The sequence below is a fragment of the Chironomus tepperi genome, unplaced genomic scaffold, assembly GCF_022539635.2.
Source record: "Chironomus tepperi strain 1889 unplaced genomic scaffold, CSIRO-AGI_Ctep_v1 contig_425, whole genome shotgun sequence".
NCBI classification, from domain to species: Eukaryota; Metazoa; Arthropoda; class Insecta; order Diptera; family Chironomidae; genus Chironomus; species Chironomus tepperi.
The window spans coordinates 1-71,716 of NW_027226547.1; the positions used below are offsets into that span (position 1 = coordinate 1).

Consider the following 71,716-nt stretch of genomic DNA (forward strand, 5'->3'; position numbering starts at 1 on the left):
ACATTTGTGTGGAATATTTTGAATAATATTGACGAAACATTATTGGAAATAGACGTTGATGTGACCGAATGTGCACAGAGATTTGTGTGTTGGCATCAAAAATAGTATACTAAATATGCAAGAAAATCGGGCAAATAATGTCGATAAATTTATCAGCATTAGTTTTGTAAAATGCAGTTTCAATTCAGTTTTATTTGTGTTTATGATTATAGCATCTCATACGAACTTTTTGTATTTTCCAAGTGTAAATGGACAAACAAAGTGATTTCCAAATACAATATGGAATAATGCAATTGAGGCTGCACGAAAAGGATGGTAGTTGTGTTGTCAACATTTTTGAGAAATATGCCTACGTATTAATTTGGAAAAATTTGCAAATAAAATACAACAATATACAAAAACAAAAAAGTGAAATGAGAATAAATTTACTTCCTATTGCTATTTTGAATTCAATGAACCAATTTAAAAACATTACAAGGATTCCTTTGTAGACATGTAATTTTACAAATAATAAAAATTTGCACACATGAAAATTATTCATAATTAAATAACTAGGTACATAATTAATATTCACTATTTGCAAATTTTATGGACACGTGAGTTTTTTTGTGATAAATGCCTTTTTTTAAATAAAATTTCATATTTGTTTTATAAAAATAGCTATGTGTACTTTCAAAAGCTATAAAATATTCGAGAACGACTGTCAATATTCAGAGGGACAATAATTTTCTATACTCCACATAACAAATTTAGATGAAAAGGAAACGCTTTCAAACGTATCAAAATATTGTAAAATATTTAATAAAATAATTTTCTGTCTGGCTGATTTAGTGAAATCGTGATAAATAGATTTTAGACAGAACACGAAGAACATGTAGATACATGCCATAAACATAAAGGATTCAATAAAATTATTTGATATCTGGCAAACTTCGGCGGCACGTAAATGCCCGAAGACAGTGCCTTTTATGTTTTGCTCATATATTAATGAATGAATTGGTGGGGTATAGAGGAATGGGGGAAAAATTTAGCGTTCATATGCCGTAAATAAGATTGCGCTACGAGCGGTCTAAAGTATTGCGTTTCGCTAAAGCTTGCATTAAAGAAAGAAAAAAGCAGCCAACATTGGCTTGTATTGATCGACATTGGTAATCGACAAAAAAATGACATTGTCTACTGTGCATGAAGTGTGATGCATAGTCATCAGCTCTTAGCATCGTTTGATTCATTTCAACCTACAGCCAATCCAATAGATTCCCTGTCACTACGAAAGTGTAGCGAGGAAAAATAGGAACGAGTTCTACAAGGTTAATTTTTGAATGGATAGAAAAGAATAATCTAGAGCTGTGGTTGGCATTATTAAGCTACGGAACACTTCAGCACTAGAAAATTTTCGACCACACCTCAGATGTCATATGTATCAATATGCCGGTGCACATAGGTTGCCCACCACTGGCCAATATAATATCAAATCCACAGATAAAGTTAGATTTGAAAATTGAATTCTTATGTATTCTTGTTCCCATATCATCAATAGTTCATGGTTCACAATACTTCCAAAATCCATTTAATTCTATTTCAGGTTACTTATAATAAAAATAAATTGAACAACGCTTTTGTGCACCTAGTAGATAAAAGTAAGTGAATTTGCTTTCATGTGGAACGATGTGTCGTGCACACAGTTTGAGAATCACTGAATCAGAAAAGTATCTTTGTAAAAGAATGAATTAATATAAATTTTCTGAGTTTAAATGCCTAAGAATGAATCACCTGTGTGGAAATGAGAAAGTAAATTTGAATTTAGATTCTGGAAATAGTTCTATAATTTTTTTCTGACTTGTGCAGAAACCAGAGTAAATTAGTAAGTACTTTGTGAACAATTGATTCATCCTGCATTCTATTTAAATTCATATTACAAATTGAAAAACACTTGAATTAAAATTAAAATTTTCAATACTTTTTTTTTATTATCTTAATGGAATGTCAAAACATTTGTAGGCATTTGTTTCAATAAACTTAAAACTCGTCATCACTCGTGAATCATTTTTTAAAAATAAGGCAATAAAATATGATAAAAATAATAAAATATTTCTTTGAGATCAATCTATTGTACGAATATACTCTTTGTATTTGGCATTTAGTGCTGCATCACGTGGTCCCCAACTAGACGTTGGTTGAAACGCTCCTTTAATTTTCTGAAAGTAACGTAAATATCCATTAATTGAGAAATTATGTTGGCAATATTAATATTTTGCAACTTACATCCCATAAAGTATTGCCTTTTTGTGTGCATATTGCATATATTGCAAATATTGGTAACTGAATTAAACCTAATGCTGAAATACACCAGCCAATCACGTATGCAATTTGTGGATAATCGCGATCGCCATCTTTTAGAGGTTCAAGTGTCAATAACGTGTATACAAGAATTACAGTCATCAATCCAGGTGTAAGGTAGCGCCAGCACGTTCTCCAGTAAATATTTGGTCGGAAGCCGAGCATGAATTCGATATCTCTGCAAAATCTGTCGACTCCGTATATGTATGAAAATGTATAAAGCTCAGCAATAGCCAAAACAAATGCAATAAATGAAGCTCCATAGTAATCAACTAATTTTAATACTGATTGTCCACCCTAAAGGCAAGAAAGGATTATAAGGATGTTTTAATATATAACAACATTAAGCAGTATAATGCAATATTTTACCTCCGTAACGTAGATTGAACCAAGTAATGTTCCTAGTATTGATATAACCAACGCAGCATGCCAGTTCTTAACTTTCTTAAATCTGTCACGTATTATTGTCATGATGCTTGAAACCATTGCAACATTGCTTCCGATGCCAAGCAGATACAACATCAGAAAGAATAGAACAGAAAAGACTTGTGGGAAAGTTTTAAATTTTGAAATTGCATCCGGATATGAAATGAAGGCTAATCCAGCACCTGATTTTACAACAGTTGATATATCATCTACATCAAGTTCATGTGCTAAATGACCAAGTATACCGAAAATACAACATCCGGCCAATAGAGATGTGAATGTGTCTATAGTTGTCACAATGTTGGAATCACGATAAACATTATGGCCAAATTTATTATACGATGAATACATAATGATGTTACCGAAACATACAGATAATGAAAAGAAGACTTGCGTTACAGCTGCATACCAAACTTTTGGGTCAAGAATTTTATCCCATTGTGGAGTTAAAAAGTATTTGATTCCATTCATTGATCCTGGAAGAGTTATTGCACGTACGAATAGTATACTAAGCACAAAATATGGAAAAATAGCAAGCACATATGATGCTTTGCCTGAACTTCTAACACCCTTGATGAGTATTAAAAATACAATTCCCCATGAAATTGCAAGGCAGATCACAAGGGTCCAATTTGGAACTCCAATACCATCATCAATATTGTCCTTTGCACGTAAAACATCTTTCAGGAAATAAAGTTCAGCTGATGATTTTGTACTGTTTGACCATGTCATGTTAGAATCCTCTCGATATCCCGATGGAATACATGTTACATTCCATTCGTCCTTACAACTACTCCAAGGCAAAATTTGTCGAAATGAATTTGCAAAATAGCTCAATGTAAGTGCCATAAGTGATGAATAATAAGTAGCAACGATTGCAACAGACACAATTTGACCAACTCCAACGCCTCTCATAGCTGGCACACAATCAAATACTTTGACACTTCCTCTTGATGAAAATTGTCCAAAAACCATTTCCATAAAGTAGCAAGGTTTTCCTATTGGAATATTTTAAATTAGTATGACTCACTATGAAGCACTGATTGATTGCTTACCTATAAGAACAAGTACGATGATGTAAGGAATCACAAAAGCACCTGTTGAGAAAAATAACATTTTAATTTCTTAGTGCATAATCATAATTGGCTGCATCGTTAGCTCATTAGTTCAAAATTGCAATCCGCTCAGGGCTTCGCATGGCTTTAAGCTTGTTGTGCTTAATCCAGATCTCGAAGGAGACTCAAATTGTATATCGAGTTGATTTTTCCATATAAAATCCGAGTCAACATTGCTTGCTCTATTCAATCATTCACAACCATTGCAAACAGCAAGTAAATCAAATAATATTTATAGCCTTGCTTAAAAACTAATCACGAGTAGAACTCTCAGAGCCATTATGATGTCAAGAAAGAATTTTTATGTACCTCCTCCATTTTCAAGTGCAATGAACGGGAAACGCCAAACATTTCCCAAACCCACACTCATAGCAATGCATGACAGGAGAAATTCAATTCCCTTTCCCCAACTGTCGCGTTCCTTTGGTGGTTTCTTTTCCTTTTTGTCTGTGGTTGTTTCTTCCTCATTAGCCTCAAGCTGCGTTGGTGGTTGAACAGGCGGAAATGTTTGCTGATATTTTCCAGGATAAAACTGTGTAATATTTTGACGATATTCACCAGGTGGAACGGTGTAGATTGTGTCACCTATAAAGGTTGGATTATCATGCCCATGCATCATTTAGTGTTGAAAGCTATGAAAAGAGATAAAAAGTTTCGTGTGTTAATAAAATTTATTACCATAGATGTGGTAAAAGTCAATTACGAGTATTCATTTAAGTCAGTTATAATTTTCATTAAGGATCATTCAACTCATTCCATTTCTTCCGCATTATTGAATGAAGTGAATTTCATCGAACGTGTTTACTGCAGAACAGCAAAATACACATGTTCACCTTGAACGTGATCGAGTCCAATGAAATAAAATATAGATAGTTTCTTCTATTTTTATATACTTCTATATCTATTTGTTCGACATAACCATGGCAAATTCTCAGCTGAGCGATTCTTGAAGACCGCACAAAACAGGTTGCTGACCATGAAATTATTACATTTTTGGCATTTTAATAATAAAATTTGCTATGTGTTGGTTATTTTTTATAAAAGCTCTTATTGCTGATGAGCTCTGCATTGCTTATGGCATAGGTTAATGTAATTTTCATGTATGTATCTAATGTCATTAGAATCTACACAACGATACATGTATAGGAATGTTTTTGGAGCTTTAGCATACAACAGAAACTTTTTCTGTACTAACTCATTAAAACTTTTTTTTCGGTATGTTTAAAATTTATTGCTGTAGGTTATGAAAATGTTGTGTCGTATTGGTATTTAGAATGTGTGATATCTTCTCACATTATTTACTTGTGTGGTTTTGGTAGACGAAATCTGTGATCTTGATATATGTAAATCCAAATGCTTATAATAAATCGAGGCAATTAAGAAGCTTTTTTCTGTTTCAATTTGGAAATTTCGATCCAAACTTATTTATGGCTTTGTTTTTAGATAAGGAGAAAAGTTTGAAAATTCCATCTGTGACTCTTCCTCATCAAAAATAAATGGTATTGTGATTTTGTCCTTGAATTAGCGACAAACAACCTTTCTCTGATGTCATACAATGAAATTCCAATCAAAATTCTCAATGGAATGGAATGAATATTGTTTTAAGGTTAATATCTTCAATAAAAAGTTGTTAATGATGTTTATTGAAGGAACGATTAACTGTCAACATGTACAGTTCAGAAATTTAGTCACCAGAATAGTCCGGATTCAATTGGAGGCCACAGCTTCCATATCCAAATTTTCTGGAAGGATAATCCATAGTTTTTGGAGTTTTGGAGTTCGGACTCTTAAAAATCTTCTATAGTCAGATCAACTGGAAGGTGATGAGGATTGAGCCCATTTGGTGTTAAGAAAAGATCTTTTGCGAAACCTAAAAAGCTCTGTGGCTAAGACTTCTTTATTTGTGTCGCTCGGAATTGTATTATAAATTCAACCTTTTCCGCTCCTTTTCCGGAATTGATGCTTGAAAGTTAAAGCGGAACTTGTTTTGTTTTTTATTCAAATATAAATTTAAATAAATTAATTTTAGATTATTGTGGTTTTTACTTTTCTCTAGATGATTCCAAAAGTGATTTGAATCCACAATTAGAGTGTTAATTTTATATGAATTATTTTACGTCAATTCTATCTGAATTATCAGACGGTAAATATTGAATGCGTCAATTTTTGATCATTAAAGAAGAAATAAATTGATGGCTTATTAAATACAATGTAGGATTGCTTACTTTTTATGAAAGCTGGTGCTTTTTTTCAGAGGTACAGAGGTAAAAAAATGATTAATAACAACTGTCGATTCCGAAATGATGAATAATTTTATATTAACAAAAACTCAAAAATGAGCTTGTTTTTAATGAGATATTTAATATTCAAAAGTACTTGCTAGATTGTACCTGCTGCAAAAAAGTTTAATAAACAAGTTTTTATTAAAATGCTGACATTTTGTGAGGTTTGATAATCAAGCTTTTTGAAGTTATTGAAGAGTTATATGTTTCATATATTTGAGTATTAATCAGTATTAAATGGATATTCCAACTTATCTTTATAAAGCAACCAATATAGTAATCAAATCAAAAACTTTATGCATTTCCTGCATATTATTAATATGAATGAAATTAAATCACAGGAAAAATTTTATCTCGAAGGTTTACAACATGTAGATACACAACTTTTTTTTTACTATAATTCACTTTCTGCTTACATTATAGAACGTTAAACTTTATCTTATGACACTTGCTGATAAAATCTATTTTTAGTCTCTTCCTTTTATAAAAAGACATTTATTTACCTTTAATCTTCCTCATATCTACATTTTTATAAAATTTGCTTATTAATTTAAGTGTTATATTGTTATAAATTGCATACAGGAACATGTAGATATTGTTTTATGGGAAAAAAAGTGAAAATCTTGATCTAAATGATTAATACTCAGAAACCTTGACAGGGGAATAAAATCAAATAAACTTTCAAGTTTCATTTTCTATTGAAATAAATATTTATTCGATTATAGAGTTAGATAAGCATTGAACTTTATTAATCCAGTATTAGATAGTAAATGCTACTAGAGTGGCAAGCGTTCCGGTTTTTCTCCAGTTTGATAAATTCTACTACTGGATTATGGAATTTTTAACAGAATATTGTAACTTTTTCTCAGAAACGTAGAAGGAAGCCAGTGATAGAGCTAACTTTAGGCGCCATTTTTGGGAGACAATGGACCACAATTGATCTGCCTCAGCAAAGCTTAAAATTTAGGTTAAATTTTAGTTTAAATTCTAGGCACGAAAAACCTATTTTCATGAAATATTGAGCTTGAAATATCGTTATGGCAGTAGCTTGGAAACCAGTTTGAGTCAGGTGCTAAGGTATGGAATTATTTAATGTTTTTTTCATTTTAATCTGTTCAATCTTTTATTAAAATTGTAAACATTGCATTTCGGGGTTTCCCAAAGTTTCGGCTTCGACGAATTTTTGAGATTGTGATTTCAAAAGAATTCTTCGAAGAATGGGAAGTACTGATGTCGAAAACCCTTAATTGCATTTTAAACTTACAAATAAACGATTCTTAATGTGACAATAGAACATAATTGACAGTCACGCTTAAATGATATATGACTAATTAAAAGTTTCAGTTCTGGGGTTTTTCAAAACAAAGCACATATTCTAGCGAACGTTTACACAAGTTTCCGCAATTTTTCCGACAATTTTTTTTTAATTAATTAACTCGAGAATCATTCGTAGTAATTTGAATGATGCTCGTGTGAAAAATGAATGTAAATTTTTGAATGATTATAAAAATCTCAATGCTCAAAATTAGAATCTAAATGACACAAATGAAAGTAGTTCCAATAAAGACATATTTATTAACGTCACATGGAATCCGTCTTTTCGTCGTAAATTATAATATCGGGTCAAAAGGGTCTGAGATAAGTTATGTAAAGAGTAATATAACTGATTGATGATCAGTTACCGTCCAGTAAATTAGTAGTTCTAAAGTACTAACCCACTCGAGGTTATCAGAAAACATGCTTAAATAAATTGATTCAAACCAGAATTAAATTAATTAGACTAGAAAATTAAATTTTATAATTTTTGCTCAAAATCACAAATTCTGTTTGGGTAATAAAAGCTACAGGAAGTAGGGAGAATTTTTGCAAGCATGTCATTGTTTTAACCACAATACATGGCATTATAACTGTCGGAACATGAGTTAAATATCGCTCTTTTCTATTTATGATGATATAAAAGAACGAGATTACAATATAAATCGTGAAAATGCAACTGTTACAGCATATGACCTATTTGAAGTAATTTCTCTACGATTGCTATTTAGAGATAAGTGATATTCAATGCAATTCCAAATAGACTTTCGCTTTCACTTCACATAAATTTTAAATTTATTGAAAATTACTCAGACAGAACGTGATGAGATTGGAATGATTATTGACTATTCACTGAGTATCATTCTTCTCATTTCATTCACAAACCACATTTTCATTGCTAAAACGAATTGGATATAATTATTGCGCAATGTTTGCGATTAACTAAGCAGAAAGAGAAGAGAGATTTATCCAAGATTCATCATAATCAACACTTTTAATGTGCGATTCATGGTAATTCACTCACCTTTCACGTATTTTTAAATTCAGATGCAAAAAAAAGGTTTTGAGATGATGATTATTTCATAATGAAAATTAACATTGAACCTGTTCAACAACAATACACTACTTTAATGTATAGTTTGTTATTAGACATTTAATATATGCCAGCAATAACAGGTTTATGTTCACATACTGACATATTTATGCTGCATATGGTAGTTGCAGTCATGCTATTATAAAATTAATTGCAATATATTGAATTTTTTATTTATTTCTGATCCGCTATTGATAGACATGCTGGAGTCATTTCGTGAGTTTATACAGTCACAGACTGAAATTTCGTGTTTTGCATTGCATTTTTGAAATTAATAATCACTATAATCAAGCATTATAATTAAATGAAATTTCTTAGTTTTTATCAAGTTTGCACATATAATTATTGCTTGTTATTTGCTTCATTAATTGACTTAGAACCTAAATACTGTCAACATTTTCAAATCGTTCAATGTAAATGTTGGTTTTCTATTGATTATGTAAATTTATGCTAATACATATAATGTCAAAATAGAGTGTATGAATGTTGTTATTGCTTATTAATCGGATTAATAATAATAATAAAATATTTGCAATAAGTTCCGTAAAGAAATGAGAATTATATGATAATGGATTTCTTACTAGGAATCATTTATAAATGACGTAAAATTATAAATTATAATCATGAGCATCAGTCATTCTGTTCTAAGATCAGTCTTATTTTAAAAATGCCAAAATCTTTATGCCGTTTGTGGTTTAGATCAAGGCACCAATATGTACCATTGCGCAAAAAAGTTTGGACTATACAGGTCTAGAAGAACCTGTAACAATTTTGTCACAAAAGAAGTTATAAAAATATCATTTTTATATTTTGTCTATGAACATCTTTCATTGAATCTGGCTATAAAATCCTATAACAACTTAATATTTTGTGGTTTTACTGAAATGACATCATCAGAGTAATAAAAAATAGAAAGGCAAACGGTAAAGACGAGCAAAAAAATAATTATTCAGAAGAGTTGTTTTTGGAGCTCTTCTAAAAGGTGGAGTTCAGCTATAGAAAGATTAATTGTGAAACATGTTTTGAGGAAGACGAAAAATTAAGAACTACTAATTTTGCTTGACGTAAAAGGTTTTATTGACCCGGTTGGCACAAGTTTTTCATGGTAGTCAATTGAAGGTCGCTGGTTATTATCTCAGTTAACAAGCAAATTGTCACTTGGACCACAAATGACAGGCACTTGGTTTCCATTAATAATTTGTGCCGATCGGGTCTTAGTGCCTTAAAACATCAATTATTTTATTTATTTTATTTAATTTACTTTAGTAAATTTAACAAGTTTCTTTAAAACAATAATCCAAATAGGGAGCTGAATTTTGCATTGAACTTCTTACACACTAATAATAATTGCAATTTTATAGCTATTATTTCTCTTGATATTCAATGTTGTGAAGGTCATCATTTAAAAAAAAAAATTCATTGTATTACTAAAAGTCTTGCCATAAGTGTGCAGGTGCTTTGAATGACTGCAAAAAATGCGAACTTTTTGTGACTAAAATAATATTCGATTCTAAGAAACATTAATATTCTTTTGAAGTTCCTTTGTATTTTATAGCTATTATATTTATTTAGAAATTTGAATTTTTTTGTTCCGCAATAAAAATAAAAATAAATTTAATAATCTAGGTAATAATAGTTTTTCACGCGCAGAACGAACGTGATTTATTAGAGAAAAATTAAGAAAAACATTTAAGAATTTTTATGGAATTGACAAACGTGTTAACGACCTATTGTAAATTATTGGAAGAGTTAAGGTCCAAAATAAGACTAAACTTTACAGACTTTGGCCCTAAATCTTTTGTAATACTAACTCGAGTTGACAAAAATACATTTTAAATAGATGATGGCAAGCTTATGTCCAATTGATGACTATTTCTAATTTTTGACCATGCAGACAAACTTTACGGCTTATGTCATTTTAATCACAATACTTCTTATTCAATACATTTTCTCTTAAATGCTGTAATTCTTATCATAATTTATCCCGTACAAGCATATAAAAAGATATTAGATTAGAAATTTTCCACAATGATGATAATTGTCACGTTAGTGTTATCAGAGGTTCTCTCTTTTTTATAACTGTGTTACAAGCTTTATCATAAATTGAGGATAATACTTAATAAATTAACTTTATTCTTGTTATTAAGTCATAAAAGATGGTTATATAAGGAAAAATCTGACTTTCTAGGTTAAGAAAAATATTTGTTTGGAACAAGTAAGTTAATTATACTAAGGCTGACTAGAAATTGTTTGAGAAAACCAGGATTTTTGTGGATTTTGAATAACTTTTACGGGACATGTTCGAAAATTTGTAATTTAATGACTATTTTCGTGAGAAAATAATTGAGACACAGAACAATAAAATTATTTCCGAAATTCACAACAGGGATTACCCCGGTAAAAATCGAGCCAGTGGTAAGCCTAATTATAATTCCTAAGAAACCAAAAAAAACACATTCAAATTTACTTAGCGTATAATTATTTTACCGACAAACTCAACAAATTAGGCATGTCGTACATATTTGTTAAAATTCTCTTTCTACTAATAAACTGCTGTACATTATAAACAATAAATATGCAAATACATTAACATTTAATAATCACGTGTGAACTACTAAATTAGTAGATGAGTCAATATAGAAGTATTTTAGTGACAATCGATATCTCCGAGAAGCACATTTCGGCGAACTAGGTCGAAATTAGACGTAATGGTTTATCGCCGTAAGGTTAGCTCCGCGAATACCAATTCCCTAGCAAACAGCTGTGCTGTTTGGAATCACTTATTTTAATTGCTTCATAAAAATGCATTCAATATTAACGAGCAAATGAGGTTTCATCTGATCATTATTTGATTGACAACAAATTCAAGGTAAGTTAACACAGCACATGAATGTCAAAAATATTATGCCTAACATGCTTAATTTAAAAATATTTTTGTTTTAATTTTAAAAAATTTAAATTTAATTAACTTTTATGAGTGTCATTTTTGACAGGAGTAATAAAAACTCAATTAACTAATTATCATATGTATGACACATCACACTATAAAATTCCATCAACTACAGACCATTAAAACACAATAATATTGGCCTTTAAAACAATATTCTCAATTTATTTTTAATCGATTTTCATTTTTGGAAATTTTTCAATTTTATTTTCATATTTTATTGACATTTATTTGGAATCATTAAAATTGACATGGACATTTTCTTGTACGGAAATGGATATATTTAATTTACGTTGCATTTACATCAAGTTCATTAAACATTTCTCGTATGCATTAACTAAGTATTGCCACTAAAATTTCTCAAGGAAATCAACAATATAAAATTTCTCACAAAACATCTGTCGTCAATGGCTTTGATAGACATTCAAGATATACATTTATTTTTTAAATTTTATAAAATGTCAGATTAAGGCAGGTTTTGTTTTAAATTTAAATCATCCTGCTATAAACAAGTCAACAACTTTATAATCACAAAACAAATGAATTTCTTCCTCAATTTAGTAAGCAACGAACCTGTAAAGTTCTACTTTAGGTATTATTCCTTTAATTTTTTCACAGATTTATTTTTTATTGCACAGTTTCATTCATAAACTTAAACTTTTCACTTAAATTAATTATCTTTTTAATACTACACAGAGAATATTAAGAGTAGCTACGGTTCAGTGAATTTTACACAAAAATGCTTTTTTTTATCTTTTTATAAAATATTATTTTTATTGCTACCGGCTGAACCGTTTCGCGCGAAAACTGAGTGAAAACTGAGCGGTTAACATGCAAGGGAAGTTTTTATTATAAACAAAAAGTTTTTGAGCTTTTTGTTGTTGATCGAGAGAAGTTGAACATAAAAATGAGAAGTTTGTCTCATTCAATATTTTTACATCTACCTTTTTACTGTGCATGTATTGGGGGCTAAAAAAGCTTTCAATTTTGTTTTTTTAAAGTTTTTATTGTTCTTTTACCGGCGCTACCATGAAAAAGGTTTAATTTTGTGGTTCGGTCAAGAACCGGAAGTCTTTTTTTGCATTTTAGATGCACTGGCCTGCAGTTTTCTGTGTCTCCTTATAGTTCGTCCAAGGTTACTGGTCTCCATTTTTGGATGTACACATTCATAAAATTGTCCAAAGTCTGAAAATGAAGCTGAACACATGGTAAGTGTATACCTTCCCGTGGTTTCCCCTGATTTCGCTAAATGCACCACTCGGAACTATGTACCGAGATACCTATTTGTGCAACCATTTGGACGTAAAACTGAGGGGACATCCATTTGATGTTAATAAAAAGGTTAAATGGAGCCATTCGCAGGTCTGAGTCTTCTTCATATGTGTCGCTCGGGATTTTAACTTTATTGAACCTAAAAGCTTGAATTGGATTTGACTTTGACTGGCAAAACTTGCTACAATAAAGAATTTCATTGAAGTATTCCGAGAAAGTGATGAATAATAATGCTTAAGATGTACTCAAACTGAGTAATGCTGAAATTATTATTCAAAAGCAAATAGACTTCCAACAAATGTTTCTTCTTTCTTTTACTATTTTTTATTTGCGTAAAACTTTTAAAACACCTTAACAATAAATTTATAAATACTATTTTGTTGTCATATAATCTTTGTATTTTGCATTGTTTTGTGCATTGAGAGGTCCCCAATTCGTAGTTGGTTTCAAAGCAGCTTTGATTTTCTATTGAAATAAATTGTTTAAATATTCAAAATTTTCAATAAAAGGTGCTTAGGGACCGGTTACTTATTACGTAATGCTGTTGTGAAAAACCTGTATGTCGTGGTACACTAGTGTGCAAAGTCAAAAATTTTGGAAATGCCATAAACCATATGCCGTGTGCGGCTTCAGTTGAAGTTTATCACTAAAGTGTGCCGCGAAAAATAAAATGTTGTGCATCACTGGCTTAAAAAACGAATTTTTGAAGCACTCTCTCCTATCCGTAACAAAATCTTTGACGCATAAATCAATCCTAGACTCTCATTAAAAGCATTACGTAATAAGTGAATAAGCCCCTTACTAACTTACATCCACCAATGTATTCTCTGTTTGCTTCATAACTCTCATTATAAAGAACGTCGGTAGCCAAATGATTGCTAAAGAGGTAATACACCATCCAATAATGTGAGCAGTTACAGGATAATCTCTGCCATTATCTTTTGGTGCTTCATAAAATATTAATGAGTAGATGGCAATTCCAGTCATGATAGCAGGAGTGACAAATTTCCAACAAACTCTCCAAAAGATGTTTGGACGAAAGCCAAGCATGAACATAACATCATCACAGATTCTTTTGACACCGTAAATATAACAAAATGTATAGACTTCAAGACATGCAAAAATGAAAATGACAAAATTTGCGCCATAATGATCAACAAGATTTAAAACTGATTGTCCACCCTAAAATAATTTTAATTAGTTAAGCAGGAAGTGATTTAAGACAAAATACGTACGGGAGTTAAGAAAGTCGAACCACAGACACAACCATAGATAGCAAATCCTAATGCTGCTTGCCAATTTTTAACTGTCTTAAATTGGTCGCGAACAACTGTGATAATGCTTGATGTAATTGCAAGAATACTTCCGAGTGCAAGAATATAAAGCATGAGGAAGAACATGACTGAGAACAGTTGTGGCACAAATTTAAACTTTGATATTGTTTCTGGGTATGTAACAAACACGAGACCTGAAAAAGTAAATAATGAAATCAAACACAAGAATAACATAAATAAAAAGCTTTTATACCTGGACCTCCTTGGAAAACTTGTGATACATCCTCCACACCCAGTTCATGAGCTAAATGTCCTACAATACCGAATGTAATACAACCGACCATTAATGATGTAAATGTATCAAGAGATGTGACTATATTTGAATCTCGGTAGATATTATGATCAAATTTGTTGTATGAAGCATACATGATGACATTAACGAAGAATACATTTAATGTGAAAAATACTTGAGTACAGGCTTCAAACCATACACTTGGCTTTAAGATTTCCTCCCATTTTGGAGTAAAGAAATAGGCAATTCCTTTGAGTGCACCAGGTAGAGTTAAAGCACGTATAAGGAAGATTACGAGAAAGATGAAAGGAGCAATTCCTGTGATGTACGATGCTTTGCCAGAGCTTTTGATTCCCTTTATTAAAATGGCAAATATTATTGCCCATGATATAATCAAACAAACGACAAGATTTAAACTTGGCAATCCAATTCCATCGTCAATATTATCTTTTGCGTGAAGAATTTCCTTCCTATAAAAAATTGATTCCATTAATACTTTATATGTTTAAATAATCTATTTTATTTACTTACAAGAAATATAATTCCGCCGATGATTTTGTTCCATTAGTAAACGTGTGATTAGCACCTATCCTCAATCCACTTGATGGATAGCACGGTACATCCCAATTGGAATTACATTCACTCCATGGTAAAACAGTACTGAACGAATCAAATATGTATCTGAGTGTAATGGCCATAATTGATGAGTAGTATGTTGCTACAACCATTATACATAATGTTTGTCCAATGCCAACTCCACGCATGGCAGGCACACAATCGTATACCTTTACAGTCCCTCTGGATGAGAATTGTCCCATAATCATTTCTAAAAAATAGCCGGGTTTTCCGACTAATACTAAAATAATGATGTATGGAATGACAAAGGCACCTAAAAAGCCATTAAAATGTTTTTCAATGCATTAAGAAAGGAAAGAGTTTATAAGTTCCATACCGCCTCCGTTTCTTAGAGCAATAAACGGAAATCTCCAAACGTTGCCTAAACCCACAGCCATGGCAATGCACGAGAGTAGAAATTCAATTTCTTTGCCCCACGTGTCACGATCTTTTATGTGACCTTTTACCTTCACTCCATTGCTTTGTTGTTCAACGGTATGTATTGTTGTACCATTTGTGACTGGTAGTGAATTGTCGGCAACAAATGTGGGGTTATCATATGATATACTCATTGTTTATCAAAGATTTTGAATTAATATTAATTGATTGCAATTAAATAATAAAATTGACTCGCGGTTCAATTAATCTCTTTGATTATTTCTCTTTAATGATAACTAGATGCACACAGCTCACGTTTTTTTTCTTTCTTTCTTTTTGTCTATCACTTCATAACACTTTGAAATTATTTTAAAAAACTTTTTTTTCTCTCTCGCTCACGATATAATCAGTCCATAAGTAAATATATATATTTTTATGGTGGGAATAATGTCTCTCTCTATTTCTATTCAAACAGCAGGTTTTTTTGCAATTTGTTGATGAGTACACGATGGATTCTCTCTTAATTTGACTGAGTATAAACACGTTTTGAATGCTTAAGTTATAAACCATTTAACTCTTTTAAATATCAAATGATTTAATGATTCTTAAAAATCACTTTGAGCTTAAGAAGACGTTGCAGTTAATTATATACTTGTCGTCATTATCTTTTGCTGTAATTATTGGATATACTTGTACACAGTACATTTATTTTGCATTACGGAATGTCTACTGTAAGTGAACCGTCTTGATCAAATGCTCAACAAATACTGAAAACTAGGAAGGAAAAAAAGTAACTAGCTTAACACATAGCACCGATTGAGCTCATCAGACAGCATGTATAGCTTTATAAAGTTTAAACGGAGAGGAGAGTGAATCATATGATGAAATACCATTGTTTCTAAGAAATTACAGTGATCTGAATAAATATTGAATGTTCAAAAATTTACACTGTGAAGCTATTGGTTAACAAATCCATGGAACCACCATGTATTAGATTGATATTATTTACGATCGTTAATGTAATACATATGGAACATTACGTTACATGGTAATACATATGGAACATTTCGTTACATGGGAAAGAAATACATCACTTCGCATTATAATGTGAAAGCTAATAAGGAATACTTAGATGTTGATAGTTCAATTCAAGATTCCTTAACATAAATAGAATATGGCAATAAAGTAGATCCAATTCACTTAGTCTTTAAGTGAAGATAAAAAATAAGACATTTTATTCCAACTCAGATCAGTGACTTTACGTTTTTAATGATGTTTGGAAAGTACATAATGAAAACCTGTTGGAATATCGATGCAATTATATGGGAATCCCCCTGTCTATTTATAAATATAATGCTCAATTTTTTGTTTTAAAAACAATTTTTACAAAAAAAAATCCTGACTAAAATAATTCTTATTTTGATAATTTTTCCACAAATGAATCAAAATGATTCGGCGATGAGGAAATACTGACTCTGTGATGATGATGTTTGAAGACTGGCTCAAGTCCCACTATTAACAGTGCGTCTACTGAGTGCAGAGGTTTGGCCCACCTTACACGTTAAACAATTAATAACCACAAATCGTTCTAGTGCAGCTCTGATCTCAATGATCTGAATTGCTAAAGGTTTTGTTTTCATGCAACATGTCCGAATGACACAAGTCGATTATTCACCGACGCCGGTTATTCCACATATTGATTTAATATTCGTCTCCAAGCCGGCTTGGTGTCTAGTTCGGTTAATATCCGGCAACATTCCGGCGTGACCATGGAATGATTTTTGTTTTAAACCGAAGTAAGTGACAGTCCGTTCTGGGATCGGATTTTTAATCGATTGACCAATTTGTGATATTCGGAATGTGAAAATCCAACTCATTTAATATTTGCAAACCGTCTGAAGTGATATTTGCATTGTAATTGAGAGATATCATCAATGCATACAAAACAAAGTTTATCATTTATTAAAATAGAAGAAATATTTATTTTTTAACGTTTATTCTTTTGAAAGACAAAGTAAGAGCTTTTACAAATAGCTCATAAGTAAGTATAAAAGGTCTGTTGTCAAATAATTCTGCATTATGATTTTATTCAGAACAGTATAACTCCTCCGTTAGTTACTTCATCATTCATTTTTCATGAATTCTTGATACTTTTCATAATTTTCAGCCTTCAATGGTCCCCAGTTAGCCTTTGGACGAAATGCTGCTTTAATTTTCTGTAATACATTTATTTAAATATATTTAATCACTCTAGGTCTGTTGCCATAAAATTACCTCAATCATTTGACCATCCTTCTTTCCTATTTCAATGAACATCATCACTGGTAGCCACATGATTCCCAAAAATGTTATACTCCATCCAATAATGTGTGCAATTAATGGAAAATCCAGACCATTATAAGTTGGATGCTTATAGTTGATCAATGAACTGAGAACAATTGATCCCATTATTACAGGTGCTACTACATACCAGCACGCCTTCCAGTATAATCCAGGTTCATGTCCAATCATAAATTGAACATCCTTACAAATTCTTTTGACACCGTAGATGTAGCTGAAGGAAATAATTTCGAAAAATGCTAGAATGAAGGCAATAAAGTTGGCTCCGTAATGATCTACCAAATCGATGACTGCTGATCCTCCCTATAGGAAGATATTAAAAATATTAAGAATCATGAACTTTAATTTGATGACATACTGGAGTGACATAAAGTGAAGAGCAAATAACACCAAAAATCGCATATCCTAATGCTGCTTGCCAATATTTAATTTTTGGAAATTGATCACGAACAACAGTAATTACGCATGACATCATTGCAACGATACTTCCAACTCCAAGGATGAAAATCATCAGGAAAAAGAATACTGAATATACTTGTGGAACGAATTTGAATTTTGATATTGTTTCTGGATATGTCACAAACACCAAACCTGAATGAATAAGGATTCTGCATTTTTAATCCATTAATCATGGATAATAAGTATTAGTCATACCTGGTCCTCCCTTGATAACTTTGGTTATATCATCAACTTTGAGTTCATACTTTAAATGTCCAATGATGGCAAATGATATGCATCCAGAGATGATAGATGTAAATGTATCGATCGTAGTTACAACATTAGCATCACGGTATATATTATGATCAATCTTGTTGTATGAAGCATACATGACAATATTGGCAAAGAAAACATTGAGTGAAAAGAACAATTGAGTCGCTGCAGCATACCAAACTTTTGGACTAAAAGCATTTTCCCAGTTTGGTGAAAAGAAATACACAATTCCTTCAAATGATCCAGGAAGTGTTAAGGCACGGATTAGAAAAATAACCAGAAAGATGAAAGGTGCTATTCCTGTTATGTATGATACTTTTCCTGCGCTCTTAATACCTTTTACAAGAATAAGGAACACAATTGTCCAGTTGAGTATGAGAAAACCTAATAAACTAAGATTCGGCCATCCGATCCCGTCATTGATATTCTCCTTTGCATGCAAAACTTCATTTCTGTTTAAAGTATAAAAATTATTCAAGTTATATTTAAAGCTAGGCTGAATACTTACATAAAATAGAGCTCTGTTGATGATTTGGTCCCTTCTTTCCACGTTTGATTCAAAGAGCTTCCACTTGACGGATAACAAGGTTGTATCCATAATGGATTGCATTCACTCCAAGGAAGAACAGAATTGAATGAATAGAAGAAGTACTTCAATGTTATTGCCAAGATTGATGAATAATAGGTTGAAACACAAACAACACAAAAGACTTGCCCTATAGCAATGCCTCGCATTGCAGGTACGCAATCAAAAGCTTTAATAATTTCACGCGATGAAAATTGTCCAATTATCATCTCAAGATAATAGCCTGGTCGTCCTGAATATTATGACATTAATACAACTGTCCGTACAGACAAAGAGACCGCTGAATCAAATAAAAGCTTACTCTTTGCCTGCTGGCGATAAGTTCCAGTAAAGAATTTAATTTACTTACCTACTAATACCAAAATTATTATGTATGGAATCAAAAATGCTCCTGTGAACGATTGTGTTATTAAATAATTAATAAGGAACTTAAAGTATAGAAAAACCTCCTCCATTTTCTAAGGCTGTAAATGGGAATCTCCATACATTTCCCAAACCAACGCTGTGAAAATTTAACAAAATATAAGATTTTTTTAACTATTTTCCATAATAGTTCCCTAGCAGGCAAAGAGCGTGTTTTTAAGAGCATAGTACGCTGTGCAGCACTTTTTGCCTATTAGGGTTTACTTGCTCCTTAGCTCTCACCTCATTGCAATGCACGATAGTAGAAATTCGATTCCATTTCCCCAATTATCTCGATGCTTTTCTGGCTTCCCATTAATGGTGATTTGCTGTGGATAACAATTAACTGAGTCAATGTCTGTCACCTCCGAACTGTAAGCTGGATTGTAATGGCCTTCCATTCTTATTGATGATTCTAAACAAAAATTTAAAATTTAAATTAATGCAGACAACAGTTTTAATATTTTTATTTTTAGTCATCTTTCGGCTCTTAACCTACCCTAACAAAAACTAATAAACTTCAAAAACTTGTTTTTATTTTGTCTTGATTTAACGCCAGAAATTTATTATTCTCAAATTAAATATTTTTAAAATAACTTAATTAAGTCTTTTGCAAAAATGAACTAAAGCTTTAATTGCTAATGTAATCCACTAATATTGTTTATCTAATCTTTCTTATCTTCAAACAGAAATTTTGCCGAACGATCTGAATTAAATGAATTTCCGAGCAGAACTAAAATAGAAGATGCAAAAAACTTCTAAATACATTAGTTGTCAAAAAATACAGAGAAACATTCTTTTACGACAGAATTGATGAATAAATTTAGTTATGTAACTTCTGTTTAATTTGGGAAATAGCAGTTGTGTATATAATATTCTTTATTTGTGATTCCTACATTTGTCATTGGGCAAATAATAACGTACATGATCTAAATAGCACAAGTCGGGTAACCGAGAGGCACCCGCGTGATTTGGGGCCTAATTCAGTTTAAATGTCACACCGTGCCAGAATCATGCCAGTTGTGGATTTTGATGCGATGACATCCAGACGATATGCTTCTCTGGGATTGCACCCGGACAATCTGGAACCGTAGGGCAACACATTACCTCAGTGGTGAGCAACCTTTTATTGTTTATGGAACACATTGATAATAATTGTCGCTTAGTTCTAAAAAATATAAAAATACTAACAAATCAACTGAACAAGATTGCAATATTTAAATCAGGTTAATCCTTACGAATACTAAAGTTGGTCTATCATGATGCCAGTTATGCATTTTATCTCATCATATTTGATGGGGATCTTCTTTAGTTGAATATATAATTTGAACTACACATATCAAAAAATCCTTGTTGGTATAGGTGTTTAGCCATTGGCATGGATTGTTAAGTCTTAATTATTCGTTATGCTACTTTAATTTTATAATTTATAGCAATTAATTCACAATTTTAGCATGCTTGTAAAATGTTATTAAATTTGTATATCCAAAATTTCCGACATTTTCCAAGAATTTTAAAAACCGGTTAATTTATTGTCTTAAAATAAAACTACAATTTATAAAATAAAGATTAGTCAGTTCCAGTGAATTAGTCATCTTTAATAAATTCCTTGTATCTTGTGTAGTTTTCAGTCTTTAATGGTCCCCAATTTACTTTAGAACGAAAAGCTCCCTTAATTTTCTGTGGAAGTAAATCAAATTTAGTAGATGACATGTTAAGTCTATTGCCATAAAATACCTGAATCATAGAAGCTTTCTTCTGCTTTATAATTTCTATGAGAAGTAAAAGTGGAAGCCACATTACAGCTAATGTTGTTATACTCCATCCTACAATATGTGCTATCGAAGGATAATCTTGTCCATTATCGGTGGGTTTTTCATAGAGTATCAATGTATACAGAACGATCGCTCCCATAATGATTGGAGTGATTGCATACCAACATGCTTTCCAGTAAATTCCAGGTTGAAATCCAAGCATAAATTCAACATCTCTGCATACCTTTTTGACACCATACATGTAGCAGAATGCGACTAGTTCAAACCATGCCAATATAAAAGCTGCAAATGTAGATCCATAGTGATCAACAAGTCCTAAAACAGATTGACCTCCCTAAAGTAAAATATTAAACTTAATGTATTTTTTTCTTGATTATTTTCTATTTGAAGACATACTGGAGTTACGTAAAGAGTCCCACATGCAATGCCAAACAAAGCGTATCCTAATGCTGCTTGCCAATTCTTGACTTTTGGAAATTGATCACGAATAACTGTGATCACGCAAGTCATCATAGCAATTATACTTCCCAATCCAAGTATGAAAAGCATTATGAAGAAGAGAACCGAAAATAATTGAGGAACAAATTTGAATTTTGATATTGTTTCTGGATATGTCACAAATACCAAACCTGAAATAATCAATATTAAAAGACATCAAGTTTATGACTTCTTATGAATTGATCTGAATATAAAACAAGTAGTTATACCTGGACCTCCTTTGAATACTTTTTTGATGTCGTCAACATTAAGTTCATGCTTTAAATGACCAACGATGCCAAATGATATGCATCCAGACATTATTGAAGTAAATGTATCTATAGTTGTGACAATGTTAGCGTCCCTATATATGTTGTGGTCAAATTTATTGTATGAGGCATACATGATGATATTACCGAGAAAAACATTAAGTGAAAAGAACAATTGTGTTGCAGCTGAATACCAAACTTTTGCTTTTAAAACATCTCTCCAGTTTGGTGAGAAAAAATACACGATGCCATCAAATGAGCCAGGCAATGTTAATGCACGAACCAAAAAAATTATAAGTAAAATAAATGGCGCAATGCCGGTAATGTATGCAGCTTTTCCTGCACTTTTGACTCCTTTTATAAGAATTAAGAACACGATTATCCAAACCAAAACCACAAATCCAAAAAGATTTAGGATTGGCCATCCAATGCCATCACGAATGTTGTCTTTGGCATGTAAAACTTCATTCCTAGAATTCATGATATTTAGTTCATGACACAATAAACGGAAACATAACATGACTCTTACAAAAAGTAAAGTTCAGCTGATGATCTTGTTCCATTTTCAAACGTTTGATTGAAGCCACTTCCACTTGAAGGATAACATGGTTCGGTCCATTCCGGATTACATTCACTCCAAGGAAGAACGGATGTAAATGAATAAAATAAATATCTCAGCGTCATTGCCAACAATGATGAGTAATACGTTGAAATATAAACAACACATATAACTTGGCCGATTGCAATGCCTCGCATCGCAGGCACACAATCAAATGCTTTAACAACACCGCGCGATGAAAATTGTCCCATTATCATTTCTAGATAATAGCTTGGTTTCCCTAGAATATTTAAATTCATTATACATGTGTACATTTGCTCGGTTTGTATTGCTTACCAACTAATATCAAAATGATTATGTATGGAATCAAAAAAGCTCCTGAAAATAGTATACAAATCAATGAGCACACAAAATAAAAAGGAAATTAAATGTCAATATACCTCCTCCGTTATCAAGGGCTATGAATGGAAATCTCCATACATTGCCTAAACCCACACTAGATTGAATTTTTTGGGAAATTAAAAATTGTCACATTTTTATGTTTTTTAAGACTTCTATTTTCCTTACCTCATTGCTATACATGATAGGAGAAATTCAATTCCTCTACCCCAGTTATCTCGATCTTGTTCTGTTTTAAAAATTCCATTTTCATTTCCATATTTTTCATTTTTTGCTCCTTTTTCATCTGTTAAATCCGATACATATGCAGAATTATCAGGCATTTTAACTTTAAATTACTTCGATATTAAACGTCTTTACCGTGCAATTTTTCCTGCAATACTAAATACTATGATAAAATAAACTACATGATAAAGTTTATGATCATTTTTGATAATAATGAAGAGTCGTAAAATGCTTTAACTAGGAAAGAACTCGTATGGAAGAAAATTAGGTCGGATTCAACTATCACGGGGCTTTTAGAGCAAATTCGCTTCTTGCTGTTTATATGGTGACGTAGCGATGTTCTAGCGATCACGTAGCGCTGTTCAGGACATAGTTAGATAAAAATTTATAGTTAATTCTGTAAATTCAACAAGTTAAGAGATTGTTAAAGGGATATCAAATGCTTAATTACTTTAGCCATGCTCCTATGTGAAACTTAGGTTATAACAAAATGCTATCAATTTGATTCTGTTGCTGGCTCTGCCACCTATATTGAACAATTTATCCATCCCCACGTTAAGCTGACATTCTTTCACCATTGTTCTGCGTCATGTGGTTTTGAGAAAGTCATTAACAACGTGAGACTATATTTGACTATTTTCATAGTTACATACCCAACCCAAAACAGACAATTGTGAAAAATTATATGATTAAAAGACAGTGGTGGAGTTTCAAGGAATTGTAATATAAAGGAGTATAAATCAATAAAAAATTGTCTTTGATAAGAGTTGAGTAATTAAGTTTACTAAATAAGAACTTCAAGAGATGCAATGAGCCGACCGACTTGCTGTCAATTAAAAACTTAAAGCTTCCATACATGAAGCAGTATGATGACGTATGTACATATAAACAATTTTGAAGTGTTTGGTATTTTAAGAATTTTATTTATATCCCACAGGGTTATTTCTAGACTGGAAATGACAAAAATAGAATGATGGATGTAAATAGAAGTAGGTAGTGCAATAGAAGTTATAGATCGTAACTGGCTTTACAAAATATTTAAACAATTTTAGTCAAAAATTGAATTTTTAAAATTTAACAAGTTCATTAATCAAAGGGAATAAAATTTCTTCAAGCATGATAAGGAACTGACCTGCCTTCAATAGATAACCATGACCTAGAGCATTAGCAAAAATGATAATAATTTTGTATGAATTTTTCAATTTGCTGCAAATATTCGTAAAATAATTTTTAAAATTTCTGGAATAAAACTTGTTTGAAAGGTACTTGAAACTTATCATATTCAGCTTTATTATTTAATTGTTTATAAATTACACAGATAACGCATCCATTATTTATTAAAAGGGAATAAAACTGACAAATTACATATAAAATGTGATAAGATAATTCTTTATTTTCATTTGGCACGCGATTACTATTGACACGTGAAATGAGTACAGAATGTGATTTTCATTGAATATTCTGTAAGTCATTTTAGGGACCGTTCACTTATTACGTAATGGTCTTATGATAAGGTTCAGAATAAGCTGCTCCTGAAGCTATTAGGGAAGGGAACTTCACGTTACATAGAGTTAAAAGTTCCTTTAAAATTCTATTATTTTAACTATATTTTAGACATTTTTGAGATTATTAGATCAAAATTGTTGGAAATTCCTTATAACTTCTTGCTTGATCTCCAGAATGCAATAAAGTGTTCGTAACTTTCTCCTAAAAAATATATAATCTATTAGCCTATTAATTTATAGAAGTTTTTTGTGCATTTTATCTAGTTGACATAAATAATGCTCGACCTTCTTTCGAAAGAACAAACTTACTAATCTCTTGATCACATGGTCCCCAGTTTTTATTCGGCTTGAATGCAGCTTTAACTTTCTGTATGGTATAAGAAAAAGCAATATATTAGATTTTATTACTCATATTAATTACATATTTATGCATTACTTGTATGATAGTTTCATGAGTCTGCTTATAAATAGCATATATCATCCATATAGGAAGTTGTAGTAGTCCAAGCAATGATATGCACCACCCGAAAACTGTAATAAATTAAGGGTATTTAAGAAGAGCTTACAAATTTAACATGTATTTTCTTCCTTACTGTGCATCTCAGTAGAGTATTCTTGACCTTGATAAGTAAGTGCCTTCCATGTCGCTATAAAATAGAGCAGAATTGAAATCATAATGAATGGAGTAATAAACTTCCAGCAGATTCTCCAATAGTGTCCAGTTCTTCTTTTCAACATAAATTCAATATCTTTACAAAATCTATCAACACCATAAATCCAGCTGACAGTGATCAATTCAATTATGGCAAGGATTAAGGCCACAAACGATGCACCATAAAAATCCAAAAGATTTATCAGATATTGACCGCCGGGTGTTGTATAAAAAATTCCAATCGCTATGCCGAACACAACAATAGCAAGGACAATTTTCCAGCACATTATTTTTGGATATCGATCTCTGATAGTAGTAAGTATACAGTTGGCCATACCCATATTACTACCAATACAAAAGGAAAACAACATGAGGAAGAAGACAATAGCAAAAAATTGTGGAATGTAATCAAATTTGGATATCGTTTCAGGGTATGCGATGAAGGCGAGGCCCATAAAGCTTGTCGTTACTTGCTGAATATCCTCTATACCCATAACATGTGCTAAATGACCAAGTATACCAAATATTATCAGACCAGCTAATAATGACGTCATATAGTCCATTGTTGTAATGATATTCACATCTCTATGAATAATAATAAAAATTAAAAAAAAAAGGTTCGTGAACGCATACATGCGAAAAACATGCTGATACTATACCTGTATATATTTTGATCAAAACGATTGTATGATGAGTACATGATAATTGAACCGAAACAAATTCCTAAAGCATAGAAAACCTGTGTTACAGCAGCATACCATAGTTCCGCATCAAAAATTTTATTGAGGTCGGGAATAATAAAATATAAAATTCCATTTATTGCGCCTTCTAGTGTAGCTGATCTTATCAAAAGAATGATAAGAATGATGTAGGGAAAAATAGCAAGAATATAGGCAGCTTTTCCTGAACTTTGAATTCCTTTGATAAGAACAAGGCCAATGATACACCATGCGGCAATTAAGCATATAACAAGCTGCCAGTTTGGAAGACCCAAACCATTTTCACTAGAGTTTGCTTCTTTTAGGACATCCTTTCTGAAATTTTCTTACATAAGATTTGCCTCATTCGATTTCAAAATGTAATAAAACTCACATGAAGTAAAGTTCTGCAGATGACTTTGCATTTGTTCCACTAAAATTTCCCATTTTCAAGCTACTATCAACACATGTCGTATTCCATTCAATTTTACAAAGACTCCATGGTAATGGATCTCCAAATGATGCCAGAAAATAGCGAATTGTTAAAGCCATAACAGATGCATAAATGCTGAGAACAACGATAGTGCAAATGCATTGACCAATGCCAATACCTCTGACAGCAGGTACCATGTCATAAACTTTAATGCAACCTTTTGATGAGAATTGACCGAGCAAAATTTCAAGATAATAAAGGGGTTTGCCAACTAAAAATACGATGATAGTGTATGGTATGACAAAAGTGCCACCGCCATATTGAAGAGCTGTGAATGGAAATCTGACGGAGAACGGGATTCCACAAAAAATTTATTTAAAACTTAATAATCTACCTCCACACATTACCAAGTCCCACAGATAATGTTATGCAAGAGCACAGAAACTCAATGTCATTGCTCCATTTTGCCTTTTCAGTTGTGGTTTTTTGGGATAATTTTCTTTCTTTATCGTCATCTGGCTTTTTTACCTTCAATTCCTGCAGCTCTTCGGATTTTTCCATTATATCCATTATGTAATGTACTTATTTTTTTTCACAAAATTGTGAGGTTGAATTTAAAAACTTTTAGTTTATGCTGAAAACCAGTTTAAACTGTCAAACGTCTACGAAAAAACTGAAACACGAAATGACATTGTGAATTTATTTAATAGAACAATTTTGTGTGATATCAAACTTTATCTATCTAAATTTTTTATTATTTCGAGAGAATATACAAGAGTATGAGTACATAAATAAATGCAATGAACATATCATTACTCATCATTATCATCATCACTTGTATAAGATCACTCAAAGATAGTAGAGAGTCGTAAAAAATGAGATGTGAGATTTTTTGATGTTAGTGTGCATCTTAAAAACATTTTTTCAAAAAATACAATTTTTTAAGCTGTCCTAAATAGTTTTCGTTCTTGATTTTAGGTTTTGATGACTTTTGGATGAGGAATTCTCGATATTGTTGCACTGAAAATAAAGAAAATCAATTAAATAATAAGTAATTTAGCAACTTTGTATGTAGATGTCTTGGGGGACTTGAAAAAAATGCTTTGGTAGAGCATGCTCTCAAAACTGAGCATGGTCAATTATATTGATTGAACATACTCATAAGAATCCTCATTTAGGTGAGTATTAAAAATTACTGTATCTAGATATATAGTTGTCTTTAAAGCATCTGGATAATCTAGGTACTGTCAAAAATTCTGCTTTGTGTACACTTACTGAAATTCATATTTTTCTATTCTTGAGTTCGAAGTCAAAGATTATAAACATTTCTGAATGTAATTTACAACAATCTGGTTGCTTAAGTACTTAAACCCTAATTTTGGTTATAATTCTTATTGAGCATTGTTGAATGAGTCTCATATTCATTACAAATTGGTCTTATTCAAGTAAATTGCACACGATTCATATCCCTTGCAGCAATTTCTAAGGAATTTTGAAAGAATTTATGAGGAACAGAAGTCGAAGAAGTCGCTCTTAACTGCAAGACAATGACAGGATTTCGATGAATTTCATACAAGTGCTGGCTAGAAATTTTTCCCATTTTAGTTAAGAACCAGAGTGTACAGACAAAAATTCGTTAGAACCAAGTTAGAACAATTCATAAACTGTATATAAACTGGCCTTCCACTAGTTCTATCATATTTTTGTCTACTCAGGGAAAGAAGGAATATTTTTAAAATCCAGCCATTGTGGTGAAGAAAAGGGCAATTTCTGCCATAATTCCGCACAAATTCTTCAAAATCCATTCCAAATTGCTGCGAGGGAAAGTCTTCTTAATAGAAAGCTCTCTTACAAGAATTTAAAGCAATTTTAAAACATAAAGTCTGATAAAGTCTTTAAAAATTTAAAGAACCAAGACTTTGATGACAAAGAAATTACGTATAATTCTGCACAAAATTCAATACCTAAACCTTTTCCTCAATCACAAACATACTCTAATTAAAATTCCTTTCACTCTTTTCGAAGAAAAGACGACGTTTCTCGGTTTTTAAACCAGAAAAAAAGAGTCATAAAGTCTTAATCTCATTTCCATAATTTTTCATCCTTTTGGTGTAACTTACTTTTAACAGCATCGTTTGGTCCCCAATTTGAATTTGGCTTAAAGGCATTAATGATTTTCTTACTCCAAGTTTTCTCTTCTTGTTTTATTACAGCATAAATTGCCCAAATAGGAAGTTGAATGAGGCAGAAACATGAAATGCACCATCCGAATGCTGGAAACGGAAAATAAATTTGGTTCAATTGTGGAGTTCATTAAAACTTTGTGCTTCAATTTGTCAATTTTAATTTGTTTACAGCATCCAAGGAAATCCGTAAAATATTTGATAGGAATTAGGGTTGGTAAAACAAATTAGAATTAAACTTTTAAAAGTTTGCATCGCTAGCTCAATAGGTCATGATAATATGTCAAAAGTTAATCTTCCTTACCATGCATATTGGGATGATATTCATAGTCTTGATAAGTTATCGATTTCCATGTCGCAATGAAATATATAAAAATTGCAATCATGATTGTCGGCGTGATATACTTCCAACATAATCTCCAATAAAGTCCTGTCTTTATTTTCAACATAAATTCAATATCATCGCAAAGTCTATCAACGCCATAAATCCAGCTGACAGTCAACAATTCAATTATAGCTAGTATTAATGCAACAAACGATGCACCATAAAAGTCAAGAAAAAATATTAGAAATTGTCCACCTGGAGTTGTATAAATTGTACCAATTATTATTGAAATAATGGCAATGCTAAGAACAAGCTTCCAATATTGTATGTTAGGGAATTTATCTTTGATTACGGTAATCACACAGCTTGTCATTCCTATATTACTTCCGATGCCCAATACGAACAGCATAATAAAAAATAGCATTGAAAAAAATTGTGGAATGAAATCAATTTTGGCTATTGTTTCAGGATATGCCATAAAAGCAAGCGCAATGTTGCTCTTTGTTACTTTTTGTATATCGTCGATTTCCATTATGTGTGCCAAGTGACCCAGTATTCCAAATATTATGAAGCCCGATAACAATGAAGTTCCCGTGTCAAGGAGTGTTATGATATTCACGTCCCTAATTGGATAGAAATGAAAAATTTCTTTATGGCTATTCATAACTGACGTCATTTTTACACAAAAATTGGGCTTTAAAAGCTCTATATAGAGGTAATTAAAGCACTTACTTGTATATGTTTTGATCGAATCTGTTGTATGATGAATACATGATTATGGAACCGAAGCAAACAGCAAGAGAATAAAAGACTTGCGTAACTGCTGCATACCACACTTGAGCTTCGAATATTTTATTCCATTGTGGTTTAATGAAATAAATCATTCCATCGATTGCACCCTCGAGTGTTGAGGAACGTATGAGAAGAATAATCATAACAATATATGGAAATATGGATAGGAAGTATGATGCCTTTCCTGAACTCTTGACTCCTTTTATTAGAATTCCACCTATACAAATCCAGGCAAATATCAAACATAATACTAATTGCCAATTTGGATAACCTATTCCATCGTCAATTGAACTCGTTTCCTTTAATATGTCTTTTCTGTAATAAAAAAGCATTCATGTCAATTTAGTGCTTGATAAAGTTCATTCAATTAATAAAGCAGCTTACATGAAATACAACTCTGCTGATGATTTTGGTCTATCATCCGAGAAATTAATTGACTTTATGCTACTATCAATGCATGAGACATTCCATTCATCCTTACATTGACTCCACGGTAATGGATCATTAAATGATGCGAGAAAATAGCGTATTGTAAGACCCATCAATGATGCATAATATGTTGTAACAAAGCATGTCGATATTACTTGTCCAACACCAATGCCACGCATTGCTGGCGCCATATCATACACTTTGATGCAACCGCGTGACGAAAATTGACCCAGTAATAATTCCATATAGTAGAGCGGCTTGCCCACCAGTAATAATACGATGATGCTAATGAGATTAATTAGGCATTAAATAGAAGGAAAGGAAAAAGGGAAAGAATAAAGAACGAGCGTCATAAATAAATTCTACTATGAACAAATTCGTTATGCTTACTATGGAAATACAAAGGCACCTGTTGATTGGAAATGAAAATCGGCAAGTGAAAAATGTTTTAATTGCTATAGATGATTTATGAAAGGTTAAAGTTACCTCCTCCATTTTCGAGTGCAATGAATGGAAATCGCCAGACATTCCCCAAACCAACGCTGTGAATAGAATTTTTTGCTTAATTAACAATTGAAGTATGTTTTTCAAGTTCTTTTACTTTACCTTAGTGCAATGCATGAGAGTAGAAATTCGATATCTTTGCTCCACTTGTCTTTCGCTATAAACTGTTCATCTACTGTCTGGAAATTTCACAGAAGCAAACATAAACTTGTGAACTAATCTAACTATGCCAACAAAGTTACATTAATTGACTAAAATTATTTTTTAATTACATTTTTTGGCTTCTCCTTTTTAATTTCAGAACTTATGCTTGCTTCTTCATCGTTTATTAAGGACATCTGGAGGAGAATAAAAATTGTAGTTTAATTGCCTTTGATATTGAGAAATGTGAGCAATTTAACATCAATTTATTGGAAAAACCTTTATAATGGATTCTTTGATTTATCTAATTGACATTTGGAAATATTGGGTTTTATTACTTGAGAGTTCAAATGCCTGCCATGACTGTTCATTTCAATTAGACTTTTAATGCAAATTGGTATCTGTCTTTTGAATGATTTATGTTTTTTAAGATATTTACTTTGGTTTAGTGCTTGCTCAATATTCAATGCTTATCACATTTTGGGATGTATGTCTTTATTCCCTGATATGAAATTTGATAGAAAATCCAATGGAATGGATAATAAATTTGATAAAACTTGAATTTTGTCACAGAGTAGAACTTACTTGTATCTCAGGAAAAGAAATATCTTTGCCAATCTGTCCATTCGAACTACCGTAATATTCATTTAAACTTTCCACACCTCCAAACATTGCACACGCTAGAAAGACAAAAATGGAATGAATAGTTTTTTAAAGTAAGACTTGCCACAACATATTTTTTCAACATATACAAGTAAAAGTGATACACATAAGTATGCTCTTTAACCGCATTAGACTGTTCATCGAAGAAATATTACAATATAGAATGACAAATGCCTATACACTAGAGGCGCTTCTCTTAATAAGCAATCTAGTTCTTTGGAAAAGGAGACAAAATAAAACGCGGAAATGCATAAGTATATCAGATTACCATCAATCGATTTATGCTTTATACTCGCATTTATTGGTATTGATTTAGAGCATTGACAATTACATTGTAGTCCGTAGACTGTTTATATGCTGATGATCTTTGACTATGTGATTCATTTTTCATTTAAACATAATTCTTACTAATTGGATTCCCCGTTCAGAAGTGTTGAAAAATAATTTTAATGTGGATTTCAAGTGTAGAGACTTTCAAAGAAGCGTGAAATCACTAAACTCAAATAAGGTTCAATGAAGAAGTTATCATGTCTGTTATATTCAATATTTAAATAAAACGACGTATTAATGATTATGAATTTTGAGAGATAGCCTTGACCAGAGGTCGAAGTCGGTGTTAGTCGACTATAGTCGACTAAAGTTTGTTTAGTCGACTAAAGCCGACTAAAAAATTTCTGAGAATTTTCTTAGTCGACTATAGTCGACTAAAACCGGCTAAAGCCGACTAAAGCCGCGACTAAGATCGACTAAAATGAAATTTTTACACTTGTGAAGTATATGGAATTTCATATAAAAAAATTCTTTTTTTTAATTTCCAACAAGCTTAAGTTCGAATCTCATAATATTTTTTGGATATTTTTTCAATATTTAGCTAATTTATAATCTCAGAAAAGTCTAATTTTCTTATTCTAAGATGAAAAAATCCCAAAAAAACCAATTTTGCAAAGATTTTCTTATTAAAACGTGAAAAATTCAGGAAAAATCTAAATTTTGCCTCGAATTTCTAATTTTTGGATGAAATTCATCAGGATATACTGAATTTTGCTTCAAATTTTCTTAATTAGTGAGAAAGCCGATACAAAACTTGGCTTTTCTGGGTAGTTTTTCACCCCAAATAAGATAATTCAGACAAAACTTCAAATTTTCGACAGTTTTTCATCCAAAAATTAGAAATGCGAGACAAACTTCGGATTTCTTTTGAATTTTTCACGTTTTAATAAGAAAATCTATGCAAAATAGGCTTTTTTTGGAGTTTTTCATCTTTGAATAAGAAAATTAGACTTTTCTAAGATTATAAATTAGTTAAATATTGAAAAAATATCCAAAAAATATTATGAGATTCGAACTTAAGCTTGTTGGAAATTAAAAAAAAAGAATTTTTTTATATGAAATTCCATATACTTCACAAGTGTAAAAATTTCATTTTAGTCGATCTTAGTCGCGGCTTTAGTCGGCTTTAGCCGGTTTTAGTCGACTATAGTCGACAAAGAAAATTCTCAGAAATTTTTTAGTCGGCTTTAGTCGACTAAACTTTAGTCGACTAAAGCCGACTAAAACTCATCCGACTACGACCTCTGGCCTTGACAAATGCATGCTGATTAATAATTACTTGAATTACTGAGATTAATCATTTTACTAATTGATATTTTTTTGAGAAATTGGAAGTCAGAGTTTGCAGAACTTCGGGAGTACAGTCTTCAAATGAAACTGCAGGAACTAGTTCCTGCATGAAAGGACTAAAGTTCGAACAATGGATAAAAGAAAAATTACACAGCATAGAACAAATATTTTCAAAGTCATTGTTATCTTTAAAGATTGATGCTCCCAGATGTGCTTGCTATAAAATCGTATTCTCAAATATTTATCAAAATATTGAATTTTGAGGTCAAAAGTTCATGGGAAAATTTCAAATTCATTGATTTTATAGATTTAAAACTTTTTCGATCGGCACATTTTGAAATTGTGGAAGTCAGAACAAAGTGACTAACAATTGGCAAATTTGGTTATTTTCTTAAAGTAGCAGTCGTTTAGCATTAAGTATCCTGTTAGTCAATCAAAAATTTCGTCCCGGGCCACCGTGATTCTGATTTGGTGCCGATTTTGGTTTAAATCCGACACCATGCCAGAGTCATGCTGGTTAAGTACCGAGTTTTTAATTGATTAACCGATTTGTGCCATTTGGGATGTATGCACTCTTCTTTTCATATTCACATTCTTTAGCCATAGAGCATTTAGCATGAACAGTTCTATTTTATTGATTTACAATAATAATCACAATAAATTCTTACTTTTATTGATGTGTGCTGCAATAATGCTAATTATTTCGTAATTTTGCTTTTAATTTGTGTGATTCACTCTTAATCAGTAAACACGCTTTTTGATGATCCTGCTAGAATATGAAGTGAGACAAATTATCAATAGACTACACATAACCCTCACGATTATCAATTTCATTATTCATACATTTTCAAATGTGATAAGATTATTATAAAGTTCATTTCCGACAATAAAGAATGTAAAGAATTTGCATGCTTGTGTATATTGTTTAGGTCATCGTTTGTCGGCAACTTGTGCAAGGTGCATTAAATGTTTAATAAATTAGAAGAGTTCACAGCGTATATTGCGATGCTGATAATGTTTTTAATTTGACCTACAATCAGTATTAAAGTATGTTAATCTATGTTTTAGGTGGAAACCAATTCTGTTATCACTGTCGAAAATTTTGGGTACTTTTTCAGACTATTAGCTAATTATTTATGCACTATCAATTTTTTAATTTCAAAATTTAGAGGTTTTTGTAGCCAAATCCACAATCTATTAAAGCTACACAGTGTTATCAACGTGAAAATTACAGACTAATTGAAAATTTTCATTTATTTATGTTACACTATAGAAAATTATGCACGGTATTTGCATTCACTGACCGTAAGCTATCTATTTCATAATAATAAATCATACATTAGCATATTTTGTGTTTTTAATATTCACATAAATTTATATTACTTTTTTCCTTTATTACTGACACAGAAAAGTAGAATATTGAATTAATAATAATAAAAAATAATTGTCACCAACACGAGCAATGAGACTCCGAAGCCAAAAATTAATTACGAAGTGAACGATTGAATGGTTGGAGAGAAACTGAACTTTTTTTGATAGGGAAACCATACTGATATCAGTTTTTACTTGCTAAGAAAATAATAACAAGTTTTTTTTCATTTACTTCCAAGTAATCAGAATGGCATTCGAGATTAATTTAACTGGATTAGCTTAATAACTCTGATTTATCAATTAAATCGACAATGGATTAAGAAATTACTTTGTAGTAAATTTATTCAAGGAAATATTTTTTAAGAAATTAAAGTTTTATTTATGCACATTGGAACTAAAGATTCTTTAGAATGAGACCAAGACTTCCAATAGTTCCCTCATAGCCTTAGTCTCGTTTTCATTCTCGGTCTGGGTCAATCCCTCGTAAATTCGTCGAGACTCCAGGAAACCCATTTTATCACTTCGACTTCTTCAAAAAAAAACAAGGATATTTTGAGGTTCTGTTAGGACACAGTAGTAAAGGATTTCCGAGCAAGGACACAGAGCTAGCAGCGAAAAAGCGGCAATGGTCAAGTTGTTAGAGCGTCGGACTACCGTTCTAACGACCCGGGTTCAATCCCAGGGAAAGTCTAGTTGGATTCGGATGCTTTTTCGCTGTTCTAGTCACACCGACTCGATTTGTGTGATTCGCGACACACAAATTGTGGCTAGGTACGTTGTATAGATCCTGGGTCATGCAGCGTGCAGAGTTGGGGAAAGCAAAAACGTCCATACGGACAAAACCAGTCATCACGACAAAAAACCGTCTTCACGACAAAAATCACCATCTTCAATGTTCATCGCATCGAAATCAATAATCATTATGTAAAAATCAGAATTAAGTTGTAATAGCCTGTGGCTAGTTCTCTTAAAATTGAAATGTAACTCATGAAATACAGAAATAAAATATAACGTTTTTTTTAAAAAAAAAAACACAGAGCTGCATTCTGATAAGCATAATTCACAATACAAAAATTTACAATCAAAATTTCATTGGCGCAAAGTAAGATTAGAATATCAATGAAATATGCAAAATAAAATTCCGTCTAAATACTTGTGAATATCAAATGAATCTATTAATTTCTATTATCCATAAAGACTATCCACCAGATAACAGATATACATAATATATTCATATCCACCAGTTCTTCATAGTAAACATTCAATTGCTTATATGATATTTGTTGATCTGTGATAATCGTTTGAAGATTTTGCTCTTTAATGTTAATGTTATCCGATCGGCACAAGTGTTTCGTGGTCGGCAAGTGACGGCCACATAGCTTTCAAGTTCCAATGTTTATGGCCAGCCGCTTGGACGCCACATGATAGCTATTTAGCCGCCATTAATAATTTATGTCGATTGTGTTAATATTAAGAATTTAATAAAAACTAAATATATTTAGATTTATCATTGAGATCCAGTAGACCTACAAATCAATGAGGGATCAGAACCAGCTTTTACTTAATCCATACATTAATTTTAGTTTAGCGTAGATGTCAATTATGAGATTTTTAAGTATTTCTCAGTGCCAATGATAAGGAAGTGCGAAGACTTTTAAATAGCTTGAAAAATAAAGAAAACAAAAAAGTCAGTGACCTACACCAATTTTATTTGTGCTTATTATATTTTTGACAAACATTTATTTACGTTTTCAAAACATTTAATTAACAATTAAGAAATTTCATTCACAGACATTGAAATTTTCGTGTATTATTTAATTTCGGAAGTGAGAAAAGTGAGTCATAAAATGAATGAATTGATTGTATCTAAATTGATATTTCTCATCTTATTTATTGCTCATAATAGCCATTCTCGTCATTCTCATCCTTATATTGTATGCATGCAAGGTAGTATAAATATTTACATCGTCATCGTTGTAAATTTTTTTCTTCTTCATCATCACTTTTGTGCTGCAAAGTTCGTCTTTAATTTGTATCGGAAAAATTGTTCTCCAAATAATCTGATGAGGAATGAAAAATACGAAAAGGAAAGAAAAACAAAAAAAAATTATAAAAGTAGCGTGCACCTAAAAATAGTCAGTGGCCACGAATTGCTTACGAATTGTTGGGTGTATGTCATATGTATACGATCTTACTCCACCACACAAGAATTTTTCACACATATTTTTTTCCTTTTCATTTTTTTTTTGTTTTTTTCATCGAGTATAATTAAATTCGTCTCAAAATTTTCAATTTTAGATCATCTCCGACCGTTCGACTGGCGTGAAGTAGCCAAAAAGTGAGCTTTATTTCTAGTTTCTCTTAGTGAAAAAAAGATCTGGAAGTGAAAGCATAATTTTAATTTTTTGTTTTATTTATTTTTACGGAACAGAAAAATTTGTGGTGAATTTTTTTAATTGATCCCCAAAAAAATTGAATTTTAATTTAAAAAAGAAGAAAAACAAAATTCTTAACCAAAATGGTTTACGAAAGTGAATTCTATACCCGTCGTCCATATACATCGACCTACACATCTACACGACCAACTATTTCGTCATACACCTTAACGGTAAATATTCTAGAACATTATTTTTTGTGTTGTAAACTAAAAAACAAAAAATTTTAGATAATTAAAGTTTAAAATTAAATGATGAAAAATTTATAGTGTTGCAAATGGTTTCATTGTATAAGAAAAAGTTTGAAAGATGAAGAAAAAAAAAGTTTTTTTTGTGAGATGAGAGCTCAAAAAAAGTTTATTTTTGGAAAGGAAAGATGAAAAAAATAGTAGAAAAAAAAAATTAATGGAGCCAATTGCAAGAAATGAAAAATTTATTAAAAGAAAAATTTGTGACATTGCCAAATATTGAAAAATTTCCTTTTAAGCTGTGACATGAAGTTTTTCCAAAAGTTGCAAGTGAAGAAAATTCTTTTTTTTTTTATTGTAAAATTTATGCGTGAAACTTTTTCATATAAAATATTGCTTTTAAGTTGAAATTTCCCGGGAGTCGTGAGAGAATTTTCTTATTTATCGATAATGCCAACAGTTCATGAAGACAAAAGCTAGATAAAAAGAAAAGATTTTCTTCCCTTCAAAATTTCGATTTTTTTTATCATTTTTTTTTTGAGTGAAAAATAAACAAGAACAGAAGAAAAATTAAAATTAGAAAAAATTTTCCTTTTCTCTTCGCATTGATGTGAGTTTTGCAAAATGAGTAGCACGTCATAAATTACAAGCGAGTCTAGTACATTCACATTTTTGAATGTGTGGATGAATTAAGTTCTATAAATAAAGAGGAACATTTATCGATATTTCTTTATGTATACAATTATTCTTGTTTATTTTCTACTCAAAATCAAGAATATTGTCATCATATTTACATGTTTTTTTTTATTATTTGACTACTTCTGATTCACACACACATTTATTTATTTATTTACTTATTTTTTTTTGATTGGATTGCATTTGTTCAATTCCTTGCGATTCTACTTTATTGTCACATGTATATTTTCTATTTCTATACATTGTTGAAATGATGATGATGATGATGATGATGATGATGCTTGAAGAAATTGGAGCATTTGAATAAAGAAATGTTACAATTTTTTATCATACTTTTTTGTTAGTTTAGATTTTGTTATTGCAACAATTTAGGAATTTATTCATAATATTGTGATTGGGGGTAATTTATTGGAAGGATCCAGGAAAATTTGTGAGCAAGTCATAAAAATATTAAAAATCCACAAAATGAGAAAAATGTTTGCCAACTTTCAAATGCATTGCCAAATGTACTTTAAATGAATTTTTGCATAAAAATATTAAAGACGATGAAAAGTTTCTTGGCGGCATGATGATATATGTGATTAGCACGATTTATATTGAATGCCTTAAATGTTTTAAACCCGAGCGATACAACACAAATTAAGAAGGTCGAACATCAAATGGAAGCTGCCTCTATATGGGGTCCATTTGATTCCAACAAAAGAGATTTAGTGGAACCTTAAAAATTCCTTGACAGAGCCTTCAAATGAATTTGTGTCGCTCGGGACTTGTGTGACTTCAAAAACTATTATTGAAGATTTATTCGGGAAAATGTTTTAAAAGTCACGTCAAAGTTAAACGACTTGATGAAAACAATATTAAAATGCTCATGCGACCTAAAACAAGCCAAGGTTATCGAACCAAATAGAGATTTTGTGTCCCTCTCGGAATTACAAATTTTAAATATTCAAATTAAAATCTTTAATAAAAATCTCAACAAAAAGATTTAAAAAATGCATTAGATTTACCAAGGATTTAATAAAATATGCATAAACCCACGTGTTGGACTCATTATTCTCTAGACAATTTTACATCACCATAAATTTTGCGAGTCATGAAAATCTGTCATGATGAGCTTCCGGTGAAGAAAAATATTCCGAGAAGAATCTTTTTTTTCTGAAAATTAATTTTTAATTTCTTACACGTTATATTTCAGTCAATATTTAAACATTTTATGGCTTCCTTTTTGAATATTATAGTGGAAAATTTACACAAAAAAATATCAGTGCATAATTCACTTTTTAAGCCATTATGATGCCTTTTGTGAATCACAAAAGAATATTTAATCAAAAGATTTTTAAAAATCAATTTTAAATTGTGAATCTATCAATATACATCCCGGAAAGCATACGTTGGAGAAATGGGTGAATATTCAGCACCATGTTGACTTGACTCTGACTTAAGGACGGATTTCATATAATCTGGTCTAAGGCTAGAGTCACGCAAACATTTGAACAGATTTTCGACCATTTTTACGCCGTGTCTCTTCCGGGTATTGTCTCCATAAGAGCTCGAAGTCGATTTTTCCATACAAAATTCAAGTCGACTTTAAGTTCTGGTCCTCATCAATTATCCAATCACATATTATGAATGAATCTATAAATTATTGTAAAATTTGCTTAGGATTAAAGTTTTTAATTTGTAAAATCTTGTCGCTAAAATTCCTCTTTTTGTTTGATTAAAGTGTCAATAAATACTCAAGTGAATAATCTCCATAAAATATGCTGAAAGATCAAATTTAAAATTGAACAAAAAATCAATTAAGTTGAAATCATTTCTGATGAAATAATGAAAATTATAAAAATTGAGCAACTAGCTAGAAATGTAAAAGAGTAAAAGAAAAGAAAATTTTATTGCAGAATCGCCATTCAAAAAATTCCTCCTTAACGTCTACGCGAGAAAAATTTCTTTCTATCTATTATACGATCAGCCTACACATGTGCGCGCAATGCGAAAAAAATCTGACAACTTTAGTTCATTTACACGAACGAAAGAAAATGTGAAAATTACAAAAAATACGGAAAAATCAATTTGTGGGAAATATTGGCGTTTTTTGATTTAATTCAAGCTTAAACACTGCCGATTAACATGAAAAATCACCTAATGCTGTTGATATCTTAGAGGCGAAAATTGTTGTTTTTCCGCTGAATGACTAAGCCTTAAGTTTCGCGTTATTTTCTAGAATATTCCTAAAATTCGCTTAAACTTACACAACTTAAATTCACACACGACATATTAATCATCAAACATATCACGTTACAAAAAGTTCATTTGAAAGATAATCCATACAACTTTTATGAAATGAATTAAAGTGTTCTATTTCTGATTTGATTGTGCGTGACAAGTCGAGATATGTTTATTATTTCAGCCAATGATCCATCTCTTTTGTGAGTGTCAAATTCTTTTGCACGAGGTTTTCATTAATATGTTGTTCACACACAGACATAGACAATTTTGCTTGTGATTTTGCCTTTTTACATTTAAACTCATAAATGCCGACAGATCGTGAATGAAAATTTAAAATATTTTTTTCACTTACACTGTACACACAACGCGAGCTTCAGTGGCATGTTTTTCTCTTTTTTTACTCATATTTGAAAACAGGTGCTTGGAAATGTGCCAAAATAGATGAAGAAAATTTCTCATCCAATTTTTCATTTCTTCTGCCTGAATTGCAGTTTTTACGGTTTTCTCAAATTTTTCTTGACATGGCTGAATAAGATTCAAGCGAAATAACAAAAAAAAAGTACTTTGAAGTGTGAAAGACGCGATTTTTCACTTTTTAACAAATTTATTTCCAATAAGCCCTAGACGTCTATGTTATGTATGAATTTTATTGTACACAACTGTTTGTTTGTTCACGTTCTCGACATGCAATTATTATAAATCAATTTTCAATGTGAGTTTGATGAAAATATTTACAAAGTCTTCTTTACGGTCTATTTTTAAAGATTTATCTGGATTATCAGAATAAAATCAAAATAAACTTGAGTAGCTCGAGAATCAGAGCTGATTTTAATTCGTATTTTGTATGGAAAAGGTCGACTCGAGTCGGCTCGATTCCATACAAAATTCAAGTCAACTTCTAGCTGTGATTTTTGTAAATAGAATTCTAATGAATTTTACATTCTTAAAAATGAATTTTTGATTAATCACATTCTAAGAAGGCCTTAAATATATCCTTTGCATTTTGGGAAGTTTGACCGGATTTCCTCAAATCTGGCCTGGGGCTAGAATCACGCTGGTCTGGAACAGAATTTCACAAAATTTGACCTGTGGCTAGAGTCACGCTGGTCTGATTTTCGGCAAATTTCGACACTGTGTGCTATCCGAGACTGATCAGTATCTACGCTCATGACATGAAAGTACTTAATTGTTAATATGTATTTTAAAACTTTTGTCTAGAATTGTTTTCATAACAAATTAATTAAAATAAATGAGCATAAATTGATTTTTTAATCCTCACTGATGATTAATTGATCAACATTGAAAAATTGATTTCAATATCAAAATCATTTCAAATTAAGTTTTTAGCCTTCATGCAAAGCGCTTCTTTCATTTTTGAAAATTTCATCATGTAAAATAAGATAAACAAGAAGTTTTTGCATTTTTTTTGAGAAAAGTTCTTTAAATAAACATGAGACAGCCCACGTATACAAGATGATGATGATGATGATTTTTGATGATATTTACTCAGCTCTAGGGCTTCAATCTGTTGAAATTTCTCATCCTATTAAAATTGATTGAGAATTTTTTTTGAAAAAATTTCTTTCTTATGAAACTCAAATGCTGTTGAAAGCTGAATGGATTGCACAGCCATACTTCATAAAATCATTTACATGATTAAGCGAGATGCTGTAACGTGACCTTAATTAATATGAATTTTACACTCTAGTCAATTGTTTTCCACTTATGATCAGCAGCTAATTTTGACTTTATTACGTACAAAATCGCTTTGTGGTGATGATGAAAATTCAGATTTATACTTCATACTCTATATTTCAAATTTTGTTAAGCTCAATGAAAAGAGAAGAAAGAAATTAACATGTGTTTTATGGCTGTTTATAACAAATCACTGCTTCCTTTTTGTTTGGAATTTTCCCCTAAACATTCAAAATATTTTTAAAAATTTACTTCTGTAGTTTTTCTAAAAAAAAAAGTTTAAGAGGAAATTTTTTCTGCCTTTAAATTTGAGCAAGAATTTTGTTACAAAAAAAAAGTTTGATTATCAAAATTTGTAAAATTGGACGATCAAATTTCCAATCTACAGAAACGAGAAATACCGTGGGAAAAGGTTCCATTTGTGCCAAGACCAAGTTTGATTGCTGATCCAGTCACTGCATTTGGAAAGAAAAAGTCATTGTTGGAAGAGAAGGATAATCGAACTTATGGATCACTTGTACAACGATTAAAAGCTGAAATTGTGCCAAAAAAGCTGTCAGAGTTGCGTCCATTGGGAGATTATGAATCACCACGTGATCAAACGAGAAAAAGAGTTTTTAATGAAATTCATCGCCAGCAGAAAATTCGTGATGCTGGTGGTCTTTCAATATATTTGACAGACAAACAAAGTATGGACGTTGTGTTGCCAAGACTTCACGGAAAACCTGAGGAACTGCCAAAACGAGAATTTAAACGTCCAATATATTAGAGAAAATTCTCTTTTAAATTTTTTTTTTCTGTTTTTATTTATTTTCGATTAATTTTAGTAGAACACAAAAAGAACTAACACAGTATTAATTCGCAATAGAGAATTAGCGAAAAAGGAAAACCAATTTTTTTCTGAACCGCACTAACAAATGTTTTTTTTTTTTTTATTTGTCCAAATTTAATTTTATGTTTTTTTATTTGTATTTTCACTCTGACTATACTTTCTGAGATACACAAATATACGAATGTAACATACAAATAAGTCCTTTATAATTTGGTTAAAAGTTCTAATTTTTTTTCGGAAGCTTGTTCTTCTATTCATACTAGTTCTTCAATTTGGATTGTCCATTTTACTTCTGTAACAAATTTTCTTGAATTTATTTGCTATCTTTAGTCATCTTCAGGAATGTCGTTAGCATTGCTTAATCATTTTCATGATTTTCTTGGTTCACGAGTCACACAAATGAAGATTGTTCCTTAACGGAGCTTTTAAGGCTTTGGTAACGCTCTCCCCTAACATACAAACATGTGCTCAATGAGCATCTTATGATATCTATTGAGCATGCTCATTGGTACCGTATTAACGCCAAACGAAAGCTGCCTTCCGAGTGGCATATAGTTGTCAAAACTAGTTCCCGTGGCGGGGCACTGTTCGGTGCTTTCTTAATGCATATCGCTTAGGGTGAGTTCACCCAAATTTCAATTCTACATGCCAAAATCTGTTCAAAATTGTCATAAAATTTCAACTTTAATTTTAAGCTACTTTTTCAAAGACTCTTAATCAAACAATAATTCAACAATGCAGAAACCATAAAAGTTCAGTACATAGCTTAATAAAACTCATATGCTCCAATTAGAAATGATTCAAGAATGTAACCAAAATTGCATCAAGACCTTGGTATCAAGCTGAGTTTAATAAATGAAATGGATCAAGAGAGAAAAATGCTCAAAAATTCATTTCGACAGTTTTGCAGAAGCTTCACAAATCACTATTAATGAAACTATGTTTGACTTTTTGAAACAGGAAGAGATTTTCAATTTCCGATAAAAATTTTCATTGTAACTCAATCCAAATAAATGTCTTGTAAGGATTTTATTTTACACAAATATACTATTCTTTTGTAACTTGTTGTTAATGTCAATAGTTGAGCAAATAAACTCTATAGATTTGATTTTGTAACTCTGCTGAAAAGACAGAATTATTTTCTCTTTACTTTGTGCTGTTGATCAATGTTTCTACACTGATGCTTGCTTTTATTGAGTATATTAGATTGAGTAGTTGAATCTTATTAATGCTTATAGTTTCAATTGTTTTGTGGAACTATATAGATAGGGGATGGGATGTGGGTCAAAGTTTTGTGAATTCAAACAACCCAATAAGAATAAGGCTCAATAAATGCAATCATTATCTGTCTTATGACTCCAGATTTTATTTGTCATGTCTCGTCCCTTTATGTGAAATTTTTACAAGCACTGATGTGAAAGATGCTTGGCTGATTTTGTTGGAAAGTATAAAACTGTTTTTTCATAAACCATAAATGAAATTAAAAACTTTAAACTTAAAAAAAGCAAAAAAAAAAAACTTTAAAAATTAAAAAAAAAACTTTAAATGTTTCAATTTCTTTAGTTTCATCAACAAACAAAGAATTTTTCATTTAATATAATCATTATTTTTTTATGTGTTGTGAAAATTAACTAAAAAACTTTTACTGAGACTGATTTTTTGTCTTCTCCTTTTTCTCTCTAATTTCTTTGTGCTGAAAACGAAAAAAAAAAAAAAAAACTTACAAAAATCTTAAAAAACCACACACATTAACTGTGAACGTAGAATCCACGTATCTACACTGTTCAAGATACACCAACTGCACGTCGGGCTGATCAACAATACTCTTATTCATATTCATCAGCAACCGAGTCATCATCATCGTCAAGCGATCCATACTCACGTCCAAAACGATCAACTTATACAAGTGAGACAACCAGAAAGAGTGAAACTGGTCCAGGAGGATATAGCTATGATACTGAACGCAAAATGACTACTGGTTCAGGTCCTGGTGGCTACAGTTACAGCTCAACCACAACTGGTCGTTTGCCTTATGGAACTACATACAGACACTCACACTTCCGTGTCTAAATTCATAATAATAATCGACTTAACTTCACACCAATGCTTTTGACTTTGAAATGGCTCTAAATATATAAATTTTTTTTTCTTGTCTCTCGTGTTTATTTATCCTTACGATGGCTAACGAACAGTAAAGTGTGCTCACTAATCATAATAATAATGAAGATGATTCTTAATATCTAGCGATAAATATACATACTTATTTGTGACTAATTACTAATTCTGATTACTTTCACATATACCAATTCTATTTATTTACACAATCACTTTACTGTTCGTCATCACCTTCTTTCATTCTGAAATTCCGTTCGAAAGAAGAAACACTTTTTATGTTCATGAGTATTCGGATGAATTTTGTGTCTAAAATTAGCACAGAATATATATTTTTTTATGAAAATTTATTATTTATTTTCTCAATAAATATGTAGTAAATGAATTGAGAGAATTTTTTTTAGCAAGCAATAAAAGCAATCAGCTATGAAGCAATTAAAATTTCATACTTTTTTATATTAAGCTATTCACTTAAATTATTTCAGCATATTTGAATGAGATTTTCATTTCGTGCAATTCCAGAAATTATTTTTTTTTGTGTTTAATTGAATGCGAAGAAGAAAACATTGGGGCTTGCAAACTTTTAATTACGTTGCTTTGCAGAAAAAAAAAGCCCCAAAAGTTTCCCAAAACAAAATTTTACAGTGGAATGTGAAAATAAAAAGTTAATTAATTCGTTTAATAAATTGAATTAAGAAGATTCATAATTGTTGTCCAGCTTTATCTAAACTTGTTTTGTTTATGGTTCATTAGGAATTTGTAGGGACAAATGTAATAAATATTTATGAATTATATTTTTTGTTTCGAGCGTATTTACTTTGTGATTGTCCTTTGGAAATTAGATTTTATGCTATTAAGCTAAAATGGGCTAGAATTAATGTTATTTTGGGAACGTATGTTTGTAGTCCCGAGCGACTTAAATAGAAAAGGCTCCGTTAAACCTCTTTTATTAAAACCAAATGGAAGGAGCCTCTGTTTGGCATCCATATGACTGTCCATTTGGCGTTCATATGGTTGTCTGTTTGGCGTCCATATGGCTGTCTGTTAGGCATCCATATGGCTGCCAAAATAGGCAATTCTCCAATTTATTGAGATAAAAGAGGTTTAGTGGGGAATCGAAACGTCTGTGACTAAGTCTTCTTAATTTGTGCCGTTCGGGATTGGGAATACGGCAATTAATGTTCATGCAAGTAAGCAGAGTGTGATTATTTCGCCAAGAATATCGAAATTGTTTATTTAGGTACCTAATCTAATTTTAATGTAAAACAATATCTATAAATTTTCCCAAAAATATCTACTTACAAAACTTCAAATTAGGAACTAAAATTACGCAGCAAAATTTATATTTTTGACTCAATAACCATCTAGGAAGAATTAGTATTATTATTAAATTGAGAACAATGTAATACAAGAAATACCCGAGCGACACAATGCGGCTAACCGAAATTTTATTCGTAAAAATGGGTTAATATCAGCCGTCATGGCGCCGTTACGGCAATTTTGCGTCTTACCGTTAACACGGCGATGTAGTGGTACCTTAGCGATTTGCCGCTGATGCCATATTAAGCTCTACCCTTCCGAGTGGTTTATCGTCCAACTCCACTGTTGCACGTTGTGCTGCTCGGGATAGTGCAGAATTAACATCAATTTACAAGAAATTCTGAAAAATAATACTCTCAAAAATATCTTAGGAGTCGTTCACTAGGATGGTCTGCAATTTTGTAACAGTTCTATTCTTGAGAGCATGTTCTTTGTCTGCTAGGGAATAAATGTTTTTGGATAGGAAATTCGTAAACAGAGTTTCAAAATTGACTTCTGTGCGTAACATAACAAGTCAACAGCCCCTAATCCAATTAAGTATCAATTTTTGCGCTTCTATTTTAACAAAGTTGATAGCTTAAAAGCACAGAAAGTTTATTTTATAAAAAATTCTCATCAATATTTTGATGCTTTATAACTCATTGATTGTCATGGTATTAAGTATCAAATTATATTTTTGAAAATCTGTGACGTATTTGTTTAGGATATAAAAGCAGCAGATACCGACATTCATGAGAAAACAATCAATATTCTGGTTACTGTTAGCTACCCAGAAATGACTGGCTGCAAATAAAGTGGAATCATTTTTTTCGTTTATGGTGAAACTTTTTGGCTTACGTGACTCACATACAATAATAACGCTTAATGAACCTAATAATTATTCTAAACAAAACATCTTCTTGCCTTAGTTATGAATCTTCACACCAACATCAATTAGTACTTGATTACGTTCCCTTAATTAATGCATATTCCTTATTATTTGTCAAAAAAAAACTTTGAATTCCACAGTCAAGTTACGATCGTGATTTTGACGATGACATCACTACACCTACTTACTACAACTCACCTTCTTATCTTCCTTACCGCTACTACGTATGTATTTATAATTATTATATTGCTTCCTTGCCTTTTTACTGACTATTGGATGATATTTTTTTTTATCTCAAAATTTAAAGCAACCTACACATTTTACAGACACAAGTGTTGAATAATTTCATTTAACGTTTATTTTTTTATTTTTCATTCTTCTCGCATGTTCAGTCACCGATTAGCGTAATTCCCACTTATTCACGAGTAAGTAAAATAAAAAATTACGCAAATTATTCTGTTTACAATATGATTTGTTCCTTTTCTTTTTAATTAAATAAAGGTTGGTGGCATTAATCGCCCATCATTTAAATTCTCATATGATGACGACTATCCAACAGAAATTGGATATTCAACTGCTAGACGTTCTATCCCAATTCCGATGACCCGCATTACAACATCACCAATGAGAGTTTATCGTGAACGCGTATCACCTGTTCGTGTCATCACGCCATCGGCCCGCATTTACCGTCGAGATGCATACTCACCTGTTCGTGTCATTACAAGTCCAACACGTGTTGTTTCAGTTCGTGTCCGACCATCTGTATTGAGTCGTGAATTTGACCGTATTGAACGTAAGCATCGCATGAGTCCCATTGGATTTGATGCTACTGATGAATGGTTGAACTCACCTTATACATCGGTATGTATCATGTGATGGGTGGAACTCAATAGGTTTCATCCCTTTAGCATACTCCTTTATATCCTTATTAATTTAATATTGTTATTTAGACTTTTAATGATGAAACAAGAGACATTCGTGCACAAACAAAGAGATTGTTGAGAGAAGTCAACGAGCCAATTCAACGTGCACCAAGTGTTCCACGTTATACTCGTGCCTTGAGCGCTCAACCAAAACATACAGCAGGTAAGATGCATAATTTTCATGTGATTCTTTGTAAAGTACAATTTGTTCCATTGTATGGTAGATTTGATCGCGATTCAGTCCCTGACAAGTATGGTGACCAACAAATTGATAATGAATTTTATGTCAATAAGAACATCCTTCGTCCAACTCGTAAGACAAGAGATCAAATTGAAATTCTATCAAAACTTAAATATCATGAAGTTCCAAAGCGTTATTCCGGTGAGTAAACACACGTATGAAATTTAATATGCAAAAAAATTTTCTCTCTAAATAATATATAAATCAAAAGAATAAGAAAAATTAAAAGCACCAAATGAGAAAAAAAATGTCAAGAAAAAGAAAAAAGAAAGTTTGTGTGCGTTTTTTTCTATTGCTATATCTTCCCACATTTTCTAAAATCTTTTTTGCATATAATCACATATTTGCATTTGCAGACAAAAAAAAAACATGAATACACACATACACAAAACACACATACACACACAAACACAAATTAAGCTCTTGATTAATATCGCAATTTTTGTGAATCATGTTTGAAGAAATCGTGTTTTAATTAAAAATGTTGAATTTTTGTTATGTCAGAAATTTTTTTAAAGGTATAAAGAGGATATAAATCTCTTTTCCATGCAGTACAAATCTATATTTAGCTTTTATACTTTTCACACCTCTTTGCAATTTTTTAAAGGAATTTTTGTGATGAATTTTTGAAGTTTTGATTTTTGAGTTTTAAGTAAATCTACATTGGAACAGGAATTTGAGGTATTTTCACGGTTGTTGTTTTTGTTAATGTACTACCAAGCTTGGCGAACCAAATTTAGACACAATCAGATTATGTGTATTTAGTAGGGATGATAAACGTAGAGCGTAAAAATGTCCAGAGCACAACGACTTTTCCAAATCAATTTCGAGTCGACTTTGAGCTCCTGAAATTTCCAAAAATCCGATTTCAGGCTAACTTAACTCTGGTCTGAAGCTTGATTTAATTGAATCTACTCGAACAGATAATGATCATGCTCATGACTATGTTAACAATATTAAGGATGCTCAATTATATCGATTGAGGTTAATTAAATTTGTTCTGTTTACTCATGTACTCATGGGGACACTCATTTAGATGATGGTGCTCATTGTGTGTTAGGGTAAGCCTAGAATCAGAGTTACGTTGGCCTGGACCTGGATTTTCTGTCTTTTCTGCCCTTTGGGTCATTCTGGAAGGTTTCCTGTAGTCCTGTGGTTATTTGGTGCACTTTATGGTTAAGATAAAAAATTGGAGCATTGTTCATACAAAAAGCAGGAGATGAAGTTTTGGCCAAATCCAAAAAATTTGGAATTATTCTGAAAATGAGCTGTAGTAGGGATTTAGAACTTTAGTTTAGGGACTAAACAATGCTCTTTTAAAACTACAAAATATAAATTTTTGCTAATATTTTGTGAGAGAATTTTGAGGAATTTTAAACCTTATTTTTCAGGAATGCACACTTTTTGAGAACATTTTCACCTACGTAGCTCTAAAATAATTAAAACTTAATACTTTAAAATTCCCTTCATTACAAATTGTTTAATTATTTTAAATACCACATACTTTTCATTAAAAATCATTAAAACACATAAAATCTTAAGACGATCAACTTTAAACTCCATAAATTTATCACAAATTATTTTCTTTAAAAGCAATGCTAAAGTTTTTTTGGCAACTTTGTCTGAAATAAAATCTTTCGATTTACAAGTTTCTTCCTATAATTTGCTTTGCTGTGATGTTCATGTTGTATTTTATTTTTCCTTAACTTAACTTTAACTTCACATAAAATTCATGATTTCACGAGTGCACCCTCATTACTTTCCAATAAATGCATCAACTGGGAAGCTAGTTGTGAAACTTAATATCTACTAGATATCTAACTTATTATAACTTTTAACGATATAGAAGACACATAAGTTGTGAATTTATTTTGCTAATTTAAGAAGCGGTTTCAGTAATCTCTAGGATTATTGAAACCTAAATAAAGCACTGAATTTGATTTTTCCTTTTCCTAATTCCAACAAAAAGTATCAAACAAAAAAAAAATATAAGCTACAAATACTGTTAGATTTGTTATGTCAACCACAAAAAAATATTGTGTTATAATTAAAGGAATTAGTCATTTGGCAACCGCACGTATCGTAGGCGATGTACCATACTATAGTCGCCGAAGCTTAGCACACGAATTCGATCCACTTGATTACAGTGTCGATAGAGTTCGGAATGATGTTTACTATTTATCCTATTATGCAAAGAATCGAGATGCTGTTGCTGCCGATGCAAAAAAAGGTAAGCTAGACGATGACTTTTAGATTCATCAATTAATAAGATATAAAACCAACCTAAATGAATGTCTATTAACAGATTATAGAAAACCACTTTCAGACAGTTCAATGTTAAATGTATGTATTGATAGGCAAACAAAAAAATGTTTAAAATTCTATTTAAAATAAAAAATACACAGACATAATCACATTTACATACACATTACATTCTATCTTCCTCCCTGATTCCCCCAAGAGAATATCCACAAATATATATTTTTATCTCATGAAAAAAACACTTTTTTCTATTTTTAACTGTCAATGTCAGTTAAGCTAATTTTTTAATTACATCTTTTTCTCTGTGCTATTATCTCATTTGTCTATAGCCTTGTTTTCTTTGGTTTGTTCCTTCTTTTTTTTATACGAGGCTAAAAAGTGTCATTTTTTGTTTTAAATAAGCAGTGAGGCTTTTTTTTCATATTTGTCATTAACAATAAAACAAAAATGACTCTCATATTTTTATTTACATAATTCATTCTATATCTTTCTCTACAATTTCTCACTATGAATGAATAATGAGTAGAGGCTTTATAAGCAGAGTGGTTATGAATTTATATTTGCAGACATTTTGCCTCTGGTTTGGCAATGGCTTTGACTTCTTTTGTTATAGTTAGGCTAAATTCTTTTTTTTTGGGATTTGATTTGGATTTACAAAAGCTTTTAGGTATTTAGAAAGGAATTGCTTGGATGTTCAGTTATTGAATAAGCATTGATTTCAAACTAGCATACCCGAGTGATATAAATCAAGAAGGCATTCGGCTAGGGGCTTTTTAAACTTCATTAAACCTCTTTTATTAATATTTAATAGAAGTCTCCTGTTTTAGGCAGCTATACCCGGGTAGATAGTTTGACATAATAAATTAATTTAACTCGGTCTAGTTAATAACTACAGATTTTGTCAAGTTGCCTAAGTTCGACTAGGTAAAATTTTAAATTCTACTCAAGTCGGACTAAGAACTAGACATCGTCGAACTTATTTCTAGCTTTTTACTAACATTATGTCAATTCGGACTTAGAACCAGACATAGTCTAGTTAATAACTAGAAATTATGTCAAATCGGATTTAGAACAAGTCCTAGTCGAACTTAGGTTAATAACTTGACATTATGTCTACTCGATTATGGACGCTAAATAGCTTTCGTAGTGTTAGTAAGGGAGCTTTGATGGAGCCTTAAAACTTTCGTGGCAGAGTCTTCTTTATTCGTGTCGCTCGGGATAGAACCCAATTAATTCCTAGCAATCATTCAAATTTTACTAGATTTCAATAATGTAACTGACTAGAGGCGTCACAAAAATTATATTTAAAATCAAGTTTGATGATTTCGCAAATCCACTGCCTTAGCTAGTTGCCTCTAGATGCAGCATATAAATAACAACTCTGCTCATCAACCAAAAAAAGCCTGCTTCGGAAAACTTTTGAATTCCACAAAAGCTAATTAAATTTAAATTTGTTTAAAAATTCTTCAAAAAAAAAAAAAAAATAGAACAGCAAACAAAAATGTTTTTCTCTAATTTTCTCTCTTTTGTCTAATTGCAGTTGGTAGAGCAAAGAAAGACAAAGAAACTTTCGAAAATAAACCTCTTGTCATCGCAAAGCCAATTATTTTAAATGATAATAAAATTCAAACTGTCATCAATAGCGATGCTCTCGAGTCGAAAATTGAAAAAATTGCCCTTAATGATTCAAATGATATGCCAGCGAGCGGATAAGATGTTTTTGTTATCTTAATTCTATCGTGCTTTTTTTGATTTTGATGATGATGATTTTTTGAAGTTTTTTTGTTTCACACATTTTGATTAAAAAAAAAATTATTTTTTTGTTGAAGTTTATTTGTTTTAAAAATTTTCATTTTCATTACCACAAGCAACGTTTTCATTAGCCACAAATGAACTTGTTCCAATTTCTTATTGCATATTTATTAAGTCTTTCCATGTCTCATGTATAATAATTATCTTATTAAATGTCATGTGAAGAGAGTTTTTCATATTCATATATTTATGACCACGTTCAATTTTTTAATAAAATGGATAATTTCAAATTTTTATCCAATCAATTTTATAAATCTTCGGCATTTGAACAATTTAAGGATTGAACAAATTGAACTGTCTTTAGTAATTTTGATTCGAATTCGTTTGAATGTGTTTAATGCTCTACAATTTACTTTGTCTTGATCGAATATCACAAGTTAGTTAATTGACCCATAACCTGATACTTGACCGACGTGACTCGGACATGGTTTGGTATGGTAGAAACCAAATCCGGCACTAATCAGGATAACGTTGGCTTGGCTTCAGATTTTTGAATGATTAACCGATTTGGGTAGTCTTTATCAGAATTTGACAAACTTTTTAAAGTTGACTGCCGGATCGGCACATATTGAGATGTTACTAACACGGCAACAAGGTGGTAGAATACTTAGAACTAAGTGTAATCCACTTGAGGATGTATACTGTCACCTCGTCTCCGTAGTGGCAACATTTGAATATGTGCCGATTGTTCTTTTGGAATTTTTGATATATTATAGAAAATATTGTTCTCGAATGGCTTAAGTAGGTTAATCGATCCAAAATGAGGTCTCAAGCAGACGTTACTTTAGCACCTAGTGAGTGTCATGCTGGCTAGGTGCCAGAATTTTTGATTTATTAAGTGATGTGTGAAATTCAGGAGTTCTTTCTTGTGATAATCACTGTGAGAAATAATTTTAATAGCTTATTGTACATACATGTCTGCGTTGATATACAGAGTAATTTATAATACAGCAAAGGCAAAGCCAGGCATGTACTTGGTGGGAAAATCATCACATCCACGAACAAAATTGATCCAAATATATAATGAAACTTATTGTCAATAATTTCAATGATTAAATTTATGAATTCATCTATAAGTCGCTAGACAGTTCCTGAAAATTTAATCAGGCATCAAAATTTTTTCAATTCTTGAATTGGTCAAAATATTTTTTTACTTATTCATCACAAAGTTTTTGACTCATACGAATTTTTTTAAACTTTCTTTCACATTCATTCAAAATAACTTTTAAGAGTCACTGAAATGAGATTGAAATTTTTTTTATAAACTTGCCTGCCTAAAATGTGCAATCACAGTTTTAATAATCAAAGGAAATATTGCATTTCATTTATACACAATTAAAATATGTTGAATTTTTAATTATTTTTAAGAGTTTTAATGGAAAATACAAATACGTAGGATACTTTATTTCGCTTAAATCACATGGATATACGAAAAAATCAGAGAAAAAAAATAAAAAAAAAATCATTTAAAATATAAACAGCTTGAATTTGTATTTATAATATACCAATATATTTTTAAAAAATATTGTGAAAGAGTTATGTGCTATGATTTGCTTTTTGACTTTGCTCTCATAATTAAACACACTGAAATGGATTTTATATTAATATTCATGGCATATTTCATCATTTTATATTTTATCACATCGCTTTACAGTCAGAGATTATTTTTCTCTTATATTTTTCATGACCATTTATCACCTTCTCTCATCCCTCACGCCTATCACATTCCTTCCTTCAAATTTGTCAAAATAAATTAATTTTTAAAATATTTTTTACTTCAGATTCTTTTTAAATTACTTTTAACGAATTTTTGTTATTGATTGTTAATGAGAATTAATTAATTTTGGTGCTAGTATCATATATCACTTAGTTGTCATAGATTCAAAATGTTTTAGGCTATAATTGAGAACACTTATCAAATTACAACTGATTAGTACTTTTAAAAGAATCTGATATCTAATCATGATAATATTTAATTGATATCATATTTAAGAACCAAGTTGGTTCCGAGTAATTTCATTAATTAAATACAATGAGGAACTAAATGATCACAAATTAGAAAAATGCATATGAATAATAAATATTTTAAAAATATAAATAAATATGCTTTAAATTTAAAACACAAAAGCTTTTATATAAATTTTGGCAATGATTTACGGAACCAAATTTTATTGTTTCAAAACGACCTGACAGTCGTTGAATGAAGCGTAAATAAATGTAGTTTTTATATCAGTGTTGGGCATCCTTTTTTTGCATACCACAAATTTGCCACAGAAGCAGAAAAAAAAATTAATACGGCACATTTTTGTAATAAATCTATTCAATATCACAATGATTCAGTTCAAGGCCAAAACTATCAAAAAGTCAACTTTAGTCACTTGATATTCTAGCAACCATTTTCAAATTTCTGTACAAAGGTTGCCCATCACTGGTTTAGATAATTCAAAACTATTAATTAATTTAATTAATTACAGTTTTAGATAAGAATAATGTTGCTCCATAATATAGAGTCAGAATTATACAATCCCGTCAATTATGAAAGATAGACATTTATAAACCCCACAAAATTGGATTTGTATGAAGATCAAAAGGAATTGGGATTAAGAAACTTCAACTTTACCAAAATCATATAAACAAAATTAAATCTCAATTTGAGATTTCGTTATTCTTGAAAAAGAGAAATTAAAGACAGACAAAATGACAAATGACCTAAATTACATAATTAAAATATGCAAAATTACCCCAAATAAAATTGCCAAAATTTATATAAAATTAAAATTTAATACAAATTAAAAAATTATTAAAACAAAAACCTATTAAAACTTCAAAAAAACGTAAACAAAACTCATCAATGCATACATCAATTAAAACTATTAAAACAATCTATTCGATGTGCCAAGTAAGTAGACATAAAAAAATAACGAAAATAAAATTAGAAAAAGTTTGGTTCTGTGTTGATTTTTTCTTGTGATTTTTCATGTAAAATTAATTAAAAAAATTTAATAGACAGCATAATGTCAGTAACATGACAATGACATGGCTGTAAAATATTTTTTTTTGTTCATCTCGATCTTCATCAAATACATTGAAGAATTAAAGAGTATAGAATTAAAATTATAGAGACAATTTGGTGCACCCAAAAGACAAAATTGAAAGATTTAAAATGAAAAAAATAAAAAAAAGCCATTAAAATTCCAAAAATATCGTTATTCGCACATCTTCACACATTTTTCATGATTTCCAACACAAATTCTTTTGCATATAATAATAATTAACAGCTATCATATTGGACCCAGCTCGGCCAACACGTAGATTTGCAGAACCAATGAAATTGGATGATCCTGCAGAAGCACGTAAAGAGGTCGAGGCATTAAAGGCTGCCAATCGTCTCGAGAGAGTTAAAGAGGTTGATGAAGATTTGGAGAAAATTAAGCAGAAGCGTATTGAGGAACGTAAATTAAGAGAAGAACGGTAGGTGGATTCCTTTACATATAATCATCATCCTTCATTACATTCTCAAATTCCTCATAGTGCCTTAATGGAAGAATCAGTTAAGCAACAAGAAAATGCAAAGAAGGAGGAAGCTGAACGTCAAGCCGAAATTCAACGTCAAGAAAGATTAGCTGCACAAGCTGCTGCTGAAGCTAAAGCCATTGAAGAAGCAAAGTAAATCCACTTTTGCTATTTTTATCATTCAATTATTTCACATAGATTTATTAAAATTGTAGATTAGCTGAGGAAGCTCGTCTTAATGAAGAAAAGCGCTTAGCCGCAGAAGCCGAAGCAAATCGTCTTGCCGAAGAAGCTCGTCGCGCCGAAGAAGCACGTTTAGCTGAAGAGAAACGTTTGGCAGATGCAAGGTATTTTACATATATAATGAATTATTCATGAAAGTACTTTGCTATTCATACGTATGAATGACTTTGAGTGCTGTAGATAACTTTTTAGGGTTATTCTCTTGTTGCGTTTGCATTTTAAAGGGGAAACGACATAGCTTTATGGCATTTTAAATAAAATTAGACTTTATTGATATAAAAATTACTAAGCATAAGAAGGAAGTGCTGTACTTTGCAATATGCATTAAGTGAACGACTCCTTCTAGTTCCATACAAAGAAGTTCTAATGTCATTCCATTTTAATCATTAAAATTTATGCAGAAAAGCAGCTGAGGAAGCAGAAAAATTAGCCGAAGAAGCACGCAAGCTCGAAGAAGCTAGATTAGCTGAAGAAGCACGCAAAGCAGAGGAGGCTAAATTGGCAGAAGAGGCTCGTCTTGCAGAAGAAAAGAGATTAGCAGAGGAAGCTGCCAAGTAAGAAAGAAAAAAAATGATGACAAATTGTTTTACTATTGATTTTTATTCTGTCACTTCCTCTATATTTTGAAAAAAATCTTAAATCCCTTAGGAAAGCTGAGGAAGAAGCACGTCTTGCAGAAGAGGCCAGATTAGCAGAATTGGAGAAACTTAAGGCTGAGGAGAATAAATTGGCAGAGTTGGAAAGAATTGCAAAGGAAGAAGAAGAAGTTGAACTTGCAAGACAAGCCAATGAATTAGCCGAACTTGCACGTCAACAAGAGCAAGAATTACAGCCAGCACCTACCGAAGAGTCAGCTCCAGTTGAAGAATCAACTCCAGTTGAGGAATCAGCTCCAGTTGAAGAATCAGCACCAGTTGAACCAGTTGTTGAAGCTCCAGAATCACCTGCACCAGTTGAGGAAGCACCAGTCGTCGAAGAGAGTATCGCTGAGCCAATTGTTGATGAACCAACTGCTGAATAATTCTATCATGTTGTTAAACTCACAAAATGACAATGAAAAAATCATTAATACAAATTAAGTGCCATATCTATTCATTTTAATGACATAAAATTTCATATTCTGTTGTTGGATATAAAAATTCTAATTACACATTTACGTTCAAAAATACATTTGTTAACTCATATTTTCTACATCATTAATTAATTATCAATCAAAATTTATGGAAAAAGTAAAAATAAAATAATAATTTACAAAAAAAAAAAATCAATAATAGACGTGATTTATTTTTGAAAAATAATCCTCGAAAATTTCTTTTGCTTCTTATCGTCTTACGAATTGAAATCAATATATTTTTGGTGAGTGTAACTTGAAACTTGGATTTTGGTAAAATGATTGAGATACGAGTTTTCAGCGATTATGTTTATAAAGAGGAAGATAAATGAGGAAAATATTGTTAATTGTGGAATGAGTTCAGTTGAAAATGGTTAGATCCAGTCTTAAATTATTAAAATTTTGTAAGATACACTACAACGGATCAGGAATTTGTAGGGTTCGTCTAAGAACGGCAGACCAATTTAAGAAGGTATTCAAAACACGGCCAAAGATCTCAATTTTTGGGACAAAATTCCTAGAAAAAATCTTCACTACTTACTTACAGGTCAGAGTCTATTTCTTGGGCATTACGTTTCGTGATTGTTAAATAAGGTTGGTTCAACGAGTGTGGACTCGTCAGGCTTCACAATTACAATTAAGTTTATCGCACCGTTTGGCATAGCCAGAATGGATCATGGAGAGGTGAAGTAGGTGCTTGGGTAGGAGAGGCTGAAAGACGATAAACATTATCTTTAGACCAGCAATTTTGGACGAATCCTAGATACTTGGTCATGAAAACGGAGTGATGACTAATAGCATCTTAGAAATTAAATAATGCTAAGGTCAAAATATGATAGTAATGAATCTCAAAACACAAAAAATCTCATTTTGTAAACTTTCAAGCTTTAGGGGGGGTGATTCAGATAGAATTTTTTTAGACTTTTTTTGATTGATATTTAATATTTACACTTATTTTGTGCAAAATATATCAATTTTAAAAGTTTGGGTAGAAAAAAGTGATTTTTGACTAGTTTTCAATTTAAGGCCAAAGATTAAGTTCTATACATGTAATACATAGTAATAAAGGTAATTTTTAACAGAAAACAGAATCAAAAATATTGGTTTTTTAGGACAAAAAATGAGGAGAGCAACCAGCTAGGCAAAAACACAAAAATTTAAAAATTTTTATTTGAAAACAACATAAAAATAGTTTTTATTTTCAAGAATTTCATTAAAATTTTGAATTTTTGTGTTTTTGCCTATGCTGGTTGCTCTCCTCGACACTTTTTTGGCCACTCAAATGACACTTTTTTTAAAACCAAATTTTTGCATTCCTGTTATTACTAGTTAAAAAACATAGAACTTAATCATAGTAGCTTGCTGGAGTGCCTTAAATGTGGCCTACCTAAGCCTGTTTTTAACAAAATAGTCAAAAATCACTTTTTTCTCTTTTTAAAATTGAAAGCACAGTGTAAATATTAAATATCAATCGTCAATAAAAAAATTCCATATCGACTACCTAGCTATTACCTATGAAGGCCCCTAAAGTTACAGAAAGTTTACAAAATGAGTTTGTGTGTGAGATTCATTACTCTCTAAGTGGTAGTTTTAGTCTTAGCAACTATTAAGTATTATATATTGTTGGAAAGGTATTTGAATAAGACTCATGTAAAAGTTAAAATGATGAGAAAAATCAGGTCAAATAGAGTACCTCTAACTCGGCGAATTTTGAACTTTTTTGAAAAAATTCTTCACAAATCGTTCTAAAAAGACTAACTGCATAAAAAAACATAAAAAAAGTTTTTTCAAACGATATTTTCTAAATTTATATGAGAAATATTAGTTTTGAGAAAAAAATTCGTCCAAAACTTAAAATGCAATAACTTTTGCTCCCCAGTACTTATTGTAAAGGTTTTAACGGTTTTTAAGTACTTTAAGCCAGTATAGCTCGTATTTAAAAATGTTGTTCCACGCTTGAAGTATTTTCATACATTTTCTAAAGCCCTGCCACTAAAACCCAGTATATATAAACTTTCCAGGGTATGAAATTAAAGCTCTTATATAGTACAATTAGGAACCGAAAACCGTTTTTCAATATCTTTTAATTAAATATGGGATTTCCCGAGTCAAACAGGATGTGAAAAAATCTGTTTTTTCACCATTTTTCAACTTCAAACAGCTCCAGAACCCACCAAACAGCACCAAATGACCTGAAATTTGGCATGCAAGTCTATTGCTATATGGACTACAAGGAAATAATACCCACTTTTTCATCCAAAATCCTAGTCGTCAAATCAGAGCTCGAAGTTGACTTTAATTTTATATTCAAGTGACTTTTTTATACAAAATCCTAGTCGACTTCGAAATATTCTAAATCAAATTTGAATATGGAACCATATAATTTTAACCTAACAACCTTATTGCTTTACACAAATATTTTTATTTCAGGGAAGCCATTCAAATATTAACTTAATAAAACTTAAATTAAAAAACAAGGAGAAATGCCAAAACTAAAGAGAAGTGAAATTTGAAGCCATAAAATGTTTTCGTTTGCTTTTCTGCTCCTTAAAATTTTCCAAGAGATTTCACGAATATAATACAAAAAATGGAAATTAAAACGCCTTAATGTAGGCCACATGGATTACACAGTTGTGGGATTTATCATTAATTTATTTAAATTGAACTATTCTCGAGAGCTATTGGGATGAATAGTAAGACAAACAGTGCCTTTAAAGACTTCAAATAATTAAATGAATTGTTTAACTTGCATATCTTAAGTAAACAAATTAGAACGCATTGCGGTTATATTATTTTCAGCAATTAAATTGATCATTGTAATTGTCAGATTTGTACTAAGCTACTTATGTGCTTAATAATTACAATTATCTATTGAAATATGCTGATTATGCGGTTTTTGTTCTTGAATTCTGATTACTGTGAAGATATGAAAAGTTCATGTTTGTTTAGGGGGATGTTTGGAAATTATGTGACGCTAAGGGGGAATGAGGTATTAGAAATTAGCGAAAATCCGTTCTTAGACAAGTCTAACTCTTGAAACAGACCAAATTTGATATGGTCTCTGGCATCAGGCCAGAGTTCGGCCCTGTAATCGGACTTTTGTTTATTTCTACGCATTACTTACTTACTTTATTTCCTTGGCTGTGGTACGTTGCCACGCGAAGAGAACATCTTAAGCCAGCTCTATCCGTCGAGAAATTTTGCTAATTCGAAATGTTAAGAACTTTATTGTCCTTCTCTACATATCAAGTCTAGGAATTTCTATGCATTCCGTTCAGTAAATTATGGATCATGATTTTTTTGCAAGGTATTTCGGACGTGGCAGGCTGTCTAAAATGCTATTTTTAAGTTTTTCGTAATTTCGGAACGTTCATTTAGACAATCATTGGCTTTTGATGAAGACAAGTATGACAGCAGATTATAAATGGATGAACAGATCCTTACAGGCAAAGAGCATTTTTCGTGAGCTTGCTCGCCTTGAATACATATACTAGATGAGCATGCTCATGAGCGCTCTGTTCTTGAGAAAATGCTCTTTTCCTGCTAGGGACATCAACATAAATCAGATAATCTCGTCTTTTCAGTTCCTATAAATTTTTGATGTCATATTCTTGATGGATACCCCACATAAATCTCATAATGGATCTACAAACACAATCAAGTCAACAAAACAAAATCATTCCATTTTTTCCTATTGTTCAATACCTTAAAAACACATTATGTCATTTTAATGAAGAACAACAAGAATATAAAAAAAAATTCAAATGAGCATTCCTTAATGTACATAAAACTCAATTAAGTGACATAAATAAATTTCAATGGCATCTAAATAGAGTGAAAAAGTTGAATAAAATAAAAAAAAAATGTAGGAAGTGAGAATTTAAATCAATGATGAAGGAGAAAATGATGAAATAAAATTGTCGCATTGCGATGCGATATTGAGTGAATGTTGTTTTCAATTTATTTGTATATATCAAAATCATCAGGAAATGTTTATTTTTTGCGTTCCGAAATTCCCTTTTTGATATGCAATAATATTTAAAAAAAAAGTTTGGTTCCTTTTTTTGTGTGTAATTGAATTTTGATGGCATTCGCAATCAAAAAAGTTTTTGTTGTGTTTCTTTCATTTTCTCTCTCTTTTTTCGAGCAACTTTGCCTGCAAAACATTGAACTGGGTGAAATTTTGCGGAAAATGTTATTATTCATACTTATTGTTCTTTTTTTTGGTCTATCCATAAATACTTTCGATGTTAAAAGTTTCGCTTTGTTCTTTTTGATGTATGAAAATGAGTTTTTTCAGTAAAATTTATACTTGGTGCTGTTCACATCCAATTCACGCTTATATAAATTTCATCGAAAACATCATTCTTGAGATGTTCTTTCTTAGTAACATGCTTCATGCTACATTCATTGACTTGCAAACTTGAAAACTTGAGAACTTTCTTAGTTTCTTAATTGAGGAGTTTAGAGCTAAAAGCGATTGTGTAAAAGTGAAGACAATAGTTTGAACGAACACTTGCTCTCTTAATTCACTGGACGGGAAAATCAAAACTGGTCCATTAGCTTCCTTGAAAGACACATGAATTGGCTAACACTTGCTAATTTCTAATGGCAATTATTAATACCATTAAAGTACAATTGCTAGTTCAATACTGTCCTTCTAGATTAATTAAAGGACCCTCATGAGCTGGCAGCATGCTCCGGGCACTGTGATCAAATAATCGATCGTACCATACTCCTTTTGACCTTTAATTTATAATGGGATCTGAAACACTTGCAAGCACATGACACGAGGACATCATAAGATCTGATTCATTCAGCAATGTACATTATTACAATTCGTGTACGGAAGATTCCATCAAGCAAATCATCTATATACTAGTATATACTTGAGAATATACCTAAAATGGAGACACATAATGTGTCAAAGTCTTCAAAACTCCATTCAACAAATGAACCGAGCTTCGAAAATTGGACGTGATTTTGGATTGATTTTAGGACTTTTGACACGTAAAGTCAATGCTCTACTATTTAGACCACTTTAAACCTGAGCTAGAAGTCGTCAAACTTAAAGTCGACCTTAGCCAACTGTAACTCGAAATAGATTGAAAGAATCAAATTATGGCAACTCCCAAATCTCTGTTAAATCATTAAACTTAAAATTAATCTAGTTCTTGTTCTGATTGCCTCGTACATTGTATCTAATTCCTGATAATTTCAAAATATTTTTCCTCTTCATCAAAATCAAATTTCAAGTACAAGTACCAAATAAAAATATCAACCTAAATACAAGCAATAACAAGATACTCAAAATAGAAAACTTTTAACATTAATTTGATAACAGAAGATGCTTTTGCTCATTGCTTCACCATTTATTGTTGAAGAGAAATAAAATAAAATAAAACATAAACAGAAAACAATTTGTCAGAAGATAGAGGAAGCTTTTATCACGCTTTAAGGATTGTCGAAAGAAATACCATTAAATATTTTGGAATTAGAGAGGAAAAATGTTATAAAATTATCATCTTGTTCTCAGCTTTTTTTATCTCCTCGTTAGTTTATTTCTTTGATTTACAGTAACACAAGGAACTAACAGTATGTCCGGGTTTGTTAAAGATTTATAGCTTCACGTCTCCAATGAGTAATTCCATTTATTGATAGGTATGATTAAATCTCAATCTCAAATGCGCTTTATCCACAAAGAACCTGCAATTATTATATCACTCAAGCCTTATTTTTGCTCAGCACTTAATACCGACCACAGTAATCATTCTCGAGCAATTGTATTGTGCAAACAAATACAGTATAAAGATAAAGAAATGGAGATGATGAAAAATAAGAAAAAACGTGAGAAGAATAAAATTTTAAAAAAAATTTCGTACATTTTCAAGATGTAGCCTTGGTGCACAAACTACTGACTAATGTTCTTCCTCTACTCAACATGACAAAAAAATGGTTTAGTGGATTTCAGTCTGCACTCAAAAAAAAAATATTTTTATGCTTTTTTTGGTATTTCTTTTGGAATGCATTATGGTGGAGTGAATTAGCATTTTTAAAAAGAACTTAAAAGACTGAGAATGGAAATGCTCGAAAACTAATTAATACGAGTTTTATTGTTTGAGATAAAAAAAGAGAACTGAACTTTTTTTTGTAGATTTTAAAAGGAAAAGTTTTGGCAAATATTTGCTTAATAAATTTTACTTTCCAGCTTTATGGATTTGTTGAGTGACTGGCTGTCTGGGAAGGTTTTTTGTAGTTGTTGCTTGAGCAACGTAAATGATGAAGGTTCCACCATGGAGCTTTTAAGGGTCTATTAAAGCTGTTGTATTAGCACCAAATGGAAGCCTTCTATATTCCAAACAGCATTTGCATGGAGGCTGGTTCCATTTTGTGTTAATATACCCGAGCGACACAAATGATGAATGCTCCGATACAGAACTAAATTTGCAGCTACATGCATTTGGTGTTAATGATAGAGGTTTAACAGAGCTTTAGCCTTCTCTTTTTGTGACGCTCGGATAAATGAGCTACAATCTACCTAAAAGTTTCATAACGGAACTACTTCATTTATATAGCTCGGGATAATTTAGACGCTTTTTGCTAAATTATCAATAATTTTTCTCCGAATTGATGAGAAAAATTTCGAAGTTTTAATTGAAACAATTATCCCGAATAGACAAGTAGCATGCTCATGAGTATGCTTACTAAATTGATATTTCAGCTCCTTCGGAAAGCTGACATTGTAAAGCGTGTTTAACGTGTATACAGGCATCGATGGGAGGAGCATGTTATAACAGGTTTGTAGAAGCTTCTTTAAGTAAGGTATTTAAGTCTAACATGGAGATGATAAAAACTCAAGTAAGCGTCCAAAAACCTCATGGATGGAAGTTGAGACACAATTATACTTGGAATTGGAAATTGGCAAGCGGTAGTCAGCGATAGAGCTAGTTTTAGGCGAAATCTATGCGAACCCATGAATCACAATTGATATGTACGGCCATGCGGTGGTATTATACCCATGAGCACGCTCATTTAGAATAGTTTGCTCATTGAATATTAGAGTATTTACTTCCACTGCTCACTTATTTTTTTGTTCTAGTATTTTAGTGCTTAATATTCATTGCACAGTGATTTTCATTTTATTTTTTTTAAGAACTAACTTTTTATTTGGAAAGTTTATACGTTCTAGAATTTTTTACCATGAACGGCTTCAACAAGTTTAATTTAAATTTTTAATTGGGAAAATTTCGAAATTTACATTCAAATAAAAAGTTTATGCAATAAATTTCAAAAATGTTTATTTATTTATTTATTGTTAATGTGGTTAAGTAAATGAGAGAAGTAAGTGGACCTAAATGCAATATTTTTAATGCTAAAAATGCCCGAAAGTCAGTTTTGAATTTGGATATTAAATCATGAAAGGCTCTTCAGTTTGTTAAAATTGTGTAGCAATTTATATTCCAAAAAAAAACCACCCTCAACCATATATCTACAAAAACATAATTCGCTTACATCAAATTCAATGTCTGTTTATGCTAATAATTTTTCCTTCTCTGACAGCTAGTCGAAATAAATTTCAAAATAAAATCCGCAACATGCACATATACTTCAATGCATTCTCCTATGGGCTTTATCCTTTTTAATACCCAAATACGCTCAACTGTTTTTACTTATGAACCATTTTTCAAATTCAATTTTGTATTCATTAAAGTGTGAAATTTATTGTAAATTGCTTCGCAATCAGTAGAAAATTTAACGCCGATTAAAAATGTAAACTGACTGAACCATACAAGAACTATGGATAACTGTTTATATTTTGTTTTGATTTACGTTATGCGATAGACATTTTGCTCATGAATAAATTAAATTCAGTTGAATGGCTTTTTGCACCAGCAAATCATGAAAGTGTAATGAAATTTTCCATATAGAACACACGATCGTACAAACTTACTGACTCGGTTAGTGCATGTTTGTACCTCTAAGCCTCTTATGCATAAATATCAATAGCCCTAAAAATTCAATTCACAGTCAGCCACAGAATATTTCAATTTATGAATGCGAAATGTAATCAATTTGTAAATGTAAACGATTCAAATGCGTTTTATTTGTTTGTGGATTTTAAAATAATGACAAAACTAGCATCGAGTGTTGATGTCCTTTTAGTCATATTTGTACCGTTTTGGATTATTTTATTTAGACATTTTTGGTTGACTTCCGTTGGCTAATAATTAGTTTTAAATTTGTTTTTAAATGAGTTTTGATTTGTCAGATCACAGTGGTGATGTAATTTAAAACGAACTGCATTTTTCACCTATAGTGACATCAGGACAATTTCGAGTCTAACCGTTAAAACGATGATGTCTCGCTTACCTATTAAACACGCTGTTCTGTTCGGAAGAGCAGGTTGTAAACCTACTCCACCTACCCTGTTTGTAGGACTGCCATTCTATAGGCTTTTAATCTGTCCCATAAAATTCTTATCTCGATACAGCTTCGATTGACTGAATCGAAAATACAGTGCGACTGGAAGATGTGAAAACCTCATTCATTGATTCGATAGATCTCTTTACTTTATAAAAAGTATCCACTATAAGATTAAAGCTTTCAGTATAAATTGATCACGTATGCAAAAGCTAAAGTTATAGCTTCTTATCTATCACATTCAACACATTTATTATTCAACTTGTGATTCATTCATTATCCAAAAATTAAATCTGTCAAGAAACTGAAATACTACTTTTTTTATTCCTTGGTTGTGGCGCACGTCCCTTTGCCGCGTTTAGAGAACGTCAGTAGACTCTATCTTTCGATAACTTCTGGCAGTTTGGAATATTGAAGAAACTACAATAAAATAGGAGAAATAAATAATTTACCCGAATTATAGAGGCTGCGGTTAGTGGATCCTATATCTACATCTTTGGTCAGAATTTCTGGTAATTGCCATTAACATTCATGTTCATTACTAGACATAGTGTCGACTATTGGCAAACAAATCCATTCGGAAAGATAAAACTAATTTCATCCTAAACGGTTTGAATATCCAAAAAAAAATTTAAAGCTCCAAAGTCCATGAATATGAAGTAGATAGCATGCCGATAAAAATTCCTATAAAAGATCGGATACGACAAAAACTGAACAGCAACAACAACAACAACATTGTCGGGGAAAATTGATTGCAAAATGGGCTTGAAATTGAATGAAAAATGTTGAAAAAAATTACGCTTTTGATAGGAAAAAAATGCTGTGGCTCTTTCAAAGAGTTTCGAGAACATATTTTACAGCACCAAAAAAATATAAAAAAATACATCGTGAATATAAAAAAAGCAGCATGAATTGCTATAGCGATGCAATCATGAGATTTTTCAGTACATTCATCCACAATTACCGCAGAGTGAAACTTAATTGATATGAACTTTTCTGTGGCTTTCATTCGTCTGTTTTTCCTCACTCATTCCACTCTATCTGACATTTTATGTTTCGTCATGAATGATGATGAGCACAAATGCTGTCATTTATAAACATACACACAAGCACATGAACAAATAAATTGTTTAAATATTTTTGTTGCACATTTCATATTAAAATTTAAGTAATAAAAATGTTGAAAAATTGTACAAAAAAATGGGGTCAAAATGCGCATTTTTACAAGAATTCAGGACTTGATGTTTCCTGTTGATTGAAGGAATGTGAGGATGTTTGCTGAACCTTAATAATCGCCAGTTCATATAGGAATAGAATTTTGAGGCAAAAAAGGTCTAAAAAAATATTTTGCGATACTCATCAAAATATTTTCGTTCAGCCACTGAAAACGCAAACGCATTTTTGTACATCTCAGCATCCTCAACATATCAACAATTTATACCGAAAACATGTGTGAATGAAAATTTTTCACATTCAAAACAAGGAAAACCACAATAATTATTTTTTTTTTGTCAACTGAATAAATAAATGTTTGAGTGTGTATGTACAATGAAAACCAAGGCGGAACATAAATGGCTGAATATCCAATGCAAAATGCAGCATGAAAATTAAGTTGATTTGGCATATTAAATAATTGAAAAAATCTTGAAATTGTTGCAATATTTAAATTATTATTATAATTATTTTCATGAGATTGGGCAATTATTAATTTTATGGCTTGATTAAGTGATGAACATTTTCATCGTTTTAAATTTTAGCGCCTGTTCGAATGGAAATAATTGCTGTTTCTGGTGCTAAACAACATTGTTGGTTTTAAATTGCTCAGAAAGTTCACGATTTTTGAGATGGAAAATCAATTTTTTGGAAATTGATTTAAAGTTTCGCCAAAATTCCCTCTCTTTAATTTAGTGGATTTTTGGGATGAATTTACATTACAACTTCCTTTAAAGCTCAAATGACTTTGTTTGGATACCTTTGTAAACAACTGTCCAAATTGTGTTAAAGAGTTGTTCCTTTATGATGTCAATTTTTTCGAGAGCTTTGACCAAATAAATGCTGTATATTTTAAATTCCTAATAAAAATGCAGAGCTTTTTAAGAATTCAATGGGTTTATGAGAAGATATGTATTTATAGAAGTTTATTTTTAATCCAAAACTTAGCATGAAGTCAACTTAGATTATGCAATTTGGCATGTAAGATACTTGCAAAGTAAACCATAGTTGACAGAACTTTGGGAATCTGGACTCAAGTGGAGTCTCTTATACATCGGAGTCCTGCTGACTTTAAGATTATCAAACTAGTTTCAAACGTAATAACTATGAGATTTGGTGTAACTTTTATGGAATTCTTAACTGATTTCTAAAAATTTAGAATTTTTTGCATTAAGTTGAAGAATACCTTAAAAATGAAAATTTTGCAGCTGTACAATGGCACAAGTCGGTTAATTATTCAAAAATACTGGAAGTCTGGCATAATGCTAATGTCAGGCTGGCCTGGTGTCAAATTTTGATCGATTAACCGACTTAACTAAAATTATAAAATTATAGATTTGAAGAAAGCTTAAACGTTATCGATTTTACAGTCGACGACGGTTAACAAATCAATCTTGTTACTTTAATTATGTTACAATTAAAAATATCCTTTCGTAAGCTCGTTGAAGATCGTACATAAGTCATAAAGTAAAGAACACTTAAAAATAGATCACGATATCTAAAAAGAATTTAAATATTGTATCGAATAAGTATTTAAATCATTGCTAATGAGCCATATAAGTAGCTTATTGATAAATTCATTAATTCATCTGAAATAAACCACAGAATAGATTATAATCATTTCAGATTTATAACTGAATTCCAATTATAATTTCTATCACTGCTGGATATACGAAATAATTTGCATTATTAACAGTTAGATTGTTTGATCAATGCAGATTAATTTTCCATTATCACCTGCATAACTTTATTTATTCATATGTGCATTAATTTCCATTGTTTAATCTCTTTTTTTATTAAATATTGATTTTCTGATTATGTACACAACACATAAAATAAGCAATTCACATTATAATGGTTTAATTTCATAACGATGTGAATGGATGTTAAACTTTTGATGCCATTGTTAGTGACATTCATTATTATATGAAATTTAAAATGTAAACAAGCGTAAAGTCACGTCGGGTTAGTGCTCATTTATATCAACTGAATATGGCGTTTATTACAATTTGTTTAAAATTTGTATCCATACAAGCACTTCATACTGTGAGTGCTGAAAACAATGATAATGATTATAATACTGATAATTATAATATAATAATAACAATTGAGTCTGCTAGAGGTCACATACTTAATTATCCTATCAATGGAATTTCATTAATTTTTGGTGCATATTAACAAAGTTGACAATTTAATTCGTTACACATCATAATTAGTTATCAGCTAAAATTTACTTGATATTTACTTTATCTTGATTTTCTGTAAAGCCTTCGCTTGATTATCTAATTATGATTTTATCTCTTTTTGAATTTTTGTAATTCAGCGACATAGCTTGAGGTTGCTTTGAATTTTGATTAAAGCTTTGAGTGCTAATAATCCATATTTTCCGTACATTTCAGTTCCCCTATATCGTGTTCGCATGTAAAGATTTTTATTTTATTGTTAAATGTACAATAAATCACATTGCTGATAACGTATTGAGAATGAAATTGTACGTGACATAAAGCATAATAGTGCAAATTAAACAAGTTTTTTTAAAGGTAAAGAAAGTAGCAGATTGTTCCACGGTTGTGTTATGTGCACATTGCTAGTAGATTTCTTTTGAATCACTTTTTATTGCACTTTATGTGCAACTGTGACATTTAATGTGAAAGTAACATTCACTCATACTTAATGGAATATTTAGGAACAGCTGAATATGCACAAAGTCTTTATTCTTCCTGCAAACCATGTGTACAAGCATTTGACATACAATCATATGTTCAATGAGCTTTATTCTAATGAGGATGCTCATTGGTTCTGAAAGATACTCATGGAGAATATGCTCGTATGCTAGGGTTGCTGCATTCCGTTTCCGAGCGATACGAAATAGAAGCTAACCTCTATTTGGCAGACTTGTAGATGTCTAACGAAAGCAGCTTCCATTTGGTGATATTAAAATAAATATATTGGTGCCTTAAAATCTCCGTAATGGTACCTTAATAATTTGTGTGGTTCTGGGTTCAATCTTATATTAAATAATTTTGAGCAAATATACCTCAATCCAAAGCATCCGGTTCTTAAAAAATAACATTCAATGGAAATGTTTCTCCGTATGTGGTTAATGACTTATTGATTATTTCATAGTAAAACACTTGTTCCCACAATTCACTTTTGATCTACCTCAAGTAGACATCTTGACATAAAGTCTGGTTAATAACTAGACCTACGGTTGACCAATGACATATTTTAGGGAAAGTTCTTAAGAAAATGTTGAATTAGTCCGTAGGTCAAGTCATTAACTGCACATTATGTTAAGTTGTCCAATAGAATACTTCTTACATGCTTAATATTTTGTTAATAATTGAAAGTTTCAATATTTATAATAATATAAATCATAAGATTAAACTGTTAGCATTATTCAAATATTTACACGATCTTAAATTCTTAAAATGTGAACTTTGAGTAAACTATTAAAGCCAAGAGTTGAGGAAACCTCTCTTAATTTACAATTTTTAAGTATTTTATTATACGTACTTGAACACGAGAGGATAGGAGAAAGCAACAAAAGAGGAAAAGTGCACAGACTGCATTTTCACAAAATGCCTCCCTCATGATGTAAATAAATTTTAAATGAATTATTTCAAAAAGTATATCTCAGTGTGCATAATATGAGCTACATCCATATATACATAATGAATAAATCTTGTAATCGGATTCACAATTTTCATAAAAAAAACTCTTTTTTGGTTCTCTTGCTCATAAAGAATTCTATAAGGATTCAACAACTATAAAATGTGAAAATCTACCATATGTGTGGATAGATACATATATTCATACATCTATTAATAAATAATGCAATAAACGAATGTACTTTTTGAAAACTACACATTTATCCTCTTCTTTTATGTTTCATATAAACACAAGTATCTACTTGTAAATGCTTTTTTCATTACACAAAACTTTTATACGTTCCTTTCCTTCATATTGCAATGAGAATAATAAAAGTGGAAAATACTTTGCACGCGATAAACAGGAAATACTAAACATTTACTATCAATTTTCATGCAGCTTTCATTTTTAATCGGCGTAAAAATTTTAAATGATTTTACGTGTTTGATAGGAGAAAACCAATTTACAATAAATTTCACACTTTAGATGTTGTGATATGCGACTAGCATAGAAATGGAGATGGAATGAGTAAAAATCGGGAAATACGTTTAAATCCATAATGCAATTGCATTAAAATAGAAAACTGATGGAGGAAATGGGAAATGTCTGTCAGAAAGGAATAAATTATTAGTAGCATACAACACAGTTGGTAGTTGGGGAGCATTTATACAGTTGATTTTATGTAATGAAACGCTCATTTGATTCATTTTGATTTAAAAAGATTTAATGAATGTTATGAACTTTAAAACAGGCGAACTGTAGGAATTTTAGTTCATTTTTGAAGCATTGGAGGAAAATGAGAAAATTGTGAGGGTGCAGTTGCTGTAAATTAAAGCTAGTGGCATTTGTGAGGAACAAAATTTACTTATAATTATAATTAACGGTCAAACATTATTCAAATATTTTTAACTGTCAAAAATTATTTGAATTTTTAACGTCTTTTTCAAAATTTAATGTAATTTTTGTTCATGTTACCACAGCTAAATCCGGACCGGTTTAATTGTTGCTTGGCACTCAAAAATCCGACACTAGATTCATGCTGGTCTTGTGACGATTCTTTCCCCAAATGGCACAAATCGATCAAAAATGCGACCCAAGCCGGCATGACTCTGACTTGGTGCCGAATTGTGTATAAATCCAGTACCAAGCCAGTGTCTAGCCGGTCTTGTATCGATTATTCGATTAACCAATATGTATCATTCGCAGAAATAAATGTTCAGATGCTAAAGTATGCGTTACATTGATATCTGTCTGAAACTAGAGACTTTAACTTATGTTCAATGCAACTTTGTTTAATACGTGAACATGTTCATGATGAAAAAAGAAAATAAATAGGTAAGACAAAGTTGGCAGATGATGAAGTGCATGAAAACTTTTTTTTTACACTTTAGTTAAAATCAATTTTATAGAATTCCCTTCAATTCGATTTATCACTTGAAATAAAAGTTTAAGTCGAGAGAAAAAAAAGAAAAATATGTCAAAAGTTATGGCATTCGATTCATGCAATTCCAAATGGAATGTCTTCTACATGAACTCTATTCAAATGCAGAC

The 71,716-nt window shown here is 31.0% G+C and overlaps 7 protein-coding genes across 8 annotated transcripts; 1 reads left to right on the top strand and 6 right to left on the bottom strand.

Moving 5' to 3' along the window:
* Nucleotides 1-1,935: 1,935 nt before the first annotated feature.
* Nucleotides 1,936-12,340, bottom strand: LOC139097625 (sodium-dependent nutrient amino acid transporter 1-like). The gene is made up of 6 exons (XM_070649516.1): nt 12,088-12,340; nt 4,188-4,510; nt 3,819-3,860; nt 2,707-3,761; nt 2,263-2,634; nt 1,936-2,195 (listed from the first exon to the last, which is right to left on the bottom strand). The coding sequence occupies exons 2-6, from the start codon at nt 4,495-4,497 to the stop codon at nt 2,100-2,102; spliced, it is 1,875 nt and encodes a 624-aa protein (XP_070505617.1). The 5' UTR covers nt 4,498-4,510; nt 12,088-12,340; the 3' UTR covers nt 1,936-2,099.
* Nucleotides 12,341-13,099: 759 nt separating this feature from the next.
* LOC139097617 (sodium-dependent nutrient amino acid transporter 1-like) lies at nt 13,100-16,126 on the bottom strand. Its single transcript, XM_070649507.1, has 6 exons — nt 15,305-16,126; nt 14,884-15,241; nt 14,314-14,822; nt 14,022-14,254; nt 13,597-13,968; nt 13,100-13,251 (listed from the first exon to the last, which is right to left on the bottom strand). The coding sequence occupies exons 1-6, from the start codon at nt 15,537-15,539 to the stop codon at nt 13,159-13,161; spliced, it is 1,800 nt and encodes a 599-aa protein (XP_070505608.1). The 5' UTR covers nt 15,540-16,126; the 3' UTR covers nt 13,100-13,158.
* A 2,187-nt stretch (nt 16,127-18,313) lies between these two features.
* On the bottom strand, nt 18,314-19,480 carry LOC139097600 (sodium-dependent nutrient amino acid transporter 1-like). The gene is made up of 3 exons (XM_070649488.1): nt 19,332-19,480; nt 18,905-19,214; nt 18,314-18,848 (listed from the first exon to the last, which is right to left on the bottom strand). The coding sequence occupies exons 1-3, from the start codon at nt 19,435-19,437 to the stop codon at nt 18,314-18,316; spliced, it is 951 nt and encodes a 316-aa protein (XP_070505589.1). The 5' UTR covers nt 19,438-19,480.
* Nucleotides 19,481-20,874: 1,394 nt separating this feature from the next.
* Nucleotides 20,875-23,223, bottom strand: LOC139097627 (sodium-dependent nutrient amino acid transporter 1-like). The gene is made up of 8 exons (XM_070649521.1): nt 23,032-23,223; nt 22,905-22,960; nt 22,801-22,842; nt 22,435-22,744; nt 21,867-22,375; nt 21,556-21,788; nt 21,122-21,493; nt 20,875-21,064 (listed from the first exon to the last, which is right to left on the bottom strand). Exons 1-8 carry the CDS (start codon nt 23,184-23,186, stop codon nt 20,972-20,974), a joined length of 1,770 nt encoding a protein of 589 aa, XP_070505622.1. The 5' UTR covers nt 23,187-23,223; the 3' UTR covers nt 20,875-20,971.
* Nucleotides 23,224-24,669: 1,446 nt separating this feature from the next.
* LOC139097626 (sodium-dependent nutrient amino acid transporter 1-like) lies at nt 24,670-27,027 on the bottom strand. 2 transcript variants are annotated; one of them, XM_070649517.1, is made up of 7 exons: nt 26,771-27,027; nt 26,338-26,718; nt 25,905-26,279; nt 25,187-25,830; nt 25,030-25,124; nt 24,903-24,960; nt 24,670-24,795 (listed from the first exon to the last, which is right to left on the bottom strand). In XM_070649517.1, the coding sequence occupies exons 1-7, from the start codon at nt 26,944-26,946 to the stop codon at nt 24,743-24,745; spliced, it is 1,782 nt and encodes a 593-aa protein (XP_070505618.1). In that variant the 5' UTR covers nt 26,947-27,027; the 3' UTR covers nt 24,670-24,742. The 2 variants fall into 2 exon arrangements, with proteins under 2 accessions (XP_070505618.1, XP_070505619.1); XM_070649518.1 differs by having other exon boundaries at nt 26,338-26,704; nt 26,771-26,908.
* Nucleotides 27,028-27,230: 203 nt separating this feature from the next.
* LOC139097596 (sodium-dependent nutrient amino acid transporter 1-like) lies at nt 27,231-33,758 on the bottom strand. The gene is made up of 11 exons (XM_070649483.1): nt 33,702-33,758; nt 31,336-31,430; nt 30,882-30,947; nt 30,712-30,788; nt 30,592-30,647; nt 30,496-30,514; nt 30,061-30,390; nt 29,617-29,991; nt 28,864-29,507; nt 28,497-28,649; nt 27,231-27,396 (listed from the first exon to the last, which is right to left on the bottom strand). The coding sequence occupies exons 2-11, from the start codon at nt 31,420-31,422 to the stop codon at nt 27,287-27,289; spliced, it is 1,917 nt and encodes a 638-aa protein (XP_070505584.1). The 5' UTR covers nt 31,423-31,430; nt 33,702-33,758; the 3' UTR covers nt 27,231-27,286.
* A 2,932-nt stretch (nt 33,759-36,690) lies between these two features.
* On the top strand, nt 36,691-57,033 carry LOC139097601 (uncharacterized protein CG45076-like). The gene is made up of 14 exons (XM_070649489.1): nt 36,691-37,012; nt 42,033-42,410; nt 44,241-44,540; nt 46,917-47,000; nt 47,169-47,201; nt 47,278-47,637; nt 47,727-47,862; nt 47,924-48,085; nt 49,994-50,170; nt 55,293-55,485; nt 55,546-55,680; nt 55,743-55,874; nt 56,172-56,324; nt 56,419-57,033. Exons 1-14 carry the CDS (start codon nt 36,923-36,925, stop codon nt 56,789-56,791), a joined length of 2,706 nt encoding a protein of 901 aa, XP_070505590.1. The 5' UTR covers nt 36,691-36,922; the 3' UTR covers nt 56,792-57,033.
* Nucleotides 57,034-71,716: the final 14,683 nt, after the last annotated feature.

Coding starts and splice junctions, on each gene's coding strand:
- LOC139097617 (XM_070649507.1), bottom strand. CDS start 15,539: ATGAGTATATCATATGATAACCCCACATTTGTTGCCGACAATTCACTA. Junction 14,255..14,313: donor AGTTTTCCAAGGAGGTCCAG/GTATAAAAGCTT, acceptor TTACTTTTTCAG/GTCTCGTGTTTGTTACATAC. Junction 13,252..13,596: donor CAGAGAATACATTGGTGGAT/GTAAGTTAGTAA, acceptor TTATTTCAATAG/AAAATCAAAGCTGCTTTGAA.
- LOC139097601 (XM_070649489.1), top strand. CDS start 36,923: ATGGTTTACGAAAGTGAATTCTATACCCGTCGTCCATATACATCGACC. Junction 37,013..42,032: donor TTTCGTCATACACCTTAACG/GTAAATATTCTA, acceptor TCCAATCTACAG/AAACGAGAAATACCGTGGGA. Junction 47,638..47,726: donor TGAACTCACCTTATACATCG/GTATGTATCATG, acceptor ATTGTTATTTAG/ACTTTTAATGATGAAACAAG.
- LOC139097627 (XM_070649521.1), bottom strand. CDS start 23,186: ATGCCTGATAATTCTGCATATGTATCGGATTTAACAGATGAAAAAGGA. Junction 22,843..22,904: donor AGCCCTTGATAACGGAGGAG/GTATATTGACAT, acceptor TACTATTTTCAG/GAGCTTTTTTGATTCCATAC. Junction 21,789..21,866: donor AGTATTCAAAGGAGGTCCAG/GTATAACTACTT, acceptor TGATTATTTCAG/GTTTGGTATTTGTGACATAT.
- LOC139097596 (XM_070649483.1), bottom strand. CDS start 31,422: ATGTTTGGAGGTGTGGAAAGTTTAAATGAATATTACGGTAGTTCGAAT. Junction 30,648..30,711: donor CTCTCATGCATTGCACTAAG/GTAAAGTAAAAG, acceptor TTCTATTCACAG/CGTTGGTTTGGGGAATGTCT. Junction 29,992..30,060: donor TCAGCAGAGTTGTATTTCAT/GTAAGCTGCTTT, acceptor TTTTTATTACAG/AAAAGACATATTAAAGGAAA.
- LOC139097626 (XM_070649517.1), bottom strand. CDS start 26,946: ATGGATATAATGGAAAAATCCGAAGAGCTGCAGGAATTGAAGGTAAAA. Junction 26,719..26,770: donor GGACTTGGTAATGTGTGGAG/GTAGATTATTAA, acceptor GTTCTCCGTCAG/ATTTCCATTCACAGCTCTTC. Junction 24,961..25,029: donor CTCATGAAACTATCATACAA/GTAATGCATAAA, acceptor TATACCATACAG/AAAGTTAAAGCTGCATTCAA.
- LOC139097625 (XM_070649516.1), bottom strand. CDS start 4,497: ATGATGCATGGGCATGATAATCCAACCTTTATAGGTGACACAATCTAC. Junction 3,762..3,818: donor CATCGTACTTGTTCTTATAG/GTAAGCAATCAA, acceptor ATATTCCAATAG/GAAAACCTTGCTACTTTATG. Junction 2,635..2,706: donor GTTCAATCTACGTTACGGAG/GTAAAATATTGC, acceptor TCTTGCCTTTAG/GGTGGACAATCAGTATTAAA.
- LOC139097600 (XM_070649488.1), bottom strand. CDS start 19,437: ATGGAGGAGGTTTTTCTATACTTTAAGTTCCTTATTAATTATTTAATA. Junction 19,215..19,331: donor AATAATTTTGGTATTAGTAG/GTAAGTAAATTA, acceptor CATAATATTCAG/GACGACCAGGCTATTATCTT. Junction 18,849..18,904: donor TCAACAGAGCTCTATTTTAT/GTAAGTATTCAG, acceptor TACTTTAAACAG/AAATGAAGTTTTGCATGCAA.